Source organism: Hyla sarda, chromosome 8 (assembly GCF_029499605.1).
Source record: "Hyla sarda isolate aHylSar1 chromosome 8, aHylSar1.hap1, whole genome shotgun sequence".
NCBI lineage: Eukaryota > Metazoa > Chordata > Amphibia > Anura > Hylidae > Hyla > Hyla sarda.
In genome coordinates this window covers 185,249,469-185,321,557 of record NC_079196.1, presented here as the reverse complement: position 1 = coordinate 185,321,557, position 72,089 = coordinate 185,249,469, and the positions used below count along the sequence as shown (strand labels likewise).

Genomic DNA, 72,089 nt, shown 5'->3' with positions numbered 1-72,089 from the left:
GCCCCCCCCTCGGCTTATACTCGAGTGAACTCTCCACCCGCAGTGGTCTTCAACCTGCGGACCTCCAGAGGTTTCAAAACTACAACTCCCAGCAAGCCCGGGCAGCCATCGGCTGTCCGGCTTGCTGGGAGTTGTAGTTTTGAAACCTCCGGAGGTCCGCAGGTTGAAGACCACTGCGGCCTTGGACATCATCCAGCCCCCTCTCACCCCCTTTAGTTCTGTACAGTACTCGCCTCCGCTCGGCGCTGGTCCGGTGCTGCAGGACTGTCGGAGAGGAGGTCGTCCGGTGGGATAGTGGTTCCGGGCTGCTATCTTCACCGGGGAGGCCTCTTCTAAGCGCTTCGGGCCCGGCCCTCAGAATAGTCACGTTGCCTTGACGACGACGCAGAGGTACGTTCATTACCAACGTACTTCTGCGTCATCGTCCAGGCAACGCCTCTATTCCGGGCCCGCAGCGCAAAAAAGAGGCGGCCCCCAGTGAAGATAGCAGCCCGGAACCACTATCCCACCGGACCACCTCCTCTCCTGCCCGGGCCTTGCTGGGAGTTGTAGTTTTGAAACCTCTGGAGGTCCGCAGGTTGAAAACCACTGAGGGCGGATGATGACAAGAGGATGATGAAGGGGGGGGGTGTGGGATGATGAAGGGGGGTGGGGATGATGACAAGGGGATGATGAAGGGGGGGTGTGGGATGATGACAAGGGGATGATGAGGGGGGGTGGGGATGATGACAAGGGGATGATGAAGGGGGGGTGTGGGATGATGACAAGGGGATGATGACAGGTGATGATGAGGGTCTGGATGATGACAGGCGGTGATGATGATGAGGATGTTAATGATGGGGGTCTGGATGATGACATGGGGGATGATGTATTTCCCACCCTAGGCTTATACTCGAGTCAATAACTTTTCCTGGGATTTTGGGTTGAAATTAGGGGCCTCGGCTTATATTCGGGTCGGCTTATACTCGAGTATATACGGTATGTCATTTAGAAGCATAGAAAAGCTAAATGTGAAGCTAGGTGTGATTTCCAAGCTTCTGTGCATATCATATCATATCATCTTTATAGCAGGGCCACAATGCGGGACATTTATAAATGGATGTAAACCATTTTTCTGGTGTTAACCCCTTTATGACCCAGCAAATTTATTATTTATTTTTTTTGTTCACATTCTAAGTCTGTAACTTTTAGTTTTTTTTTCACTAACAAAGTTGTACAAGAGCTTTTTTTTGTAGGACAAGTTGTACTTTTTATTGCCACACTATTTTGTCATATAAAAAAAATATATGTAAAAATATATGTATGGCAAAATAAAAAAAATATATGAAACTGCGCAATTTTATGGGGCAATAATTTAATTCAAATTACCAAACATGGATATTTTTGGTTTTTAAGGTAAAAAAAATAAATAAAAAAAGATAATTGTTCAATGGCGTGTTCTGACCTCTATAACTTTATTTTTTTGCATGTATTTTTTTTTGTGTGTTTATTTTGGTATATCTATTGCACCATTAACTGTAGTTTTTAATGGTGCCACATTTGTGCACATATGTGACTTTTTCTTCAGTTTTTAGTCGTTTTTTTGAGACATGGTGTGACCAAAAATCAGCAATTTTGGCGTTTGGAATTTTTTCGTTTACTCATCCATTGGAAGGATCACAAACATCATAATTTAATAGTTTGGACAATTACGCACGAGTCGATACCAAATATTTTTATTAATTTTTTTACAGTGTTTTACAGTGACAGCGCCCCCCCCCCCCCCCCCCCCCCCCCAGGGGGCTATCATAAGCCATTACCACCAGCTGATAGCAGCGAGAATCTGCCGATGCGGGTCTGCGCCATATTCCCCTAACCTGTCCCATAATGTACCGGTACGTCATAGATCAGGAAGGGGTTAACTCTAGCGCTAAATTCTGCGCAGTTGCCAAAGTTGCGGCTTTCGTATTTTTATTTTATTTTATTTTTTTGTGTGCACAATTTTTACACAAAGCTATCACAATGTTTTACCTCTCACACCAACATTGATAAATGTCCCCATTGTGTGGATCTACCTATCTGTCTTTTGTGGGGAAAAGTGGTATTGCAAAGGGGGCACTATTAAGGTGGAGGAAGGGCCTACTTAATGGCAGAATTATTGGCGCAGTGGGATCAATAATCCAGGCTTTTCATACCTGCTTACCTAATGGGGGGGGGGTCTATTTACTATGTGGTGGTCTGCCTACCTACTGTATGGGGGTACAAAAGGGGCATTATTACTTTTCTGGGCACTATAGATGGAGTTTTTCTATGGAGGTGCCAAGGTTGCATAACTGCTCCTAAAATGTTTGCCTGACAATTCTGCAGAAACAAGTCATTGCTGGAAGATATTGCCATAATGGTTTGAGCCAGATGGAAAAGAACAGAGGATGACTGAGCAGAGAAGACGTCTCCTGTGAGTCAAAACCATTTTACCAATGTAAGAGCTTTTATATGTAGCATCTTTGCAGCGTGCATGTAAAAATGTGTTGTATTTTTTTTTGTGTGATCAAGATGCACACATTTTAACATGCATCTTGAATGGGTTTAAAACCCATTTATCAACATTCTGGGGAAGATTTGTCAAAACAACTTAATTAAATACATACCTACATCACACTCTGTGTATCATGCTGTTTGCACATAATGTAAGTAAATGGCATCGCACTACCACCCACAAATAGCCGCAACCCAGCTATTGTGTCGTGTCAACTTTAGGCCCACCAAAATCTTCAGCACCAGGCCCATGATGCTCTTAATCCGGCCCTGACTGTAACAAACCCCCTCCTCATGTAATCACCTTACTACTGGAGTGACACACTGTAACAAACCCACTCCTTATGTAATCTCCTTACTACTGGGGTGACACACTGTAACAACCCCCCTCCTCATGTAATCACCTTACTACTGGGGTGACACACTGTAACAAACCCACTCCTCATGTAATCACCTTACTACTGGGGTGACACACTGTAACAACCCCCCTCCTCATGTAATCACCTTACTACTGGGGTGACACACTGTAACAGACCCCCTCCTCATGTAATTTCCTTACTACTGGGGTGACACACTGTAACAAACCCACTCCTCATGTAATCTCCTTACTACTGGGCTGACACACTGTAACAAACCCACTCCTCATGTAATCACCTTACTACTGGGATGACACACTGTAACAAACCTCCTCATGTAAGGGAGAGGAGGGGGGAGTTAATGAAATCGCACAAGGGGCAGGAGGGGGGATCGGCAATAGAGCCTGGAAAAATGCAGGGTCTAACATGTTTGTCCTGCAGATGCTGAAGAGATGAAGTTTTGGCTGAAAGAAGACGTCATGGCGGTCTGAGCCGGATGGAGAAGAAAAGGAAAGAGGACGACGCTGATCAGAAGAGATGTAATTGTGAGTCCCAAAATGTAACTGTAATCACTTATATGGTATACAGATCTGTATACAGCTGGTATATACCTCTATATGTTCCTGTATATAATCACTTATATGGTATACAGATCTGTATACAGCTGGTATATACCTCTATATGTTCCTGTATATAATCACTTATATGGTATACAGATCTGTATACAGCTGGTATATACCTCTATATGTTCCTGTATATAATCACTTATATGGTATACAGATCTGTATACAGCTAGTATATACCTCTATATTAGTTTTTTCCAACCAGGGCGCCTCCAGATGTTGCGGCATTTGGCTGTCTGGGCATGCTGGGAGTTGGAGTTTTGCAACAGCTGGAGGCACCCTGATTGGGAAACACTTATCTAATCGCTCTATGTGTGATATTGTCTGCAGAGCTATGTATCTAATCCCCCTATAGATACACAGATACTGGTTGTTGAGTCCATGTATCTAATGCTATAATGTGTGATACTGTATGCTATACTAGTGTAAGGAGATTACATCAGGAGGAGGTTTCTTACAGTGTGTCACCCAGTAGTAAGAAGATTACATGAGGAGGAGGCTTGTTACAGTGTGTCACCCCAGTTCTAAGGAGATTACATGAGGAGGCTTGTTACAGTGTGTAACTCCAGTAGTAAGGAGATTTCATGAGGAGGAGGTTTGTTACTGTGTGTCACCACAGTAGTAAGGAGATTACATGAGGAGTGGGTTTGTTACAGTGTGTCAACCCAGTAGTTAGGAGATTACATGAGGAGGGGGGTTGTTACGATGTGTCACCCCAGTAGTAAGGAGATTACATGAGGAGTGGGTTTGTTGCAGTGTGTCACCCCAGTAGAAAGGAGATTACATGAGATGGGGGGGTTGTTACGGTGTGTCACCCCAGTAGTAAGGAGATTACATGAGGAGGAGTTTGTTACAGTGTGTCACCCCAGTAGTAAGGAGATTACATGAGAAGGAGGTTTGTTACAGTGTGTCACCCCAGTAGTAAGGAGATTACATGATGAGGAGGTTTGTTACAGTGTGTCACCCCAGTAGTAAGGAGATTATATAAGGAGGAGGTTTGCTACAGTGTGTCACCCCAGTAGTAAGGTGATTACATGAGGAGTAGGTTTGTTACAGTGTGTCACCCCAGTAGTAAGGAGATTACATGAGGAGTGGGTTTGTTACAGTGTATCACTCCAGTAGTAAGGAGATTGCATTAGGAGGAGGTTTGTTACAGTGTGTCACCCCAGTAGTAAGGAGATTATATTAGGAGGATGTTTGTTACAGTGTGTCACCCCAGTAGTAAGGAGATTACATTAGGAGGAGGTTTGTTACAGTGTGTCACCCCAGTAGTAAGGTGATTACATGAGGAGGAGGTTTATTACAGTGTGTCACCCCAGTAGTAAGGTGATTACATGAGGAGGAGGTTTATTACAGTGTGTCTCCTCTGTAGTAAGAAGATTATATGAGGAGTAGGTTTGTTACAGTGTGTCGCCCCAGTAGTGAGGTGATTACATGAGGAGTGGGTTTGTTACAGTGTGTCACCCCAGTAGTAAGGTGATTACATGAGGAGGAGGTTTGTTACAGTGTGTCACCCCAGTAGTAAGGAGATTACATTAGGAGGAGGTTTGTTACAGTGAGTCACCCCAGTAGTAAGGAGATTACATGAGGAGTGGGTTTGTTACAGGGTGTCATCCCAGTAGTAAGGAGATTAAATGAGGAAGGGGTTTGTTACAGTGTGTCATCCTAGTAGTAAGTTGGGGCGAATAAAAGGGCGGCAAAAATCCTTGCACCAGCCCTGGTCAGAACACTATGGCCCTCATTTACTTAGAAAATCGGGTTGTAAGTCTATCTTGCTTTCTAACCCAACTGCATTTTTCCCCTGGAATTTATTATTATTATGTCGCATCCTGTTTGTCGCACGTGGGTTTTGTTGGTTTTGGTTTCCAACTCCTCTGAGCTGTCGGGAAAAAATCCACAACAATTCAACAAATTCGGGTTGGAAACCTTTATAAATACGTGGGAAAGCTCAGAAATGTCGGGTTATGCCCCTTTTTCGGGTTTGGGAGAATCCACATCGGGTCCGTCGGGAAAAAATGTTGCATCATGACGCAGACTGGCGCACGATGTCTGCGACATGGCGCAGACAAAGATGCGCCAAAAAAAACAGACAAAACAAGTCGGGATTACAATAGTAAATGAGAGCCAATATCTAACTATTTTACAACACTAAGCATGCATAGACTATGTAACACAAGCATTTCAAACTCAAAGGCTAACATGGGCCGAAAAAAACTAGGTTTTCCCTCACATATAATGCCACCTGTCCTGCCCCCTCAGGGGGCATAATATGTAAAGGACACCGGACATGGGGCATTATGTGAGGGGCACAGGACAGGGGGTATTATATGTGAGGGGCACAGGACAGGGGGTATTATATGTGAGGGGCACGGGACAGGGGTATTATATGTGAGGGGCACATTATAAGTGTGGGGCACAGGACAGGGGGCATTAAGTGTGGGGCACAGGACAGGGGGTATTATATGTGAGGGACATATGACAGGGGGGCATTATAAGTGTGGGGCACATGATAGGGGGCATTATAAGTGTGGGGCACAGAAAAGGGGGTATTATATGTGAGGGACACATGACAGGGGGGATTTATAAGCATGGGGCACATGACAGGGGGCATTATAAGCGAGGGGCACATGACAGGGGGGCATTATAAGTGTAGGGCACAGGACAGGGGGTATTATATGTGAGGGGCACATGATGCGGTCATCATAAGTGAGGGGCACAGCACAGGGGGCTTTACATGTAAGAGGTATATGACAGGGGGCCCCCTGTCATGTGCCCCTCACTTATAATGCCCCCTGTTATGTGCCCCTCACTTATAATGCCTCCTGTCATGTGCCCCACACTTATAATGCCCCCCCGTCATGTGTCCCTCACATATAATACCCCCTGTCCTGTGCCCCACACTTAATGCTCCCCTGTCCTGTGCCCCACACTTATAATGCCCCCCTGTCATGTGCCCCTCACTTATAATGCCCCCTGTTATGTGCCCCTCACTTATAATGCCTCCTGTCATGTGCCCCACACTTATAATGCCCCCTGTTATGTGCCCCTCACTTATAATGCCCCCTGTTATGTGCCCCTCACTTATAATGCCTCCTGTCATGTGCCCCACACTTATAATGCCCCCTGATGTGTTCTTCACTTATTGCCACAGTTACTCACCACTCTACACTACAGGCAGTAAACTGTGACTGTCTTCTTTCTTCCAGTGTGCCACTGAATGTCAGCCGCGGGGACGTGATTTCCAGGCGCCAGCGCGATGATGTGACGTCATCGCTCTGGCCAGCCGTGGATCGCGTCCCCGCTGCTCACACGCTGCAAGCAAGGAGCAGCGTGTGAGAAAGGCAGACAAATGGTGGAGCAGCTGAGCTGACAGTGACGGCTCCCGTCCCGCTCCACCATGAAAGAGTTCAGACTAGAGTAGGATTAGCAGCAGCAGCAACAACAACAACAACGGGGTCCGCCAATCCCTGGATGCCGCTGCCCCATTGCCACCCTCCCCCATCCCTAGTTTTATATTTACCTTTGCACGGGGTCATTGCAGCTTCTGTCTCCGGCGGCGGCCTGTGTTGCTATGCTCGCGCATAACAACAGCGCAGGACGCCCGGAGCCAGAAGCAGCGCGGACCCCGTGCAAAGGTAAATATAAAACTAGGGATGACCGCTTTGTAACCAGATAATCATAAAGGCAGCAACATACAGTGTAGGGGGGGAAGCTGCGAGCTGTGTCAATATGAGGGGATAATGTACAATTGTGGGGCAATATGAGGGGGATAATACAATGGGGGCAAAATGAGGGGCACAATGTACAGTGAAGGGCAATGTGGGGGGAATAAAATACTATGGGGGTAATATGAGGGGCGTAATAACCTATGGGGGCAATGTTTGGGCCTGCGATTCTATAGGGACAATGAGGGACATTTATCAATCTTTGCTTATGTATCCTTTTTTTTAGTAATTTTTTCCTTACTTTTTTTTGCTTATGTGTGACTTATTTATCATCTGCTTTCAGCCTGTTGATAATTTTCTTTCACGTAAGCAATGTTTTCTTCTTTACTTTGGTTGTAGCTTTTTCTGCTCCATGTTTGAGCTGGAGTAAATTTAGTCAATTTTTAACCCTGTTGCGACTTTTTTTTACGCAGTTGCGACTGTCGCAGTTAATAAATACCTGACTACCCGTAGTCCATTTTAAAATTATTACTACGTAGTTAATTTTTGGAAAACTTGCTTTTCTCGCTTTCCAGTCAAAATGTCGCACGAAAAATCGCGTAGTCGCACTTGCGACAATTTTGCGACAATTATAGTAAAGAAAACCTAGCTAAACCCGTTGATAAATGTCCATAAATGTTGGGACCTAATATACAGCTGCACAGAGGGATCGAATACTATATGGGGCAGTGTAATACATATAGGGGGTTTATATAAAAGGTAAGGATTTTTCTGTAGCGAGGAGCCTAAAATCTTTGTCTGGCAGATTCGGTGAAGACGAATTGTGATCGGGAGAAATCTTCATGATGACCCAGGACAGATGGAAAAGAAAGAGAAAAGTGAACGACTCAGATCAGAGAAGACGTCCCTGTGAGGAAGTAACTATAATGACTTAGGGTGGGTTCACACTACGTTTTCTCCCATACGGGAGCGCATACGTCAGGGGGGAGCTAAAACCTTGCGCTCCCGTATGCCTTCGTATGTGCTCCCGTATGTCATTCATTTCAATGAGCCGGCCGGAGTGAAACGTTCGGTCCGGTCGGCTCATTTTTGCGCCGTATGCGCTTTTACGACCGGACGTCAAACCGTGGTTGACCACAGTTTTAGGTCCGGTTGTAAAAGCGCATACGGCGCAAAAATGAGCCGACTGGACCGAACGTTTCACTTCGGCCGGCTCATTGAAATGAATGACATACGGGAGCGCATACGAAGGCATACGGGATCGCGAGGTTTTAGCTCCCCCCTGCCGTATGCGCTCCCGTATGGGAGAAAACGTAGTGTGAACCCACCCTTATATGGTCTGCAGCCCCTGTGTACAGCCGGTATCTATTTCTGTATGGTCACTGTATGGGGGATATTGGTATTTGTATAGTGGTTTTTATTCAATAACAATATAGGGGTATTAGTCAGTAGTAACGGTAGTTATTATGGTGTGGCGGAATTATATGTCCCTTGTATTGTGGTGTTATTAGTGATACTGGCCTGTGTATAGTGGCTTTTATTTCCTTACAGTATTCACTGCAAAATTAATACGGAGTAGCAATATTATTTTGTTTCTAAGCCCGATATTAAGATAAAATCTACCGTGGGGAGGGGAGGGGGGGGGGGGCCCAGACTACAAGCTGTGTAAGGGGCTTCAAGTTTCTGATGACAGCCCTGTTGGTGATTAATGGTGTATATAGGATCATTCTATAGAATGGATATTGGCAGGATAATGAACAACAGTTCATGTGAATTGTACAAGAACACTCATTTGTTCTTTGAGTTTACTAAACATTTGGTTTTAAAGTGCAGTGTAATGCTCCTCCCCGTGCAGCGAGTAGTTGTATTTAAGGGTGGCAGATTTTACAGGTGTATTGGTGATCAAGAGCGCGCATGCGTTTTTTCCTCCTCACCTAATAATCATAAACACTTTAAATTTTACACCTACAGCCCCATATAAGGGCTTGTCTTCTTGTGCCACCAATTGTACTTTGTATTAACATCAATCACTTCACCACAAAATCTACAGCAAAGCCAAAAAAAAAAAAAATAAATGAAAAATTTGTGAGGCGAAAATGAAAAAAAAAAAATTCCCTATATAGTAACTTGTGGGGGCTTCCGTTTCTAGGCAGTGCACTTTTTTGTACAAATGACACATTGACCCTCATTTACTATTGCAACCCGACATGTTTTGTCGGGTTGTGCTCCAGATTCTGTCGCATTGCACCAGAAATTCTGTCTGCGCCAGATTTTGCACCAGAATGTGTGGCAGAATTGAAAAAACCCCGACTAACTTTCCCTTTTGCTTAGAAAACCCGGGAAAGGGGCGTGGCCGCAGTGGAAAGGGGTGTGGTCTCTGAAAAGGGGCGTGTTCTGGACATTTTCACAAAAAAACAACATATTTACTAAGGTTTCCACAGAAAATGTGGTGGATTTGAGCTGAGAAAAACCCTACAGGTCAGAGCATGTGTAAAAAAAAAAAAAAGCAAAGTGTAGGGAAAGTGGAAAATGTAGGGAACCTTAGTAAATACTGTTGAAAATAAATTGTAGGGGATTAAAACCCACAAAGAAACCAACACAACACTCTTAGTAAATGAGGGCCATTATCTTTATTCTGTCCGTCCATACAATTACGATACCCATTTTTATAGGTTTATTTTGTTATACTTTTAAAAAATAACTTATTTTTCCATATACGAAGAGAGACCTAATTTTTTGTGCTGCGATCTGAAGTATTTATCGTACCATTTTTATTTTGATACATTTTTATAGTATGCAAGAACCAAAGATATGCATTTCTGGTCTTTGGTATTTTTTTACATATACGCCATTGACCGTGCAATTTAATTAACATTATTAATATTAAAATGGCAAAAGGGGGGTGATTCAAACTTATATTAGGGAAGGGGTTAATTCACGTTTATTAACATTTTAGCTTTTTTTGTTCCCATAGGGGACTATAACTTTCAATCTTCAGATTGCATACACTGTTCAAAGCTGCTCCATAGAACAGCATTGATCAGTGTTATCAGCGCTCCATTGCTCCAGGCTGCTGAGGCTTACTGGAGCACTGAAGATCTGATGATCAGACGGTGAGGAGGTAGGTAAGTCCTATCAGCTGATCGGGAACCTGCAAATTTCCCACAGGTGTAATAGAGTGGTTATAGAGTGGTAATAGAGTCATTAAAGGGATACCCTGCCCCTAGACATCTTAAGATAGGGGATCCCCCAAGTATAAGGGGATAAGATGTCTGATCGCAGGGGTCCTGCTGCTGGGGACCCCCGCAATCTCTCCTGCAGCCCCCGAGTCATCAGTTCTATGGAGCTAAGTTTGCCCCATAGCTGATGACTTACTATACAGGGGCCGGCAGTTTGTGACATCATGGCCCCACCCCCTTAATGCTAGTCTATGGGAGGGGGCGTGACGGTGATGTCATGATGGGTGGAGCTGTGATGTCACAAACCGCCGGCCCCTGTATCGTGAGTCAACAGCCATGGAGCAAACTTAGCTCTGTAGAGGTGATGACTGGGGGGGGGGGGGTGGATTGCAGGAGAGATCGCGGGGGCCCCCAGCAGCGGTACCCCCCGCGATCAGACATCTTATCCCCTATCCTTGTATAGGGGAGAAGATGTCTAGGGGTGGAGTACGCCTTTAACCCCTTAAGGACCGGGGTTTTTTCCTTTTTTGCATTTTCGTTTTTTGCTCCTTGCCTTTAAAAAATCATAACTCTTTCAATTTTGCACCTAAAAATCCATATGATGGCTTATTTTTGCGCCACCAATTCTAATTTGTAATGACGTCAGTCATTTTGCCCAAAAATCTACGGTGAAACGGAAAAAAAAATCATTGTGCGACAAAATTGAAAAAAAAACGCAGTTTTGTAACTTTTGGGGGCTTCCGTTTCTACGTAGTACATTTTTCGGTAAAAATGACACCTTATCTTTATTCTGTAGGTCCATACGATTAAAATGATACCCTACTTATATAGATTTGATTTTTTCGGACTTCTGGAAAAAATCATAACTACATGCAGGAAAATTAATACGTTTAAAATTGTCATCTTCTGACCCCTATAACTTTTTTATTTTTCCGTGTATGGGGCGGTATGAGGGCTCATTTTTTGCGCCGTGATCTGAAGTTTTTAACGGTACAATTTTTGCATTGATAGGACTTATTGATCGCTTTTTATTCATTTTTAAATGATATAAAAAGTGACCAAAAATGCACTATTTTGGACTTTGGAATTTTTTGCGCGCATGCCATTGACCGAGCGGTTTAATTAATGATATATTTTTATAATTCGGACATTTCCGCACGCGGTGATACCATATATGTTCATTTTTATTTTTATTTACACTGTGGTTTTTTTTTTTTTATTGGAAAAGGGGGGTGATTCAAACTTTTAATAGGGGAGGAGTTAAATGATCTTTATTCACTTTTTTTTTTCACTTTTTTTTTGCAGTGTTATAGGTCCCATAGGGACCTATAACACTGCACACACTGATCTTTTACATTGATCACTGGTTTCTCATAAGAAACCAGTGATCAACGATTCTGCCGCATGACTGCTCATGCCTGGATCTCAGGCACTGAGCTGTCATTTGGCGATCGGACAGCGAGGAGGCAGGTAGGGGCCCTCCCGCTGTCCTGTCAGCTGTTCGGGATGCCGCGATTAGCCGCGGCTATCCCGAACAGCCCGACTGAGCTAGCCGGCCACTTTCGGTTTCACTTTTAGCCGCGCGGCTCAGCTCTGAGCGCGCGGCTAAAGGGTTAATAGCGCACGGTGCCGCGATCGGCACTGCGCGCTATTAGAGGCGGGTCCGGGCTTCACTATGACGCCGGGCCCGCCGTGATATGACGCGGGGTTACTGTGTAACCCCGCGTTATATCAGGAGAGCAGGTCCAAGGGCGTACAAGGTCCAAGGTCCTTAAGGGGTTAAAGGGAGTAATCCGGTGGTCAACGTGTTTTTCCGTTTTTGACTTACCCTATTTGTTTTGTTTCATTTCTATTCTTGTTGTTTAGCCTACTCTATTTCCGTTCTTTGTTGTCTTTTTATCCCCCACTTTGTTTTCCTATCTTTGCTTCTATTTCCTGTTTCTTTCTGCGCTGAAAACTACAAATCCCAGCATGCCACATGCCTTGCTGGTGTGGGGCGGCACCATTTGTTTTTGTTTGTTTGTTCCGCCCTTTACCCACCATACTATTTTCCCGTCTGCCCCCTTATACACAGCACACTTATATAATCAGCCCTGCTTGGGATACACTGGAATACACACACAAAAGGGACTACAACTCCCAGCATGTGTCATTCAGGAGTCCCCCCCCCCCTTCACACAGAGAAATCATCCCCAGCCCGTGCACTTTGTTATCCTCCCCTTCAGATAACACTCTTATCTTCTCTGTCTTCTTTCAGTGCAGACCTGCGTCCTCAGAAGACAGAGCAGGGGGAGGGGAGATGAGGAGCTGTGTACGTCCTCTCTCTCCCCCTACTCTAGCTTCTTTCTCTCATGCAGAACTGCATCCTCCGGGAGGGGGAGATGAGGGGGCATGGCTTCTTTCTCTCATGCAGACCACTCTGCTCCGGGAGGGGGAGATGAGGGGGCGTGGCTTATTTCTCATAGTGAAAAGCAAAAGTAGATCAACTCACCCACTCTTCATAGATAGCACACCTCCGAAATATAAGTCCTGGAGCACGGATGCAGGGAGCCACCACTCCCTGTAGACAATGAAGAAGTAATCAAGGGAAAAAAATCCAGCTCCTGGTGAATAGCAGAAATCCTAAAACTTCACTTTTAATCATGCACATTAAAAAAGGGGGAATGCCACGGCAGGTGGCAAGTGACATGTCACTCTAAAATAAGGAGTAAGCGTTGACGCGTTTCGAGCTGTTGCTCTTAGTCATGTCACTTGCCACCTGCCGTGGCATTCCCCTTTTTTAATGTGCATGATTAAAAGTTAAGTTTTAGGATTTCTGCTATTCACCAGGAGCTGGATTTTTTCTTCTTTCTCTCATGCAGACCTGCGTCCCCCGGGAGGGGGAAATGAGGGGGCATGGCTTCTCTCTCTCATGCAGACCTGCGTCCTCCGGGCTCTGAAAGAACAGAAAAAGAAAAAAAAGCCCCGTTGAGTTGTCCACAGCCTAATCCTAACATGGCCGACGCTGTAGACGACAGTAAGAGATCCAACACAGCACTACAGAACTTCCTGGCCCACAAACAGGTAAGAAAAAAAAGACACATGCTACACAAACAAATAATACATGTCAATTGCAAAAAACATGAACATTAAAAGAAGATGCAATATAGCCAAAAATCTTAACCACCGGAGTACCCCTTTAGGAGTTAAAAATAAAGGAAGCAATCTGTTTTCTATAGGAAATTTGTGCTTTGCTCATGTTTTCTTAAATCTTTCTTCATGTACTGATGTACTGCTTCCTTATTGAAGGCATTGCTGAAAGATCACGACCCACCTCCACCTTTAGGTTGCCTCACCAATCCACTCATGTATATGTATGCCAAATGTTGCTTTTCCTTTTTTTCAAGATTTTATGAGGTTAGCTATATATATATATATATATATATATAGATATATAGATATATAGAGAGAGAGAGAGAGAGAGAGAGAGAGAGAGAGAGAGAGAGAGAGAGAGAGAGAGAGAGAGAGAGAGAGAGAGAGAGAGAGACTATGACTTCAATGGGTAGCAAACTCTGGGTAGTAAATCTGCAGCAGAAAATATGCACGTGTGAACAAACTTACCTTTAGGGTAGGGTCACACGTAATGGATCCGCAACGTATTTTACGCTGCGGATTTGCTGATGATCCAACCCTATAGTGTGCCTCCAGCTGTTTTCCCCCTGTGTGCTGCTCGCACATGTCTGAGTACACTGCACGTGCGCGGCAACTCCCACATCCCTGTGTGGACGATTGTAGCAGTAGCCTGCCGATGCGAGCAGCGCACAGGGGGGAAAACAGCTGTAGGCACACTATATGGTCAGGTCATCGGTGAATCCGGGGCCTTGGCTGCTTTTTCTGTTGGGTGTGAAGCCAGCCCCCTGATGGTATACCGGAACACACGTGTGTGCATTTATCATCACACAGATCTACAGCTTGTGTGTCAGGTGCTGCAATGGGTGGGGCAACGGATGTGTGGAAGGGAAATAAGTCACTTCCAGTCTTGAAACAAAGGTTTCTGGGAATTGTAGTCTTAGGGAGGCAACAGAAATAGGAAGTGGCTAGTTCATAAAAACAAGCCAGCAGCGTGATTTGGGGGGGGGGGGGGGGGGGGGGGGGGGAACGGGACACAGGACATGGCCATTTACTACCAACACAAGCACAGATCCTTAGTAAGCATGTCTATTACTGTATGACAATTATTAAAGTCGCCTTATATTGGATAACCCCTTTAATACACTAGAGTTTGGAAATCCCATTGTACCTCTGTAAGTTTATACCTTTTGGTAACAATTTTAATTCTGTTTGTTCTTTTCCTTCCTTTTTAGTATTTCTCAGAAATGTATAAATCAAGACTATGTAAAGCGTATTCTTCTACATACTATACAACACAAACAGAACTGTATGCAATAGCCTTTAATGTTCAACATGTTATGTTTGACTTTGATATAAAACCCGCTTATCAGTAGAATCAGAAGACACTTACAGTGAAACTATGTAAAGCCATTCTATAGCAAATCTTCATAAATACAAACAATTGATGGATATCTTCTCACAGATGAGGTTTCAGCAAGTTCAGTTTTACATGTATCATGTGTATAGCATATTAATACAATCTTAAATAAACCTGTTAAGAAATGCAGCATTGGCTCATGGTTTGCAAATTAAAGGGGTACTTCACTGGAAAACATTTTCTTTTAAATCAATTGGTGCCAGAAGTTAAACAGATTTGTAAATGAATTCTATAAAAAAAATCCCAATCCTTCCAGTACTTATCAGTACACAGGAAATTCTTTTCTTTTTGAATTTCCTTTCTGCCTGACCACAAATGCTCTTTGCTAACACCTCTGTCCATGTCAGAAACTGTTCAGAGCAGGAGCAAATTTCCATAGCAAACCTCTGTTGCTCTGGACAGTTCCTGATGTGGACAGAGGTGTCAGCAGAGAGCACTGTGGTCAGGAGAAAAGGAAATTTAAAAAGAAAAGAACTTCTTGTGTTTTATACAGCAGCTGATAAGTACTGGAAGGATAGGCATTTTTAAATAGAAGTAATTTGCACATCTGTTTAACTTTCTGGCACCAGTTGATTTAGAAGAAAATGTTTTCCAGTGGAGTACCCCTTTAAGTCATATTGTACATTGTTGTATAGTCCTTATGATTGTCACATATTTGTTTTCCCAATAGACATCAATCACAGCATAACCTTTGAAACAAATAAATTACATGTAAGCCTCACAAGGAGATAGTGTAGCACTTCTTATCCTGATTTATTATTCGAAAATTGTCTTTTACTTATTTTTCTATTAGATTTCACCACTACTAAAGGAAGGTTCAGTGTAATTCGTAAAATTTACATAATTTGACTGACAAAAATTGCATACTAGTATATACATAAACCAAGACATAGCTGCAACGTAAAGACATCAAGGGTCTTCATATGACAGAAACAAGTATATATTATTTGTTTTAAGTACCCAGTGTGGGCATGATACATTACTTAACATTACTTTATCGTACCTGCTAGATATGTGATTAATTCCTCAAAATGTTCCTTATTGCTACTATTGTAGATCTAGTAAAAACCTAATAATGCTAAGTGACCTTAAAGGGGTACTCCGCCCCTAGACATCTTATCCCCTATCCAAAGCATAGGGGATAAGATGTCAGATCGCCGCGGTCCCGCGGTTACGCTCTGTGCGTAATGACGGACGATACAGGGAACGGAGCAGCGTGACGTCATGGCGCCGCCCCTCGTGACATCACGGCCCATCCCCTTAATGCAAGTCTATGGGAGGAGACTTGTATTGAAAGGGGCGGGCCGTGACGTCACGAGGGGCGGAGCAGTGACGTAACGATGCTCCGGCCCCTGTACTGCCCATCATTACGTGCAGAGCGAACTCGCTCTACGCAGTAATGATAGCGCGGTGCCGCAGCAGGGATCCCAGGGGTCCCCAGCAGCGGGACCCCAGTGATCTGACATCTTATCCCCTATCCTTTGGATAGGGGATAAGATGTCTAGGGGCGGAATACCCCTTTAAGTGTAAAAAACATTTTTAAGATAGCTCCTTACGTGGCCAAAACAGACAATACACTATGTTTTAATGGCTAAAAAAAACAAGTCTGCATACAGTAGCAGCATTGTAGGACTGTATCCTTAGGTTATGTTTACACTCAGTTTTTAGACAAAATAGATGTTTTACATCTCAAAATAAGGCTCAAAATACAGTTTTATTCACATTAAATGCAATGTGTCTTATTACAGATGTCAAATTAAGTGTAAGGGACTTATTTTAGGTTGTCCCTATAAATAAGGATGATTTGGAGCCTTTGATGCTAGTTTGCAAAGTACATATAAGCATTTGCTGTAGCCCACAAACAGACAGAGCGGCTGTAAAAGAGATTGTCCAAATGCAAAAAATGTCTTAAAGGGGTTATCCAGGAAAAAACTTTTTTTTTATATATATATCAACTGGCTCCAGAAAGTTAAACAGATTTGTAAATTACTTCTATTAAAAAATCTTAATCCTTTCAGTACTTATGAGCTTCTGAAGTTTAGGTTGTTCTTTTCTGTCTAAGTAATCTCTGATGACACGTGTCTTGGGAACCGCCCAGTTTAGAAGAGGTTTGCTATGGGAATTTGCTTCTAAACTGGGCGTTTCCCAAGACACGTGTCATCAGAGAGGACTTAGACAGAAAAGAACAACCTTAACTTCAGAAGCTCATAAGTACTGAAAGGATTAAGATTTTTTAATAGACGTAATTTACAAATCTGTTTAAGTTTCTGGAACCAGTTGATATATAAAAAAAAGTTTTTTCCTGGAATACCCCTTTAACATTTTTTCAAAATTGATAAAAAAAACGTTGAAAGTTTAAAGGGCTACCCCGCTTCTCAGCGTTTGGAACAAACTGTTTTGAACGCTGGAGCTGGCGCCGGGAGCTCGTGACGTCATAGCCCCACCTCCTCATGACGTCACACCCTGCCCCCTCAATGCAAGTCTATGGGAGGGGCGTGACGTCATGAGGAGGTGGGGCTATGATGTGACGAGCTCCCTACTCCAGCGTTCGGAACAGTTTGTTCCAAAGGCTGAGCAGCGGAGTACCCCTTTAAGATGTATAATGCCTGTGAAATAAGCAGTTTCTGAGGCTAAAATACAGTATTTGAACTTAACCTCAGGGTATCCGTTCTAGAGCAGACTTAAATGGGTATAAATGAATTTCTATGATGCCAGGAGATTTTGTCACTTATTTAGCACAATACATACATACAAATGACTGTAAACTGATTACTGTAAAGATTTGAGGAGGTGCAATACATGTTAGAAAATATAGTGCATTCATTCCATTTGTAAAAAATAAAAAAAACATGTAGTACTGGTTAGCATTTGATTAAGGAAGATCTGAATAACTTTTTCCCACCAGCAGTTTTAAGCACAGAAAAAAAGCCCAACAGATTCTGAGATAAATCAATGCAACATTCTGTGGCCCTTGGTTCCCCTTTAACACCTCTTGAGTTGACGTTGTAGACAAAGTTTCCATTATAAAAAGTGATGCCACATAGAAGCTGGACGAACGAACAACATAACTACGCCAGTGGGGTTGATGCTCATTTCGAATGCTACTTCTGGTTTAACAGTTCCCACGTATTCTTTTTCAAAGACATCATAAAGTTTATATCCAAAACTGCTCTTTGTTATATTCAGTTGGGCAAGGTTTGTAGTGAAGCGCCTTGGCAGGCCATCAGTTCCTTTATTCAGCACTGCCACAGCATACTGTTCTGCCACCAGCTCTCTCACCCATATCTCCAAAGGGCCAACCTGCACAAAGAACAAATGCTTAGTGAGAAAAAATAATGTCCAAAACATCATATATTTACTGCCAAATAATGGTTATGACTTAAAGGGTACCTCTCATCAAATAAACTTTTGATATATTTTAGATTAATGAATGTTGAATAACTTTCCAATAGCATGTTAATGAAAAATATGCTTCTTTCTATTGTATTTTTCCCGATCAGTCCTGTCAGCAAGCATTTCTGACTCATGCTGGAGTCCTAAACACTCAGAGCTGCCAGCCTGCTTTGTTCACAGCCAAACAGGCTGTGAACAAAGCAGGCTGGCAGCTCTGAGTGTTCTCCTTTGTGAACAAAGCAGACTGGCAGCTTGTAGTGTTTAGGACTCCAGCATGAGTCTGAAATGATTGCTGCCAGGACTGGTAGGGAGACCCCTAGTGGTCATTTCTTCAAAGTGGAAAATTAAATAGAAAGAAGCATATTTTTTAATAACATGCAATTGTAAAGTTATTCTGCATACATTAATCTATAATATATCAAAAGTTTTTTTGATGAGAGGTACCCTTTAAGAATAAACACTTAAGTCACAATAGAAAGTAAAAGACCACTTCACATTGCCTTCACATGGTAATGCACTATGATAGTCCAAGTGAACGGCTCAAAGTTTTGGCACATGACTTCTCTCTTTAATGTTCTTCCTGGAGTGTTTAAATGGTTCCTGTCATTAGTAATACAAATGAATATGTTATAGATAGCCTATTTTAATTACTTTTCTAATATACTTTTTAATAACATTTTGTAACTGTATGTGTTAAATTATTCCCTTAACCTCTTCAGGACATAGGGCGTATGGATACGCCCTGCATCCCGAGTCCTTAAGGCCCGAGGGCGTATCCATACGCCCGTGGGAATTCCGGCCCCCACCGCTAGCCGGTTGGGGACCGGAGCCGGATGCCTGCTGAAATCGTTCAGCAGGCATCCCGACATATCGCCCAGGGGGGTCATTATGCCCCCCCATGTCGGCGATCGCAATTCAGTCCAGCGATCTGCGGCGATTCTGGATCAATCGGGTCTCCAGTGTCTCTGACGGCCCCGAACAGCCAGAGCCTGCAGGGGTGAGGTGGCACTGGTGCCACCTCACGATCGCCCTGATTCGTCGGCCGGATTACCGGCCGACCAATCAGGGCGCCTGCTGCGGGTGTCACTCCCGCACCCGCTCCGCCCCTCTTCCGGAGGACGTGAGCGGGTGCGGGACGTGCACCCCGGGTGCTGGGGACCCCGATCCCCGGCGCCCCTGTTGGGATCCGGGCCCCAGGAGCAGCGGCGGCGGCGGAGACGACGAGGGACTGACCTGTGCGGCGAGGATCGTTGGAGGTGAGTGACAGCCTCCTGCTGTTGCTTAGCAACAGCTCCCAGCATGCAAAAAGGGCATGCAGGGAGCTGTAGTTATGCAACAGCAGGAGGCAGACCACCACAACTCCCAGCATTCCCTTATGGGCATGCTGGGACTTATGGTTTTGCAACAGCTGGAGGCACATTTTTTCTATGGAAAAGTGTACCTTCAGCTGTTGTATAACTACAACTCCCAGCTTGCACAAACAGCTAAAGTGCATGCTGGGAGTTGTAATGGTGCATGTCGGTGGCTGTCGGTGACTGCTGAGAGTTGTAGTTTTGCAACAGCTGAAGGCACACTGGTTTTGAAACTCAGATTTTTTTTTTTAACTAACTCAGTGTTTCACGACTGGTGTGCCTCCAGCTGTTGCAAACTACAACTCTCAGCAGTCACCGTACACCATGCACCGTACATGCTGGGAGTTGTAGTTTTGCAACAGCTGGAGGCACACTGGTTGTGAAACACTGAGTTAGGTCACAAACTCAGTGATACATAACCAGTATGCCTACAGTTGTTGCAAAACTACAACTCTCAGCAGTCACCGACAGCCAACGGGCATGCTGGGAGTTGTAGTTATGCAACAGCTGGATGTCCCCCCCCCCCCAATGTGAACGTACAGGGTACACTCACATGGGCGGAGGATTACAGTAAGTATCTGGCTGCAAGTTTGAGCTGCCGCAAACTTTCTGCTGCAGCTCAAACTGCCAGCGAGAAACTACTGTGAACCCCCGCCCGTGCGACTGTACACTAAAAACACTACACTACACTAACACAAAAAATAAAATAAAAAGTAAAAAACACTACGTATACACATACCCCTACACAGCCCCCCTCCCCAATAAAAATGAAAAACGTCTGGTACGCCACTGTTTCCAGAACGGAGCCTCCAGCTGTTGCAAAACAACTCCCAGTATTGTCGGACAGCCGTTGACTGTCCAGGCATGCTGGGAGTTTTGCAACAGATGGAGGCACCCTGTTTGGGAATCACTGGCGTAGAATTCCCCTATGTCCACCCCTATGCAAGTCCCTAATTTAGGCCTCAAATGCGCATGGCGCTCTCACTTTGGAGCCCTGTCGTATTTCAAGGCAACAGTTTAGGGTCACATATGGGGTATCGCCGTACTCGGGAGAAATTGTGTTACAAATTTTGGGGGGTATTTTCTGCTTTTACCCTTTTTTAAAATGTAAAATTTTGGGGAAAACAAGCATTTTAGGTAAAATTTTTTTTTATTTTTTTTACATATGCAAAAGTCGTGAAACACCTGTGGGGTATAAAGGTTCACTTAACCCCTTGTTACGTTCCCCGAGGGGTCTAGTTTCCAAAATGATATGCCATGTGGGGGGATTTTTGCTGTCCTGGCACCATAGGGGCTTCCTAAATGCGGCATGCCCCCAGAGCAAAATTTGCTTTCAAAAAGCCAAATGTGACTCCTTCTCTTCCGAGACCTGTAGTGCGCCAGCAGAGCACTTTTCACCCCCATATGGGGTGTTTTCTGAATCGGGAGAAATTGGGCTTCAAATTTTTAGGGGTATTTTCTGCTATTACCCTTTTTAAAAATTTAAAATGTTTGGGAAAACAAGCATTTTAGGTAAAAATTATTTTTATTTTTTTTACATTTGCAAAAGTCGTGAAACACCTGTGGGGTATTAAGGTTCACTTTATCCCATGTTACATTCCCCGAGGGGTCTAGTTTCCAAAATGGTATGTCATGTGTTTTTTTTTTTGCTGTTCTGGCACCATAAGGGCTTCCTAAAGGCGACATGTCCCCCAAAAACCATTTCAGAAAAACGTACTCTCCAAAATCCCCTTGTCGCTCCTTCCCTTCTGAGCCCTCTACTGCGCCCGCCGAACACTTTACATAGACATATGAGGTATGTGCTTACTCGAGAGAAATTGGGCTACAAATACAAGTAAAAATTTTGTCCTTTTACCCCTTGTAAAAATTCAAAAATTGGGTCTACAAGAACATGTAAGTGTAAAAAATTAAGATTGTGAATTTTCTCCTTCACTTTGCTGCTATTCGTGTGAAACACCTAAAGGGTTAAAACACTTACTGAATGTCATTTTGAATACTTTGGGGGGTGTAGTTTTTATAATGGGGTCATTTATGGGGTATTTCTAATATGAAGACCCTTCAAATCCACTTCAAACCTGAACTGGTCCCTGAAAAATACTGAGTTTGAAAATTTTGTGAAAAATCGGAAAATTGCTGCTGACCGTTGAAGCCCTCTGGTGTCTTCCAAAAGTAAAAACTCATCAATTTTATGATGCAAACATAAAGTAGACATATTGTATATGTGAATAAAAAAAAAATGTATTCGTAATATTCATTTTCCTTACAAGCAGAGAGCTTCAAAGTTAGAAAAATGCAAAATTTTCTAATTTTTCATCAAATTTACGGATTTTTCACCAAGAAAGGATGCAAGTATCGACAAAAATTTACCACTATGTTAAAGTAGAATACGTCACGAAAAAACAATCTCGGAATCAGAATGATCAGTAAAAGCATTCCAGAGTTATTAATGTTTAAAGTGACAGTGGTCAGATGTGCAAAAAACGCTCCGGTCCTTAAGGCCAAAATGGGCTCCTTCCTGAAGGGGTTAAAGTTCGGCCACCATGGGTCCTCCTTGTGGTCCTGCCTGTAGTCCTGCTTGCAGATTTGTCTCTACCAGGCTACTGCAGGAGACAAAGTCCGGAAATGCAGGTGGGACCTCAGCTCAGCACAGTGTATAGAGTAAGACTTCAGAGAGCTTGGGGAGGGGGGGTTGCGGTTTCAGCCAATCACAGCCCATCTCGCACTGATCTGCTCTTGTCTGTGTGTAGCAAAAAGAGGGTGGAAGTTCTCTCCAGCAGGGCTTCAGATGATGTCACACCTGCTGGAAAATGTTCCTTCCCAGTCTATAGAGCGGATTGAGACTCAGCAAAAAATACTGAACAATATCAAGGAAAAAGCTAAAAAGTAATAAAAAAATAAAGGCAGGGGCGGTTTATCATGATGTAGGGAGTGAACTAAGAGGATTAACAAATACATTAAAAAAAAAGTATCAAGATCATGATGGGTACTCTTTAAAGGATCTGACCAAACATGGTCACTTACAACCTATTAAAATGAATATCAGTGTCGCAGGGATTTTAAAGGATTTTATAAAGAGTTCTGAAATGGCCAAAAACAAACAAACAAACATTTTAATATACTTCCATTTCCATTTCTCATTTATTCTCTGCCATGCTGACCTGTGAAATTTGAAATGTGACTGCAGCCATTTCACATGAATGTATTATTCTACGGTTACATGTTCAGGACACAAGTTTATAAAGACTAGACAGGTAGTGAATGAAGAAGTGGTAAAAAGGCACAATAAATTAAAAAGTTAAAGGTTTTTGAGTTTACAGGTAAGTCCCCTTTCACACTATAAAAATTAATCCGTAATGAAAGTCAGTCATAAAAATCTTTAAAAAACGTCAGTTAGAAAATCCCTAACGGCCGCTAGAATATCACATTTAGTCTATGGGATTTTTCTAATAGTCGTTTTAACTCGTTATCAATAACGGTCGTTATTGAGAACGGGTTAAAACGGCTATTAGAAAAATCCCATAGACTAAATGGGATTTTCTAATGGCAGTTAGGGATTTTCTAAAGGCCGTTTAATGGCCGATTTTCAAGAATTTTATGACGGAAGTTCATTACGGATGAATTTTTATAGTGTGAAAGGGGCCTAATGTGTAATCAGTAAATGACCTTTTGTTCAAATCATATTTTTATGTTAAAGAAGAACTCCAGCAAAAGTTAACTCATCCACAGGATAGGGGATAAGTAGCTGATCGCAGAGGATCTGACCACTGGGACCCCTTAGATCCCCGGAACGGGCCCCGGCTTTCTTAGTCTTCTACCGGCAAACTTCATGTGCTCCATTAATTTCTACAAGAGCGCCGATGATGCCAGAGTGCACTCCCATATAAATGAATGTAGCGTGTGCCGTCTGCAGCACACGCTCCTCACTGACCGCCGGGTCCCATCCTTCAGACTACCAGTGATCAGCTACTTATATTTTGCCAAAGTTCTCCTTTAATAATATTTTTAAGAAGTTATAATAATGTTTTTAAAGGGAAAAGGTCAAATTCTTTTTTATTAATGAATTACATTTTATTATAAAGTTTATCTATTTTAAATGTATATTTAGCTTTTAGTATTTTTGTTTACTTAATATTTATAAACAAACCTGTATTATGGGGGCTGGCATTAACCAGAGCAAGTGTGCTGACATCACTTCACAACAGGAGCACACTTGCTCTGCGGTAATGTCGAAACATAGAGAAATGCAGACGCAGAGCGTCTGGTTTACTTACAATTAGTGATTTTGGCGCATTCGCTTGACCTTGTGCACAGAAGGTCGGAGTTACGCAAACAGACTAGCCAGCGAGGCTATGCAGTTTGCGTAACTCCCATTAAAGTCAATGGGAGTTACACAAATTGCGTAATTTTCAAATCTCGGCTGCTTGATCACACAGCTTGAAACACAGTTTTCCCATGCACCTGAAATGGCTAGAGATGTTAGTGCTAAAAAGATCATGTGCCATTCAGAAGCCTTGGAAAGCTGTGTGTGAAGCAGTGTTTCCCAACCAGGATGTTGCAAAACTACAACTTCCAGCATGCCCAGACAGCATTTAGCTGTCTGGGCATGCTGGGACTTGTAGTTTTGCAACATCCTGGTTGGGAAACACTGGTTCACACAGTGTCGCACCTCCATGCCAGTGTTTCCCAAACCAGGGTGCCTCCAGATGTTGCAAAACTACAGCTTCCAGCATGCCCAGATATCAGTTTGCTGTCTGGGCATGCTGGGATTTATAGTTTAGCAAAATCCGTAGTTTTGCAAAATCTGGAGGGCGACAGTTTGGAGATCATTGTGCAGTGGTCTCTAAACTGTGGCCACTACAACACCCAGCATGAATGGACAGCAAATGGCTATCCAGGCATGCTGGGAGTTGTAGTTGTGTGCTTCCAGCTGTTGCATAACTACAACTCCCAGCATGTCCTTCAGCTGTCAAAACATGCTGGGCGTTGTAGTTTTGCAACAGCTGGAGTCACACTGGTGGGGAAACTGAGTTAGTCTGTTACCTAACTCAGTGTTTCCCCACCAATGTGCCTCCAGCTGTTCCAAAACTACAACTCCCAGCATGCACGTTCTGTTAGTGCATGCTGAGAGTTATAGTTTTGCAACATCTGGAGGTCTGTGCCCCCCCCCAAGAAAAAAAAAAAAAGTTTACAGGGGGTTTACAGTGAGTTTCCCGATTCGAGTTTGAGCTGTGGCAAATTATCCACCACGGCTCAAACTCACAGCAGGAAACTCACTGAAAACCAACGCCCTTGTGAATGGACCCTAAAAACACTACACTATACAAAATAAAGAGTAAAACATGTACATATACACCCTCTTACACAGAATCCTCCCCCCCAAAATTTTAAATGTCTCGTACGGCAGTGCCTCCAGCTGTTGCATTGACTGTCCAGGCTATTTGGGAAACACTGCCGTAGGGTATTTTTGGTGGAAGAGGCAAACGCTATGCTTGCATCCGGGTCCGTCCCTATGCACATCTTGTAATTTAGGCCTGAAATGCGCATGGCGCTCTCTCACCCCTGAGCCATGTCGTATTTCAAGGCAACAGTTTAGTGCCACATATGGGGTATTTCCGTATATAGGGTATTTTTACACTAATATGCTGGTGTTGCCCCAAACTTAGTTGTACCTCACACTTTTGAGCGTGCATATGCATGTGTCTCTGTACTGAGCATACGTATGTACTTGACTGTACAGAGCATGCAAGTGTCTTTACTGAGTGTACTTGTGTACCTGACTACTGAGCGTGCATATGCATGTCTCTGTACTGAGCATATGCATGTACCTGACTGTACTGAGCGTTCATGTGCGTGTCTCTGTATGAGCGTACCTGACTGTATTGAGCATGCATGTGTCTCTTAACTGAGTGTACGTGTGTACCTTACTATATTGAGCATGCATATCAACATCTGTTTACCTGACTGTACTGAGTGTGCATGTGTTTCTGTATGAGCATACATGTGTATACAAAAAAAAGAGGATTGCAGCAGCACACATTGGTCAAAAATTCTTAGCGCACTTTTTGATCAAAACGTGTTCCCCATCCACCACGGGGAGGTGGCCTCATTTAGGATGGGAACCTAGCACAAATTCTGAGCCTAACACTCAACTATCCACTCACCTCTGCTGGGCATATAGCCTCTGACTGGGTGACATGCTGGATCCATTTAAAACTCCACCTGTGAGAAAGGGGGAGGGGTGCACAGCTAAAGAGGGTGCCATTTCCCCCTGAATTGTACATACAAGGAAAAAGAAAGATAGCCAGCACAATAGCCTTTCTGTATGAGCATACATTTATGTGTACCTGACTGTACTGAGTGTACGTATATACTTAATTGTACTACGCGTGCATGTCTCTATACTGAGCATACGTATATACCTGATTGTACTATACATGCATGTGTGTGTCTCTGTACTGAGTGTATGTGTGTACCTGACAGTACTAGGCATATGTGTGTCTCTGTACTAAGCATATGCGTTTACCTGACTATATTGAATGTGCATGTGTCTCAACTGAGCGTGCATGTGCTAGCCTCTTCGTACTAAGTGTACATGTATACCTGACGGTACAGAGCTTGCATGTGTCTCTGTATTAAGTGTGTGTGTGTATCTGATTGTATTAGCATGCATATGCATGTGTCTCTGTACTGAGCATACATGTGTACTGACTGTACTGAGTGTGCGTGTGTCTCTTACTCAGCATACCCGACTGTAATGAGCGTGCATCCCTTACTGTACTGATCCTACATGTGTACCTGTCTGCCCTAAACATGCATGTGTGTCTCAGTACAGTCATGTACACACGTACGCTCAGTACAGGGTCTGCATGTGTCTCTGTAATGAGTGTACATGTGTCCCTGACTAGGTCTGTCCCTTACTGGGTCATTGCAGACTGACTGCAGGGGGAGAGGTTTACACTAGACTGTCAACCATGAAATAGATCTGTTAAAATGTCATCCACTGGTATTGTAATATGCTGCAGATTTTTTTTTTTTTTTTTTTTACCAAGAAAATTTGCAGCAGATTTTTCTTATGTGAATATACCATTAATCTGTAGCAGTTGTACTTTACCACTGTTGTCACCAACAAGATGGCGTGGCACAGTGGAATTTCTCCCCCTCCTCTTGCACAGACACAGGAGGAAGGGAGGTGTGAGGTCACCAGCAGGGAGAGGGGTGAGTCAAATTTGCAGCATAGTTACATAGTTAGTACGGTCGAAAAAAGACATATGTCCATCAAGTTCAACCAGGGAATTGAAGGGTGGGGTGTGGCGCGATATTGGGGAAGGGATGGGATTTTATATTTCTTCATAAGCATTAATGTTATTTTGTTCCAGGAATGTATCTAATCCTGTTTTAAAGCTGTTAATTTTTCCTGCTGTGACCAGTTCCTGAGGTAGACTGTTCCATAAGTTCACAGTTCTCATGGTAAAGAAGGCGTGTCGCCCCTTGAGACTAAACTTTTTCTTCTCCAGACGGAGGGAGTGCCCCCTCGTCCTTTGGGGGGGTTTAACCTGGAACAGTTTTTCTCCATATTTTTTGTATGGGCCATTAATATACTTATATACATTTATCATATCCCCCCTTAACCCCTTCAGGACAGAGCCCATTTTGGCCTTAAGGACCGGAGCGTTTTTTGCACATCTGACCACTGTCACTTTAAACATTAATAACTCTGGAATGCTTTTAGTTATCATTCTGATTCCGAGATTGTTTGTTTTTTCGTGACATATTCTACTTTAACATAGTGGTAACATTTTGTGGTAACTTGCATCCTTTCTTGGTGAAAAATCCCCAAATTTGATGAAAAATTAGAAAATTTAGCATTTTTCTAACTTTGAAGCTTTCTGCTTGTAAGGAAAATGGATATTACAAATACATTTTTTTTTGGTTCACATATACAATATGTCTACTTTATGTTTGCATCATAAAATTGACAAGTTTTTACTTTTGGAAGACACCAGAGGGCTTCAAAGTTCCGCAGCAATTTTCCGATTTTTCACAAAATTTTCAAACTCAGTATTTTTCAGGGACCAGTTCAGGTTTGAAGTGGATTTGAAGGGTCTTCATATTAGAAATACCCCATAAATGACCCCATTATGAAAACTACACCCCCCAAAGTATTCAAAACGACATTCAGTAAGTGTTTTAACCCTTTAGGTGTTTCACAGGAATAGCAGCAAAGTGAAGGAGAAAATTCACAATCTTCATTTTTTACACTCATGTTCTTGTAGACCCAATTTTTGAATTTTTACAAGGGGTAAAAGGACAAAATTTTTACTTCTATTTGTAGCCCAATTTCTCTCGAGTAAGGACATACCTCATATGTCTATGTAAAGTGTTCGGCGGGCGCAGTAGAGGGCTCAGAATGGAAGGAGCGACAAGGGGATTTTGGAGAGTACGTTTTTCTGAAATGGTTTTTGGGGGGCATGTTGCATTTAGGAAGCCCTTATGGTGCCAGAACAGCAAAAAAAAAAACACATGGCATACCATTTTGGAAACTAGACCCCTCGGGGAATGTAACATGGGATAAAGTGAACCTTAATACCCCACAGGTGTTTCACGACTTTTGCAAATGTAAAAAAAAAAAAAAAAAATTTACCTAAAATGCTTGTTTTCACAAAAATGTTTAATTTTTAAAAAGGGTAATAGCAGAAAATACCCCTAAAAATTAATTACCCCTCTTCTCAAGACTAAACAATTTTAACTCCTTTAATCGCTCCTCATAGCTAAGATGCTCCATGCCCCATATTAGTTTAGTCGCGCGTCTCTGCACCCCTTCCAGCTCCACAGTGTCCCTTTTATGGACTGGTGCCCAAAACTGAACAGCATATTCCAGATGAGGCCGTACCGGCAGCAGCCAAGTTTCAAATTACTCTCTCTTCACATTCTCATTTTAGCTCCCTCTACTGGTCAACAGTGGGATATAAGAAAACTTTAATAATTATTTTTCATATTTTCTGACATATGATTTTTTTTTAAAGATTTCCAAAAATATTTACAACATGTAAAAAATGACACATTCCCCTTAATTTTCAAATTTTCCATTTTACTATCTATATTTTATTGTAATCCTGAAACCTTGCCATTTCCATTCTGGCCATTAGGCATAAAACGATTTGAAGATAGGGTTTCCTACTATGTGTGAATGTCTTACAGCCTGTCCGTAAATTTAGAAAAAATAACTCATGGGCTGTCAATCTCTCCTAATCATACCTGAGTAGAATGTGAATAGGAGCAATTTGGACCAGTTGGTTTTTCCACATCAATGTTATATAAACATACCAAACACAATTTTCAGACTCTAATTTTTTTTTCCAGATTTAAACGGTGTAGCATGCAAGCGTATAGACAAATCTAGGGTAATACAATGTAAATAATCATTAGTAATTGTTACACACACCTTTGCAATCCGTTTCCCCTGCTTCCCAAGAGGATCCTGATTAATATATATCATCAGACGATTTTGCAGTAGATCCTTTGCATCGTCGGAGATGGTCCTCAAGTCATTGGACATGATCAGTGGGGCTGCCAGAATTGCCCAAATAGCCAGCTGTGATTTAGATTGGTCATAGCTCAGTCCAAAATCACCAACAATCAGCTAAAATGGAAATTGAAAAAAAAAATATTACGGCATATGAAATCTCAATGATAGTAATTACTAGTCTCATTGTTTTATTCAATTAAGGGGAATGTGGAGATAACAGATTCAGTTTAAAAACATTGCAACTTAACTTGTGCATGATGCACGTCCAGATATAATAAAACATAAGAACTACAGCTGTATGACCACACCTACATCTCTGCTCAACAATGTCAAAATTCTTAAAAGGGATACCCCAGGGAAGTACAGTGAACCCTCAACTCTTAAATGGCCTCAACATACAATGGTTTCAACATACAATTCTACGGACAGTCCAGATCTGTGAAATGTGTTAGTGCCTGGAAAAACTGACCAATCAAAATGGGCATTTTACTGCTAAAAAAACCCTGTATTACTGAAGCGCATGCACTGAATTCCTGTCTGGTAGCACCTCCCTACAGTACAGGGAGGTATTACATGTTCTGTACTCTTTACCTGTGCCAGGGTTAGCTGCTCCTTTGGACACCAGGTGAGGGCAGCTCCATTATTTTTTATGACATTGCGTGTACTGTACAGGACCCTGAAAAAGGTCCTGTCCTCTACATAGACCGTGATTTACAGCAACCAGCAGATCTTTCTTACTTTTATATGTAAGGACCTGCTTTATCTATATTAGCCATCTACTTATTTTTGTTTAATCCTCACTTTTTCCTATTTTTGGATGACATTTTGGTGGCTGCAGAATCCAATACTAGGTTTCCATAGAGTTATGGTCTCAACATACAATGGTTTCAACATACAATGGTCGTCCTGGAACCAATTAGTATTGTAACTTGAGGGACCACTGTGTGTGTATATATATATTTTATATATATTTATATAGCTATAGATAGCCCCAGAGCCATGCATATCAGGCAGGATGGTTTACAGGGAACAAATCCAGGTAGTGTGGTGGTTTTGGAGCTAAAGCACTAAAGGGAGAATGAGTTATCAGTGCAGGGCCAAAACTGCTTGGTGTGTCTCTCTCAGGAGGGTGGGTGCTGCTTTCAGAGAGGGACTTGGACAGAGACAGAGTGGATGGCTGGATGATGTCATTGCCCCACTTTATGTATGTAAGTGACAACCAAAGAGGGAAAATTGTCTAAATATCATTTATTAGCTACAGAGAGCAAATGGGTTGATGAGAGGAAAAAGATGGGCTATGGATTCAGTTCCCCGGAGTACCCCTTTAACCACATTTCCTTTTTCTGAGTACAGCAATTTTTTTAGAAGTCTGTAGTCAGGGCGTGGCTTGGCGCGGCATGTGAGCGGTCGCACCGGCACAGGGCTCCGCTTGTATCCTGTTTATTATCCTGGGACTTGGCGTATTTGTTCTTTGTGCACCCACCTGCTGCTGTCGGAAAGTGCCTGGAGCTGTAAATGACCGTGGGCGCAAGAGAAACAAAAAGGCCCGGAGCCACTGGACGGTGTGGAGGCGGAGGGGCGAGGAGGTTCGGCGCCATCTTGCCTTGCTCTGGTGACGGAGCGCTGGCAGCATTTTGCCCGAGGCGGCAGCTGAGAGGCTGGGGATGGAGCCGGAGTGTCCCTAGAGTGCTGAAGACGGTGGAGGGTCTGACTGGCCGGCTACAGCTATGAACCCTTCTGCAGCTTTGGAGTCCACAGTGAGTAAAAGCCCTGAGCAGCCTGCTGTTGCACACAGCTCGTCCATTAACCCTGCCTGTACTGGAGAGTGGCACGCTATATCTGGGGACTCCTCTACCATCTCCCCCCTGCCCTCATGTGCTGCTGCTGCTTCCCTGCTGGAGTTACATACCACTGCTGTGTCTTCCCCTATGCATATCAACCCCACCACTGCTGTATTCTCCCCTGTGCAGGATAACGCCTCCACTGCTGGAATGGACAGTGTTCCTTTGCATACTCTTGCATCCTCCTCTCCTCCTAGCCCCACTCTGAAGGATGTGTTCCTGGCCGTATCTAAGGGCAACTCAGATGTTAAATTATTACTGGGCAGCTTGCGTGAGGACGTTAATCTTATCCGTCATGACATGCAAAAAGTGTCCGAGAGGGTCAGTGCAGTGGAGGAGAGAATGGGAGTTATTGAGGACCAGGTCCCTCTGCTTCAGAGAGACATGCACCGTGTGATTACTCATCTAACTGCTCTTGCCGCTAAGTCGGATCATATGGAGAACCGTCTTAGGCGGAATAATGTGCGCCTGGTATGTGTTCCGGAAAAGGTGGAGGGTCGCAATCCTGGGGAATTTTTTGAAAATTGTCTCCTTAATACATTTGGCCGGGAGACTCTGACCCCTCTGTTCGCTGTGGAACGCGCTCATAGAGTGCCTACTCGCCCTCTTCCACCTGGGGCGCAGCCAAGGGCCGTTCTTGTCCGGATTCTCCATTACAAGGATCGGGACATGGACTCTCTTGCTATTGATGGTCATCGTGTCTCCTTGTTTCCTGACTTTTCGGCTAAAGTTGTGAAGAGGCGTGCTAAATTTACTGACGTTAAATGTCGCTTGCATGCATTGAATGTGATGTACTCTATGCTCTACCCTGCACGCCTCCGTGTGGTTGCCCTCGGAACTACTCATATGTTCGATACTTCTATGGCAGCTGCGGAATGGCTGGATGGTCATGAGGTTTAGATCTGATGCACTGGACCTTGAAGTTACCTCGGGACTGTTCTCGGAGCTTATTGGTCATGGCGGTGTGCAGTAATTTCTTGGTGGCTGCTAAGTGACCCAGCTACCTGTGTGGAACTATGAGAGTGTCCTCCTGTGTTATAATGCTACTTTGTGTTTCTTGCCATTCTCATTGTTTTTGCTGGTTATAACTTGTTTTTATTCTCTAGGCACCAGGTACTGTTGCCAAATGTCCTCCTATATTTTCTTATGCTTTTCCAAGCTCGGCCCTGGGCGCAGGATGTCGGTACTGTGACCTACTTGTTACTCATGCTACCTGCTCACCCTACTTGGGCTATTTGTTTGCCTCCTATTTTGCAAGTTGCGATTATTTGGTTTGTTGTTTGTCTGGGGTGTTTTTGTGATACCGTGTCTTCCCTTCTGATCTTTTGTGCAGTATTGTCTTTTCTTTGTGATTGCTCGGCCCCCACGTCTGCCCGTTCACGTTTGTCCCTGCCTTTTTTCTCTGGTGCTCTCATACATGCTCTCTATGTGCTGTAGCGGAATGTGTGTTATATTACTGTTTCAGCTCTATGCCTTTCTGTCTCTTCATGGCCTCTGCCCTGTCCTTTTGTTAAGCTACCTTGTTCCGTTTTTTATTCTTTACAGTATTTCGGCCTATGTTTTATCCGGTTGTCATTTATATCCCCCAGGTGGTCTCATGGCTAATCACATGACGGTGGTGGCGTGGCATGTAAGGGGTCTTAACGACCCTACTAAACATTTAGCTGTTTTCTAGGCTCTCAGGTCATATCAGCCTGCCATATTGTGTCTCTCTGAGACGCACCTCACTAGTGATACAGTACATTTATTGAATAAACCGTGGTTCGGCCATACCTTCCACGCCACCTTCTCCTCACATGCAAGGGGTGTCCATGTGCTTATCCATACTAGTATTTTATTTACGCGTATTTCCAGTTTCATTGACCCGAAGGGCAGGTTTGTGTGTTTATATGGCACGTTTAACAGTCTTTTGTGTGTAATAGTTGATTTATATGTTCCTCCCCCGTACTCGGGTGATGCCTTACGTAGAGTGGTATGCTTTCTTTCCTCTCTGCCTGATGCACCGCTCCTGGTAATGGGGGACCTCAATAATGTGCTAGATAGGTTTCCTGCTGGGGGATGGACTGGGACTACAGGGACTACAAGCTTGGCTAGGTTTTTGGAGGAGGTGGGGTGGGTTGATTTGTGGAGGCGGCGACATCCTGGTGATCTACAGTTTTCTTGTTATTCCAGTTCTCATGGCTCACTCTCTCGCATTGATTTTGCGCAAGGCAACAATTTGCTTCTTCCCTTGGTTGGGTCGGTGGTATATCTTCCCCGTACCCTCTCTGATCATTCTCCCATCCTCATACGTTTTGTTCTTGATTCCCATCCCAGAATGCGAGGCTCTCTGTGGCGCCTGAACCCTTTTTGGCTTCAGGTTCCCGTGGTGGGTGCTACTATTCACGCTGATATCGTTGCCTTCCATGAGATTAATGTGGGGAGCGCCTCCATGTGTATGGTTTGGGATTCCCTAAAGGCATATGTCTTAGGTATCTTTATTAGGGATATTTCGTCTTGTACATCGAAGAACAGGGCTATTCAGACCTCCCTACAGCGACAGGTACTTCTAGAGGAGCGTAAGTTCCTCAAAGACCCCTCTGACCTTAATAGAGAGAACTGGCAGTCTACACAAGCCTTATTGGATGTGCATTTGTTACGAATGGTGGACAATAGGCATTTTTTTCAACAGCAACGCTATTTCGAAAGTAGCAAGAGTACGGGTTGCCTGTTGGCTCGTACCATTAGGGCTCAGTCGGGCTCGACATGTATTCCTTGTCTCTGTGATGGTGCTGGAGTGCTGATCCACGATGATCAGACTATTCTAACTGCTCTAGTCTCCTTTTATGAGAAGACCTATTCCTCTAACTTGATGTACAGCTATGCTGAGATTGATCAGTTTGTAGCTGGTATCTCACTCCCTGCTTTGTCACAGTCTCAGAGGGATATGTTGGACGAACCTATTACAGTTGAGGAATTGGAGTTAGCATTGGGATCGTTCTCTTCTGAGAAGTCACCGGGAGTTGATGGCCTGCCTAATGAGTATCTCAAGCAATACCGAGAGGTGTTGCTTCCCAACTTGCTGGAGGTGTAGTGGGTAGCGGCTGAGGGAACGGGACTACCGAGATCTATGTTAGAGGCTATTATAGTGCTGCTTCTGAAGCCGGGTAAGGACCCGCTATCTGCGGGTTCCTATAGACCGATTTCTTTATTGTGTTCTGATGTTAAACTACTAGCTAAGGTTTTGGCCAATAGATTGCTGACGGTGATCACTATCTTGATTCACGGGGATCAGACGGGATTCATGCCTTAGAAGGCTTTACTTAAATTTACAACTGCACCCTCATAATGCTCCCTGTAGGGCTGTGCTTTCCCTTGACGCTGCCAAAGCTTTTGACAGCGTCGAATGGAACTTCTTATGGAGTGTTATATGCCAAATAGGATTTGGACCGGTATTTTTAAATTGGGTTCAGTTGTTATATGCTGCCCCCTGTGCTAGAATTAGGGCTAATGGCCTGCTGTCCTGTTCTTTCCCGTTGGGGCATGGCACTCGCCAGGGATGCCCTCTGTCCCCCTTTTATTTGCTATTGCTATAGATCCACTAGCTGCGTTGGTAAGAGCCTCCCCTGACATGCTCCTTTTTCTGGGCGATGCTCCGCGATCACTTCCCCCTTTAATCAACCTTATTGAATCCTTTGGCAGTTATTCGGGCCTGGCTATCAACTGGGATAAGTCCACACTACTTCCCTTGGATCCTCTCCCTCCTATGCCTATAATTGCTAGGGTTGGGCTACCTAAAGTCTCTAGGTTTAAGTATCTAGCTGTGTATGTCACGGCTTCTGCCTCTGATTATGTTCCTCTCAATCTAGTGCCACTGTTTGATTGTAGTTCCCAAAAAGGTGTCCACTTGGCGCAAGCTTCCCTTATCCATGATGGGCAGGTGTAATTTAACTAAAATGGTTCTCATGCCCCAGTTTTGTATATTTTGCATAACACTCCTATCTGGATTCCCATGAAATATTTTCATGGGATTCAGTCCTTATTTCAAGAACTTATTTGGAATGGCAAATTAGCTAGGATCTGCCTTGAAACGTTACAACGTGGTAAAGAGGCGGGTGGTTTGTCTGTCCCTAAGCCCTAGTTGTATTTCTTAGCATCGCAGGTTCAGCAGTTGAAGGGTTGGGCATGGTTGGATACGATGGGACGTACAGGGGCGTTGATCTCACAACGTATCGGGGGCGTGACCCCCCTCTATCTGTTGGAAATGGCGGCACAAACGCCATACTTTTCTTCTTCTCCGTAAAGTGTGGTTGAAGTTTAAGTCTCTCCTCCACTATCCTGTGTTTGTGACATACTCACCATTGTGGTTTAACCCGGGTCTTCCAGAATTGCATTCCCTGCCTGATATTGCTCTATGGCTCTCATATGGGATATTGTACCTCTCCCAGCTGTATGATGGGCCGGTACTGAAGTCATTTGCTCAGCTGCAGGAGGAATTTAATTTACAGCACTCATTCTTTTTTCGTTATCTGCAGCTACGGCATGCACTAGATGTGCAGTCACGAGCGGGTGCCTTGACTATCGGTCCCTCCACAGTGGTGACTGGCTTATTCGGTCAGGATTCTACTAAAGGAGTGATTTCCATGCTGTATAGGGAACTGTTGCTTTCTTACTATGAGGTTTATCCCCTCCATGTTAAGGAAAAATGGGAGACAGACGTGGGCCCACTGTCAGATGAATAATGGGCACAGATTATGACTATGACCACACGCCTTGCCGTGTCGGAGGCCCACCGGGTATCAAGTTTTTCTGCTCCATCGGGTGTATCGCACCCCAGAATTTTTAGATAGAATTGGGGTACGCCCTGATTCCTGTTGTCCCAGATGCTCCATGTCTGATGCCCATTTACTTCATATGATGTGGGACTGTACTTCTTTAACGCAATTTTGGGCTGATGTGGGACAATTGCTTGGGAGAGTATTTGGTTGCCCGTTTCACTTGTCTGCCTTGTCATGTGTTTTGGGGTATTTGGAGGTTCTGGATGAGGATGGTGGCTTATACATTGGTACTAGTAGAATTCTATATCAGGCTCGCAAGTTGATTGCGAGCCTCTCCTCCTACTATATCCGAGCTCATTACTAAATTGAACCATATTATTAGGTTGGAGAAGGGTGTATATCTTAAACGGAAAGCCATACACAAATTTGAGCGTATCTGGGGGCCCTGGATTGACACTCCGGGTCTGCCTTCCATATATCTACGGAAAAACCCTATGGAAGTGTTGTTGGGGGGAGTGAGATGATTTGCCTATCTGTGTTTTCTGTTGCCTTTTCTGTGTCGCTTCTGTTCTGCTTGTCTTGTATGTGTTCGATGCGTTATGTCCTAATGCTGTGAAACTCTTTATGAGTTTCTGTGTACGGCCCTCTTCGTATTCTCTTGTTACCTTCCGTAAATTTGCTTATCCACACTTTGTGCGTACTCTTGTAGGTGGGGCTTTTGCTGCTATTTTGGCCTCTCTAAACCCTTTTCCCCTCTGTGTGGGTGGGGGTAGGGGGGATGGGGTTTATGGTTTTTGTTTTGTTGTCTGTTTGTAAACTACAAATTGTTTAATAAAAACTTCTGTTTTAAAAAAAAAAAAAAAGAAGTCTGTAGTCAAACAGCTCGTTTGCAGATAGTATCTAGGTTATGACATGCCCCCATAAAATTTAGCAATTTAAGCCTGTTCTCACCATATCTGGATCGTTCCATCTCCCAGGGCCAGCAGCCGGTTGTAGACTATCCTGGTTCACAGCAAACCATTCTATGATGCTCAGCACACTGTCCCATGAATCCTGAACATCATCAAAGTTTCTCCACATGTTACAGATTTCGCCCAACAAGGTGTAGTTCACCTGTCAGAATGTAACCATTAGGTTTTTAATTTCCTAGAAATAACTGAGAATTGTGGTAAGCCATGACAAATATGTTTTTGTATCCTATTGCTCACCTTTGGTGGAAGCCCTCCTTCATATGCAGGCCAGCTGCAGGAATACAGGATTGGCCTCCCAGTTGCATTTAGAGCTTCACTCATTTTAGGATATCCTGCATTAAAAATATATTAGAGAATTGAGTCTTTAAAAGAGGTACTCCACTGGCCAGCATTCAGAAGTAAATTTTCCGAACCTGTTTTCGCGCTGTGTGGGGGTCGGACACGCCCCTCGTTACGGCATGGTCATGCCCCCCTCCCATAGACTTGCACTATGGGAGTGCGAGCGATGTCCGTCATGCCCACCTCCCATAGACTTGCATTGAGGGGGCGTGCCCGTGATGTCACGAAGGGCGTAGTCGACCCACCACAGCGCGAAAACAGCGTTCGGAACATTTACTTTCTTATCATATTATCGCAGTGACCATGATAAATTTTGCGCATATTTTCTACCACCGCTTTCAGATCATGTCTAATCTGCTTCTGAGGAGCTTGTCTGTCTGTCTATTTGGCTATATTTGTTTTAGTTTTTATTTTAAGGCAAATGAATGTCTAAAAGAAGGTTTGCAAAGAGTCTCACATTTGAATAGTGGTTTACCTTTCCGCAGGCCAGGGAAAATAAAAAACTATTTTTTTTACACCTTTCACTCGTTTTTTATTAGTTATCACTTTGTCGGATATTTTTTAAAACTTGGGCACATGAAATTGGGAGATTTTGGCCATTGCTAACAATCTTATTGTTTCTTACAACTTTACCATTCCTTTTTTGTACCTTAAAAATATATCTGATTTGTTCATATAGACAACTGGCTTTACTTTTCCTTTGCATGTCTTTAAAGGGGTACTCCACCCCTAGACATCTTATCCCCTATCAGACCAGAGCAGAAGATGACCGATAATACTGATCAGCGCTATGTCCTCTGCATAGCACTGAACAGTATTAGCAATCGAATGATTGCTATAAATAGTCCCCTATGGGGACTATTAAAGTGTAAAAAAGTTTTTTTTTTTTTAATAGTTAAAAAAAAAGTTTTAAAAATTTGAAAAAAACCCTCCCCCAATAAAAACATAAATTGTCCCATTTTCCCTATTTCACCCCCAAAAAGTGTAAAAAAAAAAAAAAATTTTATACACATATTTGGTATCGCCGTGTGCATAAATATCCAAACTATTAAAATAAAATGTTAAGGATACCGTATGGTGAACAGCGTGAACGTGTAAAAAAAAAAAAAAAAAAAAAAAAAAAAAAGTCCAAAATAGCTGCTTTTTTTAATAACATTTTATTCCCAAATTTTTTTTATAAAAAATGTATTCAAAGTTTTATATAAGCAAATATGGTATCAATAAAAAGTACAGATCATGGCACAAAAAAATGAGCCTTCATACCGCCGCTTATACGGAAAAATGAAAAAGTTATAGTTCTTCAAAATAGGGGGATTTCAAATGTATTCATTTGGTTAAAAAAAAATTGCGATTTTTTTTTTTTTTAAGCGCAACAGTAATAAAAAAGTATGTTATCACGGGTATCATTTTAATTGTATTGACCCAAAGAATAAAGAACACATCATTTTTACCGTAAATTGCACGGCGTGAAGACGAAACCTTCCAAAATTAGCAAAACTGCAGTTTTATTTTTAATTTCCCCACACAAAGTATTTTTTGGGTTGTGCCATACATTTTTTGGTAAGGTGAGTGATGGCATTACAACGGACAACTGGTCACGCAAAAAACAAGCCCTCATACTAGTCTGTGGATGAAAATATAAGAGAGTTATGATTTTGTTTTTAAGGCAAGGAGGAAAAAATTAAAACGTAAAAATTTAATTGTCTAAGTCTTTAATGGACGCAGCCCATTTTCACCTCTAGGACGAAGCCCTTTTTTGCAAATCTGTAAGCTTGTAAGGAAAATGGATATTCCAAATATTTTTTTTTTTTGGATTCACATATCCAATATGTCTACTTTATGATTGCATCATAAATTGGACGAGTTTTTACTTTTGGAAGACACCAGAGGGCTTCAAAGTTCAGCAGCAATTTTCCAATTTTTCACAAAATTTTCAAACTCACTATTTTTCAGGGACCAGTTCAGGTTTGAAGTGGATTTGAAGGGTCTTCGTATTAGAAATACCCCACAAATGACCCCATTATAAAAACTGCACCCCCCAAAGTATTCAAAATGACATTCAGTAAGTGTTTTAACCCTTTAGGCGTTTCACAGGAAAAAATTCAAATCTTCATTTTTTACACTCACACGTTCTTGTAGACCCAATTTTTGAATTTTTACAAGGGGTAAAAGGAGAAAATGTATACTTGTATGTGTAACCCAATTTCTCTCGAGTAAGCACATACCTCATATTAGGGCTGGGCTGTATACCGGTTCATACCGAATACCAAATTTTTTGGGCTGCACGATATGAATTTCCCCCCATACCGCAGTTGGGCCCCTCCCCCTCGGGAATGTATTATCAGCGCAGCGCTGTCCCCACATCGGGGAACTAATCCTATGTTTACCCGCCAGCACTGTTCTGCTCCCCCCAATTAAGGATCAGCCCAGCGGGGTACTACTCACAGATGTCAAGCACTGCCATCATCCTCTTTGTTGGGGGCCACCGGGCGCTGGAACTCTATACTGTACACCAGTGATCTCCAACCTGCAGACCTCCAGATGTTGCAAATCTACAACTCCCAGCATGCCCGGAAGCCGGCTTCTTACATGACAGTGGGCTCAGCCTATCACTGGCCGGGGCGGGACATTGCTCCGGCCGGTGATAGGCTGACGGCTGTCAACATTCCAGTCCCCAGCGTGTGGCCGTAGGTGAGTTAAAAGTTTATTTTCTTTATCTTTTGCAGCCCGGGCATAGGGATACAGCGTACAGCAGTGGTCTCAAACCTGCAGACCTCCAGCTGTTGCAAAACTACAACTCCCAGCATGCCTGGACAGCCGTTGGCTGTCCGGGCATGCTGGGAGTTGTAGTTTTGCAACAACTGGAGGTCTGCAGGTTGGAGACCACTGGCGTACAGTGAGTTCCATCGCCGGTGGCCCCCAACAAAGAGGAGGAGGGCAGTACATGACATATGTGAGTAGTACCCCGCTGGGCTGATCATTAATTGGGGGGAGCAGAACAGTGCTGGCGGGTCACATGATTTTGGGGCGGGGGGTGTGAGAAAATACCGTTATATACTGTGGAACCGCCGTAAGTTAAAAAAAATACCGTGATACACATATTTGGTCATACCGTCCTCATTCTACCTCATATGTCTATGTAAAGTGTTCGGCGGGCGCAGTAGAGGGCTCAGAAGCGAAGGAGCGATAAGGGGATTTTGGAGAGTACGTTTTTCTGAAATGATTTTTGGGGGGCATGTCGCATTTAGGAAGCCCCTATGGTGCCAGAACAGCAAAAAAAAAAAAAACAACATGGCATACCATTTTGAAAACTAGACCCCTTGAGGAACAGAACAAGGAATAAAGTGAGCCTTAATACCCCACAGGTGTTTCACGACTTTTGCATATGTAAACAAAAAACATTTTTTTTTTCACTAAAATGTTGGTTTTCCCCCAAATTTCACATTTTTTAAAGGGTTAATAGCAGAAAAGACCCTCCCCCCAAAAATTTGTAACCCCCATCTCTAAGTAAGTACCCCATAAGTGGACTTGAAGTGCACTGCGAACGAACTACAATGCTCAGAAGAGGAGTCATATTTGGCTTTTTGAGAGCAAATTTTGCTCGGGAGGCATGTTGCATTTAGGAAGCCCCTATGGTGCCAGGACAGCAAAGAAAACCCACATGGCATACCATTTTGGAAACTAGACCCCTTGAGGAACATAACAAGGGATAAAGTGAGCCTTAATACCCCACAGGTGTTTCACGACTTTTGCATATGTAAAAAAAAAAATATAATTTTTTCACTAAAATGTGGGTTTCCCCCCAAATTTCACATTTTTGCAAGGGTTAATAAAAGAAAAGCCCCCCCCCCCCCCATAATTTGTTATCCCATCTCTTCTGAGTATGGAGGTACCCCATAAGTGGACCTGAAGTGCACTGCGGGCAAACTACAATGCTCAGAAGAGAAGGCATCATATTTGGCTTTTTGAGAGCAAATTTTGCTCGGGGGGCATGTCGCATTTAGGAAGCCCCTATGGTGCCAGGACAGCAAAAAAAACAAAACACATGGCATACCATTTTGGAAACTAGACCCCTCATAGAATGCAATGAGGGGTACAGTGAGCATTTACCCCCACTGGTGTCTGACAGATCTTTGGAACAGTGGGCTGTGCAACATTTTTCATATATAGGGCAACACCAGCATGTTAGTGTAAAAATGTTTATTTTTTTACACTAACATGCTGGTGTAGACCCCAACTGTTCCTTTTCATAAGGGGTAAAAGGAGAAAAAGCCCCCCAAAATTTGTTAGGCACTTTCTCTCGAGTACGGCGATACCCCATATGTGGCCCTAAACTGTTGCCTAGAAATACGACAGGGCTCCAAAGTGAGAGCGCCATGCGCATTTGAGGCCTGAATTAGGGACTTGCATAGGGGTGGACATAGGGGTATTCTATGCCAGTGATTCCAAAACAGGGTGCCTCCAGCTGTTGTAAAACTCCCAGCATACTTGGACAGTCAATTGGTGTCCAGAAATGCTGGGAGTTTTTGTTTTGCAACAGCTGGAGGCTCCATCTTAGAAACACTGCCGTACAATACATTTTTCATTTTTATTGGGGAAGGGGGTGGTAGGGGGGGCTGTGTACGTGTGTATATGTAGTGTTTTACTCTTAATTTTATGTTAGTGTAGTGTAGTGTTTTTAGGCTACATTCACACTGACGGCGGATTACACTGAGTCTCACGCTAGGAGTTTAAGCTGCGGCGGAAAATTTGCCGCAGCTCAAACTTGAAGCGGGGAACTCACTGTAATCTGCCGCCAGTGTGCATGTAGCCTGTACATTCACATGAGAGGGGGGTCAAAACTACAACTCCCAGCATGCACTGACAGACCATGCATGCTGGGAGTTGTAGTTTTGCAACAGCTGGAGACACACTGGTTGGAAAACCTTGAGTTAGGTTCTATGACCTAACTCAGTATTTTCCAACCAGTGTGCCTCCAGCTGTTGCAAAACTACAACTCCCAGCATGTACTGATTGCGGAAGGGCATGCTGGGAGAAGTAGTTATGCAACGGCTGGAGGCACGCAAGTACAACTCCCAGCATGCCAAGACAGCCTTATGCTGTTCCTGAATGCTGGGAGTTGTAGTTTTGCAAGATTTAGAGGGGTTCAGGTTGTAAATCACTCTCCAGTGGTCTCTAAACTGTGGCCCTCCTGATGTTGCAAAACTACAACTCGCACATGCCCAGACAGCAAACTGCTGTCTGGGCATGCTGAGAGTTGTAGTTTTGCAACATCTGGAGGGCAACAGTTTGAGACCCCGCATGGAGGATCACGCTCCGGGATAAGGGACCTTCGGCGCCGGTCCCTGGACAGTTCCCTAGTTTTGCCCGGACACCGATAGGTGGGCAAAGCGGGGGAACCGAACTTTAACCCCCCCCCCAGTCTGCTATCAGTCGGTCGCTCAGCCGACCAATAGCAGGGATAGGAGGGGAGGTCTGAATTGACCTGCGATTTGCGCCCATCGCGGTCATGGGGGGGCGATGTGCCGGGATGCCTGTTGCACGGGTGTCGCCACCTCAGAAACAGAGAATTATCTCACTGACGCTACACCTCCACCAAAATCCAGGAGTGGTGAGTGGCACTAAGTGCCAAACTTTCTTTCTGACAGGATCGCCGAATCTGGACATGTCTCTATAGATTGGATACAATTTTATTTTACAGATCCGGATTTGGATTCATTTTTCACCCTTTGTGGCCATATGAATATTTTACAGGAATAGTTACATCTATGGGATCAGATACATTTGTTCACAGGATAAACTGAACTGAACGGAACTGTTACATACACAATTTTGCAATAATATATTTGGGACAATACATTATTTATTCTGATAATTTTGATCTATAGGTTATCCAGTTTGCGAGATCATTTTTCATAGCAGGTGGACTGAATTTTTAGTATCTGCATTTTATTATCTGTATTTTCCATTATTTATATTATACTGATATTGGTATTCTGGAGTCAGCCTATTAACCACAACGCCCTGTGGGGGCAGATTTCCAGATATTGCATATATATCTATTTATCTTATTTCATCTTATTTTAATAAATAGTTGATTAAATAGTTGATTATATATTACTAGCTGGCAGTTTTTATATGACCTAGTGTCAAATGTCTATTGCACACTCACCACAGATGATAAGACACTGAGGACTAAGAAGTGTTTTCTTTAATCCACGTATGAGTACGTCCCCGCGCCCTGGGTCTTAAGGACCAGACACGTACTCATACGTCCTGGCGAATTTCGCATCCCGCCAGGCGGGTTGCGAAACCGGACGCCTGCTGAAATCGTTCAGCTGGCGTCCGAGGCAAACGCCGAGGGGGGTCCCAGGACCCCCACATGTCGGCGGTCGTGCGAGCGATCTGCGGTGATTCCGGTCATTCGGGTCAGTGTTGACCCGATGACCCGGAACTAGATGGTGATCGGCGGTGTACAATACACCGCCAATCACCTGCCGTTGCTGGGGAGAGGTGACAATACTGTCACCTCCCCAGCAACGCTTCTATTGGCCGGCGATCCTCTGACCAATAGTAGCGCGGCAGAGGAGGGGTTAACTGTCCCTTCCCGCTGCTGCACCCACTCTCTGTCTTCAGTCAGTGGGTGAAGCAGTGAGGAGAAGACCGTGGATCCCCCCTCGGAGCTCCGGAGCCCCCTCACCAGCCTTAGAATAGGGACAGCAGATTGCAGGGACAGGTAGGAGTTAATAAAAGTAAAAAAAGTAAAAGTAAAAAAAAAAATCCCCCCCCCCCCCCCGACCCCCTAATAGGTCCCCCAGGGTCCTTTTAGGGTCTGATCCCTTACCCCGGGTCCTATTAGGGGTTCAGGGAGCTGTGTGCGCCATCCCTTTTTTTTTGGGGGGGGGGGGGGGGCTGCAGCTCATTTTATTTTTTTTTCTATTACTGTTGTGCACTTTTACAAGCAACAAGCACCACACACTACATACTTCACCGCCCCCCCCCCCCCCCCCCCCGCACACCCCCCTCCCCCCCGCCACCGTAGAAAAAAAGGCGATGGACCGCCGGGCATTCGGCAGCAGAGGCTTACGCTTTTTTAGCCTTAGACTCCTAATCTGCCAGTGAGGACGAGGAAGATCCTACATTTTTGCGTTCTTCCTCGCCTTCCTCATCATCTAGTAGTGATGACGAGTCCCCTGTACGGCCTCCAGGCGAAGCCACGCACCCCCCATGAGAGTGACCCACAGGCCGACACTAGTACGAGTGGCAATGCCGCTCGTAATAGGAGTCCGGCCCCCCAGACAAGTGCACCGGAGCCCCCTTCCGATGACCCTGTCTGGACCCCCCCACAGGGTTATCAGCCACGGATTCCGGAGATTGTTGGCAACTCAGGAATCCGGATTGACCATGCTGGCTTCACTGATCTGGAAGTTTTTTTTTTCAGTGACAGCCTGGTCAATCACAAACAAACTTGTATGCCCAGCAGTTCATTGCTCACCACCACGATTCGCTTTTGGCCAGACCCAATGAATGGCACGCCATTGATGCAGCGGAAATAAGGACATTTTGGGGCCTCACACTGCGTATGGGCATGGAAAAAAAAACAAGTGCTCGTCATTACTGGAGCGGGGACGTCCTATCAGACCCCGCTTTACAGTATGGCGATGACATGGAGGCGGTTCGAGGCCATTCGGAAATGCCTGCATTATGCAGATAATGCGGCATGTCCGCCCCGAGGTGATCCCGCCTATGACCTGCTTTACAAAGTGAGTCCGGTCATCGATCACTTTGGTGCCAAATTTTTGGAGGCCTACGTACCGCTCAGGGACCTCTCTGTAGATGAGTCTCTCATCAGTTTTAAGGGGAGACTCATCTTCCGCCAGTATATTCCCTCGAAGCGGGCGCGATATGGCGTGACGCTCTAAACTTTGTGAGAGTACCTCCGGGTACACTTGCAAGTTTATAGTGTATGAGGGACGAGATTCCCGTATTGAACCCCCAGAATGTCCCCCCACTCTGGGTGTTAGTGGGAAACTCGTTTGGGACCTTGTGCACCCATTGCTGGATAAGGGTTTCCACGTATACGTGGATAACTTTTATACCAGCATCCTTCTGTTCAAATCCCTTTCCGCCAGATCCAAGTCCGCTTGTGGGACCGTGCGGAAGAACCAGAGAGGCCTCCCTCTAAATTTGGTCCAGATGCCTATCTCCAAGGGTGAGTCCCGTGCCCTGATCCATGATAACCTGTTGTTGGTGAAGTATAAGGATAAGAGGGATGTCCTTATGCTCACCACTATTCATGGGAATGGCAGCACCCCTGTCCCTGTGCGAGGTACCGTGGGACCGATCCTCAAGCCCGATTGTATTCTGGACTACAATCGATATATGGGGGGAGTTGATCTCTCAGATCAAGTCCTTAAGCCATAACACGCCATGTGGAAAACACGGGCATGGTACAAAAAAGTTGCGGTCTACTTGGTACAGGTTGCCATGTACAACGCTTTTGTACTATTCCAGTACGCTGGCAACACAGGGACATTCCTCCAGTACCAAGAAGAAGTCCTAAGGTTCCTGATCTTTGGCGACCGGGAAAGATCAGGCCGGACTTCCCAAGGGTCTGGAGTTATAGGCGCCAGGATCGTCCCAGGCCAACACTTTCCAGGTGTGATCCCCCACAGTGGAAAGAAGGGACGAACCCAGAAAAGATGCAGAGTGTGTAGCAGGAGGGGGATACGGAAGGACACCACATATCAGTGCGACACTTGCCCAGATAATACGTCCACTTATGGGGTACTTCCATACTCAGAAGAGATGGGGTTACAAATTTTGGGGGGTATTTTCTGCTATTAACCCTTGCAAAAATGTGAAATTTGGGGGGAAACACATTTTAGTGAATTTTTTTTTTTTTTTTACATATGCAAAAGTCGGGAAACCCCTGTGGGGTATTAAGGCTCACTTTATTCCTTGTTCTGTTCCTCAAGGGGTCTAGTTTTCAAAAGGTATGCCATGTGGGGTTTTATTTTGCTGTCCTGGCACCATAGGGGCTTCCTAAATGCAACATGCCCCCCCGAGCAAAATTTGCTCTCAAAAAGCCAAACATGACTCCTTCTCTTCTGAGCATTGTAGTTCGCCAGCAGTGCACTTTAGGTCCACTCATGAGGTACCTCCATACTCAGAAGAGATGGGGTTACAAATGTAGGGGAGTATTTTCTGCTATAAACCCTTGCAAAAATGTGAAATTTGGGGGGAAACACACATTTTAGTGAAAAAAAATTATCATTTTTTTACATATGCAAAAGTCGTGAAACCCCTGTGGGGTATTAAGGCTCACTTTATTCCTTGTTACGTTCCTCTAGTTTCAAAAATGGTATGCCATGTGCTTTTTTTTTTTTTGCTGTTTAGGCACCAAAATTTGCTCTCAAAAAGCCAAATATGACTCCTTCTCTTCTGAGCATTGTAGTTCACCCGTAGTGCACTTCAGGTCAACTTATGGGGTACCTCCATACTCAGCAGAAAATACCCCCCAAAATTTTTAACCCCATCTCTTCTATTAACCCTTGCAAAAATGTGAAATTTGGGGGAAACACACATTTTAGTGAAAAAAAATTATTATTTTTTTACATATGCAAAAGTCATGAAACACCTGTGGGGTATTAAGGCTCACTTAATTCCTTGTTACGTTCCTCAAGGGGTCTAGTTTCCAAAATGGTATGCCATGTGTTTTTTTTTTGCTGTTCTTGCACCATAGGGGCTTCCTAAATGCAACATGCCCCCCAAAAACAATTTCAGAAAAAACATACTCTCCAAAATCCCCTTGTCGCTCCTTCGCTTCTGAGCCCTCTACTGCACCCGCCGAACACTTTACATAGACATATGAGGTATGTGCTTACTCGAGAGAAATTGGGCTACAAATATAAGTATAAATTCTCCTTTTACTCCTTGCAAAAATTCAAAAATTGGGTCTACAAGAACATGCAAGTGTAAAAAATGAAGATTGTGAATTTTCTCCTTCACTTTGCTGCTATTCCTGTGAAACACCTAAAGGGTAAAACGCTGACTGAATGTCATTTTGAATACTTTGGGAGGTGCAGTTTTTATAATGGGGTCATTTATGGGGTATTTCTAATACGAAGACCTTCAAATCCACTTCAAACCTGAACTGGTCCCTGAAAAATAGTGAGTTTGAAAATTTTGTGAAAAATTGGAAAATTGCTGCTGAACTTTGAAGCCCTCTAGTGTCTTCCAAAAGTAAAAACACGTCAATTTTATGATGCAAACATAAAGTAGACATATTGTATATGTGAATCAAGAAAAAATGTATTTGGAATATTCATTTTCCTTACAAGCAGAGAGCTTCAAAGTTAGAAAAATGCGAATTTTTCAATTTTTTCATCAAATTTTGGGATTTTTCACCAAGAAAGGATGCAAGTTACCACAAAAATTTACCACCATGTTAAAGTAGAATATGTCACGAAAAAACTATCTCGGAATCAGAATGATAACTAAAAGCATTCCAGAGTTATTAATGTTTAAGTGACAGTGGTCAGATGTGCAAAAATCGCTCTGGTCCTAAGGTGTAAAATGGCCTGGTCCTTAAGGGGTTAAAGGGGTATTCCATGCAAAAACTTTTTTTTTTTTATATATCAACTGGCTCCGGAAAGTTAAACAGATTTGTATATTACTTCTATTAAAAAATCTTAATCCTTCTAATAGTTATTAGCTTCTGAAGTTTTCTGTCTAACTGCTCAATGATGATGTCACGTCCCGGGAGCTGTGCATGATGGGAAAATATCCCCATAGGAGCTGCACAGCTCCTGGGACGTGAATCATCAGAAAGCAGACAGAAAACAGCAACTCAACTTCAGAAGCTAATAACTATTGGAAGGATTAAGATTTTTTAATATAAGTAATTTACAAATCTGTTTAACTTTCCGGAGCCAGTTGATATATAAAAAAAAGTTTTTGCCTGGAATACCCCTTTAAGGGGTTAAACACAAAACAGAGAAAATGATTATTATTTTTTTTTAAACTAAGTTCTTTGGAAAGATTTTTTATTTACTATAAGGAGTTCAATAGCAAAACATTTGGACTTAAGGACTGAGGGTTTTTCCGTTTTTGCACTTTTGTTTTTTCCTCCTCACCTTTTAAAAATCATAACCCTTTCAATTTTGCACCTAAAAATCCATATGATGGCTTATTTTTGCACCACCAATTCTACTTTGCGGTGACATCAGTCATTTTACCCAAAAAATCTACAGCGAAACGGAAAAAAAAAATCATTGTGCGATGAAATTGAAAAAAAAAAACATTTTGTAACTTTTGGGGGCTTCCGTTTCTACGCAGTACATTTTTCGGTAAAAATGACACCTGATCTTTATTCTGTAGGTCCATATGATTAAAATGATACCCTACTTATATCTGTTTGATTTTGTCGTACTTCAGGAAAAAATCATAACTACATGCACGGAAATGTATACGTTTAAAATTGTCATATTCTGACCCCTATATCTTTTTATTTTGGGGAGGTATGAGAGCTCATTTTTTGCGCCGTGATCTGACGTTTTTAGCGGTACCATTTTTGTATTGATCTGACTTTTTGATCGCTTTTTATAAATTTTTTCATTATATAAAAAGTGACCAAAAAGAAGTTATTTTGGACTTAGGAATTATTTTTGCGCATACGCCATTGACCGTGCGGTTTAATTAATTATATATTTTTATAGTTCAGACATTTATGCATGCGGCGATACCACATATGTTTATATTTATTTTTATTTACATGTTTTTTTTTATATGAGAAAAGGGGGGTGATTTGAACTTTTATTAAGGAAAGGGTTAAATCACATTTATTCACTTTTTTTTTGCAGTGTTATAGCTCCTATAGGGACCTATAACACTGCATACACTGATTGCCAGCACTGTTCACTGCAATGATCAACGTTATCGGCGGTCGATTGCTCAAGCCTGCATCTCAGGCTTGGAGCAATCATTCGCCGAGGGGACACGCTGGAGGCAGGTAAGAGGACCTCCGCTCGTGTCCAAGCTGATCGGGACACCGCATTTTCACTGCGGTAGTCCCGATCAGCCCCGCTGAGCAGCCGGGCAGCTTTCACTTTCGTTTTAGACGCGGCGTTCAACTTTGAACGCCGCGTCTAAAGGGTTAATAGTGTGTGGCACCGCAATCACTGCCGCGCGCTATTGGCCCCAGGTCCTGGCTTCAGATACATGCCGGGACCGACCCGATATGACGCGGGGTCACCGCGTGACCCCGCGTTATATCGTGGGAGCCGGCCAAGGACGTGAATATACGTCCTTGGTCGTTAAGCGGTTAATAAGAGTGCCCATTTAACAGTAGTCAGGCAGCTGCTGCCAAGGCAAATTAAATCATGAGGTGCATCAAAAGGGGCACAGATACCCAAGGCAAGGAAATAATTCTACCGCTGTACAAATCACAAGTCAGACCACACATGGAATACTGTGTCGGGAAGGAATTCCCCCTGGCATGGGGCAATGGACATCAGCCTCAAGTTTTTTTTTTTTCTTTTCTCTGGACCAACACAGTAGGGACACAATAGGGATATAGGTTGAACTTGATTGACTCTGGTCTTTTTTTCAACCTTATAAACTATGGGGGAGATTTATCAAAGCTGTCTATGTCCCGCTTCAATATAGCCCAAACTACAGAGGGTTAGGCCGGTCTATTGTGCGCATAATTTATCAAAAGGCGCACGGCTCTTGATAAATTCTGTGCACAGACTTCAGGATCTATGGTTTAGACTGTATTTAAACCTGCTCCAGTATGGTCTGACATTTCGGCGTACTTTCAGCCGATGCGACTTGTCGCTTTTGATAAATTCAGCACCAATGCATTTTTTCCGTCTGAAATAGACTAGAATGCATCATGTTCTAAAAATCCTCTAAAGTAAAAGTCGCAAAAATGTCGCACATATTTAGACTGCGACTTTCTGTGCGACAAATTTAGATGGGAAAAACAGTCTAAATCCTTTTCTAAATCTCCCCCTATGTATCTATTTTATTCAGGAACAAAGTGTCATGGCAAGCATAAAAACTGGAGTGCAGCAGCGACTGGGTGCCATCAAAACAGAAATAACAGGGAATCAGGGTTTACGGCAACCAGAGGCATTTAACAGAAAAAAAACAAATTCATGCCAGGAAAACCCCTTCATTGGCTCATAAGGTATATATCACGTTTACTATCTTATTAACGTGGGCTCAGTAGTTAGCACTGTTGTCTTGCAGCACTAAAATCTTTGGGTTAAATTCAAACAACAACATCATTTGCTTGTATTTTGTATTATTTTCCTCAATGTACATCGATGTCAAACATGCTGATAGGTTAACTGGCTTCAATGCGAGTGTACCTGAGATACAGAAATTTAACTGTGAGAACACATTGGAGACAGGAACAAATGGGGGTGATGATAATCTTTGTAGCTGGGGACATACCTAAAGCCTTTTCTGAGGCATTTGAGTAGCAGCCATCAAATTTTAACATGTCAACTTCCCATGACGCAAAGGTGTCAGCATCAATCTTGATAGTGTCCAAAGTTGTCCCAGGATAGCCGCCACAAGTATAATTACCCATATCAGCATATATACCCAGCTTCAGACCTCTGGCATGAACCTAAGAAGTATAGAATTGATTTTATTGTGCCAGTCTGCATTTACTCCTATGAATCACTCAAACCTTTTATCCAAATTCTACAGGATTTCCCATAACAGAATAATCAGATTTAATTAATCTACTTGTATGCCAAACAGAGATCTTAAATATTCAACAGAATGTATTATCTAATAAAGACAACCCACTCTCTTAAAGGGGTTATCCACTATAAGGTGATTTTAGTACGTACCTGGCAGACAGTAATGGACATGCTTAGGAAGGATCTGCGCTTGTCTTGGGGCTAAATGGCTAAATTGTGAGATTACCATAACGCTAAGGCTATCTTTTTGTGAACAGGATATTTCCTGTTGGAGTACAGTCTCTTAAACTACATATCCCATAGTTTAATGTTTGTAAGTGTGAAGTCACTTTCCTTCCTCCCTCCCACTTTCCTCCCTCCTATTGAAACACAAATGAGCTCATTCCATTCAAAAGACTGGTGTTTTCTAACCAGGGTGCCAACAGCAGTTGCATAAATGATTTCTCTTCCATCCTGCGGTCCCTCCACCCATTGAACAGGACAGACACCCTTTGCACACCTGACTAGTGAGGTCACGTCTTGACCCACTGCAACCTGGGAAAACCCGAGACCTGAGTAATTTTGTATGCTGTTAAAAATAAATATTGGTGCAAAAATCACATAAGAATTGCGAGATCACCATCACACACAGGTACATACACTATATTATGAACTACACTAACTTTACAGCCCCTGTAGCATAGTCAAATAAAACAAATTCTTATAAAATCCCCTCTAAGGTAGCAATTACTGCCGGTCCAGCACCATGGACGACCACCCCCCCCATAAAATGTTTTCACACTGTATATATGTTAATGTTACTTACATAGTCTGCAAGGGCCTTAATACCACTCGGAAACCTGTCTGGATCAGGTTGGAGTCGTCCATTAGAATCTCTTTTCCTCAGGGCCCAACAATCATCGATGCTGATGTAAACGTAACCAAGCTCTCTCCATCCACTGTCAACCATTTTATCTGCTACACTCTTTATTAGATTTTGACTAGAAGTTATAACAAAGAATATTATAAATAAAAGCCCTGAAATAAATATTCATATACAATTAAAAGAAATTGTGTGATCAGTCATGACCCCTTTAATATCACTGCTTCAGCAGAACATGTAGTAGATGGTTTGGTATTTTACAGATTTGTTATATTACTGAAGTAGCGTGTAATCTAAAGTACCCCTTTTAATATGTTTAAAAAGGTATATGGATGTACTAGAGGTCCACTACTGGCAATAGGAGGCTGCTGTGCCTTGACTTGGGGTTGGAGAAAACATTTATAGGTCACACTTAGCAGATATGATTTAAAACTTTAAAGTCCATTTACGCACACACTATTATATATATATATATATATATATATATATATATATATATATATATATATAGTTAGTATGTGTGTGATTTCCATACTGTCTCTTGCCATCTTATTGTTAGGTTTTATTTTTATTTAATAAAGTGCCTAGATATTTAGGGATATTAGGTACTAACCCAACCTTTCTTCACCTTAGACCATCAGCTAATATAAGCATTACCCGCTTAACACTCTAGTCCACCTGGAGTACGAAAGGGATAGTTTCCATAAGCCAAGGCTTGACAAATTTTTTATGAATCTAGGAGCCAGCAAAAAAAGTTAAAAGCCAGGACATAACATTACGTAACATCATATGATCAGCCATTAGTGTCGTCTTATCTCTCCCCTGTGTGACAGTTATTAGTGTCCCCTCAACTGCCCGTGTCAGTCATTAAGTGTTCCCTAATCTCACCCTGTGTCCGTTATTAGTATCCCCTCATCTTTCCCAGTGTCAGTTATTAGTGTCCCCTCATTTCTTACAGTGTCACAGTTATTAGTGTCCCCTCATTTCTTACAGTGTCACAGTCATTAGTATCCCCTCATCTCCCCCCCCCCCCAAACTTTTAATTGCCTTTGCCTCCATTCCCGCATTGACTCCTTCTTCTGCCTGTGGTCGGCGCACAGGTGTTCGGCAGATGAAGTCTTCAGTCAGCGCTCTGGTGTTACAGGAGCAGCAGATGTCACGTGACCGTCACAGCCAATCAGCAGCCTCGGCAGTCACGTTTTTTGTACTTCTAAGTATGGAGTGTGACCGCCAAGGCCTTTGAGCTCTCACCTGACACCACTGCGCATTTAACAGCAATGCCGACCTCAGTCAGAACGGTGGATCAGTGTGGAAATGAAATGAGTAAAAAAAAATTTTTTAGATGAACTATCTACTGTATATTGGGAAGACTGAAAATAACCTAGAAGCCACCACAAAATGTTCAATTGCCATGGCGACCTAGTGCCTGGGATTTGTGAAGCCCTGCAATAACCCCAAACCACTAATGTACAGGGTGGGCCATTTATGAGGATACACCTTAATAAAATGGGAATGGTTGGTGATATTAACTTCCTGTTTGTGGCACATTAGTATATGTGAGGGGGGAAACTTTTCAAGATGGGTGGTGACCATGGTGGCCATTCTGAAGTCGACCATTTTGAATCCAACTTTTGTTTTTTCAATAGGAAGAGGGTCATGTGACACATCAAACTTATTGTGAATTTCACAAGAAAAACAATGATGTGCTTAGTTTTAAGAAGGGCAAACAGTTTTGTCATAAAAAAAACCCTAGGGACTCTACCATATGTATGAGCCCAAAGAATTCTGTTCTGCCATTTTTCTAAATCTGTAATGAACATTCTAGCATTTTGGTATAACTATGCTGTATTATGCTATGGCATGCGGTCAGTGTGTTTAAGACCATGATTACATTGAAATATTTCATGTACAGACTGATTGGGATTTCCTAATAGTTGCTCACCGCTTCTTTTTATGTGTTTTTTTCTCATTTAAACTTCTTCCTTAATCTGCAGTTCAAGAATCAACATATAGAGAAGTAAAGCTGGAAAATTATTTTTGTTATTACAACAGGGCTGAACCCTTCTCCAGGTTAAAGTGTCCATCTTTTGGCAGAAAGGACAGTTAATATCTTATAAAGATTAACTAGTCTGTTCTTATCACATGGTGCATCATCAACAGATGTCCTTGCTAAAAGGTGGACACAACCTTTAAGAACAACTTGTGGTCAGTACAAATCAAATTAGTTATTTATGTAACTATAAGACATGTAGAACGGATCGTACCTGGCTACTGCTGCTGATATAGAGCTATCCTCTGCACTCTCGGATCATACGTACAGAACGCTATCTGGGCTGTATGAGCAGTTTGTGGTGCTCAACGTTCGTGTCAGGCAAGTCCATAGATACATGACAGTGTATAGAAGATTAAATAAAGCAACTCACCAGGTTACAGCTGACGACAAGATTCCTTTATTCTGATGAAGTACAATAAGTTGCTCCGTTTAATCTTCTATACACTCTTATGAGTTATTTATGTCCTTGTGTAGAGCCAGATATTGCAGATCAGTCCCGTTCTTCAAACTGCAATACCAGACAAGGTGCAGGGGAATCCCATTGCCATCAAAAGAGCTGCATCCCTCTTAAAGGGGTATTCCAGGCCAAAACTTTTTTTTTATATATATCAACTGGCTCCGGAAAGTTAAACAGATTTGTAAATTAAAGAAAAAAAGGGGATAAGTGCAGCTCACAATTAATACACTAGTCCGAGTTTAACTTGGGTAAGCACCTATACCCTAGGTGCAGAAGAAAAAATTTTTGTAGAAAAAAATATTTACCCAAAACCTCAAGGACAGTTTATGAAATTTCTTTGGAGATTAATGGAACAGACCGTGCTTCAATTAACAGTTGTATTTATTAAAATATCACAATAATAAAATAGTAGTAATAAACAACAGATCCCCTCATAGGGCCCTATGGGGGGGGGGGGGATCTAACAATATACTAAGAATTAATTAAAACAATTACTGATGCCACTAACAGGTAATTTTGTGCGTTCACTTAGTGAATAAGTATATATCATATAAATGTGACTGACGATGAATAGTTCACTGAAAGGATGTTAAGAAATAACAGTTAACATATAACAATGTTGCTGAAATGTCTTTCAATGAAAATGAATGGTAATAAATATAGAACAGTGTTGCAGTATTATCCTCTAATAGTGGAGATGAGGCAGAGTTGCGGTATCCTCTGGACAGATAATATTAGTAGTCCCAGCAGAGTATACGAAAAATGAATGGCAGTCTATGGGCTTTGTGCGCTGATAGTTGTCTGCGATGGCAAGCACCGACTATAGATAAGTGTTGCCGGTGATGATGGCAGCTGGTCCAGATTGCACCGGACCTGTTGTACAAGCCGCCCGTCTGTATGCACAGGGATAAACAGCGCTCTTGATGTAAAGGTTAAGCGTTCACCGGTAATTTGATGGAGATCAGTCCACGTTTGTGCCGGGTCAGGTAGAAGACTGTAAGCCGGTTCACCGACATGCTGCAGCGCCTCAGCCTCGTGGATTCAGCGTGTAACGTCACAAGGTACTCTGCTGGAGCGAAGGCCTCACTGAAACAACAATGTAGCAGGAGCCGTGGATATTATCAGCCGTATATGGATCGTCTGGTAGGTATAGCGCAATAAAACTCCAACTTTTGAAGTATTAATATGGAAACCGCACGTGTAGATGGCATCAGTCACCTAGACGCATTTCAGGGTACCTGAATATCGACCCTTTCTTCAGTAGGGATAAGTAGGGATTATCCCTACTGAAGAAAGGGTCGATATTCAAGTACCCTGAAACGCGTCTAGGCAACTGATGCCATCTACATGTGCGGTTTCCATATTAATACTTCGAAAGTTGGAGTTTTATTGCGCTATACCTACCAGACGATCCATATACGGCTGATAATATCCACGGCTCCTGCTACATTGTTGTTTCAGTGAGGCCTTCGCTCCAGCAGAGTACCTTGTGACGTTACACGCTGAATCCACGAGGCTGAGGCGCTGCAGCATGTCGGTGAACCGGCTTACAGTCTTCTACCTGACCCGGCACAAACGTGGACTGATCTCCATCAAATTACCGGTGAACGCTTAACCTTTACATCAAGAGCGCTGTTTTTCCATGTGCATCTACAGACGGGCGGCTTGTACAACAGGTCCGGTGCAATCCGGATCAGCTGCCATCACCACCGGCAACACTTATCTATAGTCGGTGTTTATCAGCGCACAAAGCCCATAGACTGCCATTCATTTTTTATATACTCTGCTGGGACTACTAATATTATCTGTCCAGAGGATACCGCAACTTGGCCACATCTCCCCTATTAGAGGATAATACTGCAACACTGTTCTATATTTATTACCATTCATTTTCATTGAAAGACATTTCAGCAACATTGTTGTATGTTAACTGTTATTTCTTAACATCCTTTCAGTGAACTATTCGTCAGTCACATTTATATGATATATACTTATTCACTAAGTGAACGCACAAAATTACCTGTTAGTGGCATCAGTAATTGTTTTAATTAATTCTTAGTATATTGTTAGATCCCCCCCCCCCCCATAGGGCCCTGTGAGGGGATCTGTTGTTTATTACTACTATTTTATTATTGTGATATTTTAATAACTACAACTGTTAATTGAAGCACGGTCTGTTCCATTAATCCCCAAAGAAATTTCATAAACTGTCCTTGAGGTTTTGGGTAAATATTTTTCTACAAAAAAAGATTTGTAAATTACTTCTATTAAAAAATCTTAATCCTTCCAATAGTTATTAGCTTCTGAAGTTGAGTTGCTGTTTTCTGTCTAACTGCTCTCTGATGCCTCATGTCCCAGGAGCTTTGCAATTCCTATGGAGATATTCTCCCATCATGCACAGCTCCCGGGACGTGACATCATCATTGAGCAGTTAGACAGAAAACTTCAGAAGCTAATAACTATTGGAAGGATTAAGATTTTTTTATAGAAATAATTTACAAATCTGTTTAACTTTCCGGAGCCAGTTGATTATATATATATATATATATATATATATATATATATATATATATATAAAGATTTTGGTGCTTTTGTGAGGAAAACCCTATGGTCTTTACAACCCAAGATATGTTAGATCTTTCTCAAGGGTATATTACTTTAAAGAGGTTCGCCGCCTTGGTCAGTCCCTACATTTTAAAAGGGTTATTTGACAATATATTGATCTATTAAAGGGTCCACCTGGTGGGACTCTCCTTATCAGTTGTAAACTGTTGGGAAACGCAAGTGTTGTTTTCCCCTGCAGCACCTCCACAGGTGAGATAAGGCATTACACCTTGCCAATTCAAAACAATGGGTTGTGTTTATAATGTAGGACCAGACATATCTACGTGGGTGAATTTCTGCAAAAATGTGTACCAATTTCTGGCAACTATAGTTAATGTGGACCCACTAAGCCCATTCACATGTAATAAAGTAGCAAGTATGGCAGAAAAATGCAGAAAAATCACTAATTATTTTGCACAAGAAAATTGTGACCTTTGTATAACCAAAAACTGCCTTAATGGGTTTGACAAAACCAGCAAAACCAGAGGTTATGCTAGATCCTTACAAGATCCTTGTACTGTATTTGTTGTGTATTTCATGCTGCAGTTCATATAGTGCACATTTTATGTTGCAGATTTTATGCTGTGTTCTGATATTTATTTTTATTGATTTACACAGCATAAAATGTAAAGAGGGGATTTATCAAAAACCTGTGTAGAAGAGTGGTGCAGTTGCCTATAGCAACCATTCAGATGGCTTCTTTCATCTTTAAAGGGGTACTCCGCCCCTAGACATCTTATCCCCTATCGGAGGCGGAGTCGTGACGTCACGATCTTCCGTCCCGGTGGTCGAGATGGACTCAGCCTGAGGACCTTCAGCAGTTCCGGAAGCCGCTACAGGTGGGTGCTGCATGGTAGATCCAGGGGGTCCCCAGCAGCAGGACCCCGGTGATCTGACATCTTATCCCCTATCCTTTGGATAGGGGATAAGATGTCTAGGGGCGGAGTACCCCTTTAATAATATCAGCAACAAAGAAAGTCAAACCACATGTAGTTTACAATCAGACTTACCCTATACAATTCTCTGGGTCAGTTTTACAATCAATATTGCACCTATAGCGCTCCCAAGTCATCCAGCCCATGGGAGGTGTCCTGACCAATCCATTGTCCAGTGAAGAGCAGAGCGTTGTTAGGGCAAGGATTATGCCCATAGATATTAAGTGCATTTTGTCTTCTTAAAGCCTTTAATATTGGGAAAAACAATTATTGGACACCAATAAATTTATTATATTTCATATGGTGCTACTTACAAGCTACAAATTACAATTAAGTTGTGCAAGATCATTGATGTTACTCTAACCATCTCTTTGGGCTCCTAGTTGGTGTCCGACCTCACCAAACTATGCCTACCTGCTGCATGGGAAAGACTGTGTTGATGTTTATTATAACAAGAACAACCTAACAGCCCATTCACACTACAGAATTTCCATGAGAGAAATTTTGCTTGCAGCAGACTCTCATTGATCTCAATGGGACTCTGCTGCTCAGTTCACACTACAGAAGTTTAAAAGTGAAACTTTCTATCAAGAATTTCAATATTGTCCAATCTTTCAGGGATGTCCCTACACTGCAGACAGTAAGTACCAGTTCTGGAGGAATTCTTCTCTTCCAATGGTATAATCTACTGCAAATCTGGGTATAAATCCAAGCGCTACACATGTGAATTTTGAAGCAAATTCGACACGGATGTGCTCTAAACTCAGCAGGCAGACTTTAGGCGCTTGGAAGGGGCTATCTGGATGGAACAATCCTATAAAAGTTAAAAGGAGTACTGTGGTGCAGGAACACTTATCCCGTATCCAAAAGATCACCCCATGAATGGAGCATATCGACTCCCGCACGAAGCAGCGTCCGACATGCCCCCTCCATGTATCTCTATGGGAGAGCCTAAGATACAGGGTTCCAACACCCCCACGAGCCTTTGGATGGAAGATAAGTGTTCCTGCACCACAGTACTACTATAAGTGCCACTTTAGTATTCCATGTCAGACAAATATTGCATTACATCAATTTTACCTGTTTAAAACAACTGGCCTCTCACAACAACAGCTACCAGCCATTCTTACTATATGTATTTACTTTAGCAAAACGCCAGTTTGAAGAAAACCTGATTTACAGGCTTGTGGCTATTACTGAGTGGACTTCACCATTCAGCCATGAATCCTTTAATAACACGGCTGCTACAGTCACAAGATGGGCTGTCACATGTTCTACTCTGGTTCCTGCATTGTCAGATGTTGACTTAGCTATGTCCGGCTGTGGACAAGGTGTGCAAGTAGAAACCGGGGCTCTTAAAACTTTGTAATAAAAAAAACAAAAAAAACTTCACCTTTGATTAAAGGGGTTGTCCAGTGAAAAAATTCTTACCCCTATTCACAGCATATGGGATAAGTATCTGATAGTAGTGTGTCTAACCACTGAATTGACTGGGGCCCTGTTCTGGGGAAATTTGACTGATTAGAGCCAGATTAAAAAATATATATATATAGGTTTCTATTTTCTTATTGCGATTTTTATTGCATTTTTTGTACATTATAGAACAGCCATCTTACCCAAGCTGTTTTTATTCCTTTCATTTCTTAAGAGCTGCTGAAGTTGAGTTGTTCTTTTCTGTCTAAGTGCTCTCTGATGTCACCTGTCTCTGGAACTGTCCAGAGTAGAAGCAAATCTCCATAGCAAACCTCTTCTGCAGTTCCCAAGACAAGCAGAGATGTCAGCAGAGAGCACTGTTGCCAGACAGAAAAGAACAACTCAACTTCAGCAGCTGATAATTATTGGAAGGATGAAGATTTTTTAATAGAAGTAATTTACAAATCTGTTTAGCTTTCTGGAACCAGTTGATATATATAAAAAAAGGTTTTTCATGGAATACAACTTTAACAGCATTAAGAGATATGCTTTACAGCAAGACCCATGGGTACAGGCAACAATAAAAAAAGAGCTGTCCTATTGACATGAAAGGGAAACATTACTGAACATACTCTCGGACCCCTAAAGAGGTCATTCCACAGGAAGCAAGAGCTCTGAACATCAGCTATCATCTCCTTTATCTACTGGTGTCACCATTTTACTGTAATGCTGTCCTGATCATTTTCCAGCAGCATTCTCTTTATTGTAGACAGAACAGAAAGTCTCAGCTTAGATTAAGGCCTAGTGGTCAAAAATGAAGATTATTTTAATAATATAAATAGTAAAATTATTTAAAAATAAAAAAAAGGTTTAAAAGGGGTTAACCACCATATGGTGATTTTAGTATGTACCTGGCAGACAGTAATTGACATGCATAGAAAGGATCTGCGCTTGCTTGGGGCTAAATGGCTATGTTGTGAGATTACCATAACACTGTGGCTAGCTGTTTGTGAACAGGCATTTCCTGTTTGACTTTTCTTTTTTTTACTACAAATCCCACAATTCCATTTTCCTCCCTCCCACACATCAGCAACCCCACCCATTGAAACATTAATGAGCTTCATCCATTCAAAAGACCTGTGGTTTTCAATCAGGGTGCCTACAGCTGTTGCATTAGTTGCAGACTGATCTCTCTCTCTCTCCCACCAAGCGATCGCTCCCCCCTTTGAAGCAGACAGGCTCCCTGTCATCAGCTGACTAGCGAGTCAGGTCTCGGCCGCATTGCAACCTGGGAAAAATCCGAGATTACAGTAATTTTGTATTCTGTTAAAAATAAATATTGGTGTGAAAATCACATAAGAATTGTGAGAAAACTATCACACACACACTATATCATGAACTACACTAACTTTACAACCCCTGTAGTATAGTCAAATAAAAAAAAATCCTGGAATACCCCTTTACCTCTTAAGGACGCAGGGCATACCTGTACGCCCTGCGCCCGGTCCCGGTGTTTAAAAAAGGGTCTCGCCGTGACCCCGCATTACACCGGGTTGGTCCCGGCTGCTATTGATAGTGCCACGCGCTATTAACCCTTCAGACGCGTCGAAAAAAAAATCGCGATGTCACGATCAGCTAGGATACGAGCGGAGGCCCCCTTACCTTGCTCCGTTGCGTCCGATCGGCGTTTGATTGCTCAAAGCCTACAGGCTTGAACAATCAACCCCCTATTATGCTGATCCATGCAAAGCTATGGCTTTACAGGGATCATGGTAAAAGATCAATGTGTGCAGTGTTATAGCCCCCTATGGGAGCTAGAACACGGCAAAAAAAAAAGTGAAAAAAAGTTAATAAAGGTCATTTACACCTTCCCTAATAAAAGTTTGAATCACCCCCCTTTTCCCATAAAAAAAAAACCTTTGTAAATAAAAATATAACATATGTGGGATTGCCGCATGCATAAATGTCCGAACTATAAAAAGATATCATTAATTAAACTTCATGGTCAATGGCGTATGCGCAAAAAAATTGCAAAGTTCAAAATAGCGTATTTTTGGTCTCTTTTTATATCATAAAAAAAGAATAAAAAGCGATCAAAAAGTATGATCAATACAAAAATGATACCCATGAAAACTTCAGAACACGGTGCAAAAAATGAGCCCTCATACCGGCCCGTATGAGGAAAAAGAAAAAAAAGTTATAGGGGTCAGAAGATGACAATTTTAAACGTATACATTTTCCTGCATGTAGTTATGATTTTTTCCATAAGTACAACAAAATCAAACCTATATAAGTAGGGTATCATTTTAACCGTATGGACCTACAGAATAAAGATCATTTTTACAGAAAAAAGGCACTGCGTAGAAATGGAAGCCCCCAAAAGTTACAAAATGACATTTTTCTTCAATTTTGTCACACAATGAATTTTTTTTTCATTTCACTGTGGATTTTTGGGTAAAATGACTAATATCACTGCAAAGTAGAATTGGTGGCCCAAAAAAATTAAGCCATGACATGGAATTTTCTGTGCAAAATTGAAAGCGTTATGATTTTTAGAAGGTGATGAGGAAAAAATGAAAATGCAACAATGCTGAGTCCTTAAAGGAGAACTCCAGAATATAAAAATTGGGGCCCATACTGCCGGCAGTAAAAAAAATAAAAGATGTACATACCTTCCTCTGCTCTCCACCACGATCCTCTTCCTGGTTGCTGAGTGGCAGTGTGAGAATGCTTCAAGACACAAAAATTCTTCACTACACCAAAACCTGCTGCCAGGGCCGAAAACGTCACACTGCCGCTCAGCCTATCACCGGCCGAGTCGGGACTTCACTGCGGCTGGCGATTGGCAGAGCGCAGTATGACTCGCCGACCACCGGCAATCAGGAAGAGGATCGTGGCGGAGACCGGAGCCGGTTACCGGAGGCCCCGGGGGAGGGAAGGAAGGTATGTACATCTTTATTTTTCTACTGCCGGCAGTATGGGGGACAATTTTTACATTCTGGAGTACTCCTTTAAAAGGGGTTAACACAAAAACTCGGTTTGAACAATAGGTCAATTTCTGATACATTCCTTTTTAATGAGCTGTTTAGCACCTTTGTAGCGTCCATTCAGAATTCTTTTTAGTTTTTTTTAATCTATAGTAAATGGGAGCACTGGAGAATTTTTTTCTTTTTAAATCAACTGGTGCCACAAAGTCTTGCCATCACTGTCCATGTCAGGAACCCCTAGAGTAACCCTCTCGTGCTCTAGACAGTTCCTGATACGTACAGAGTTGCATCAGGGAGAATTGTGTGAAATTGGAAAGAACTACATTACTTTCCCTAAGGCAAACAGCAGCCAATAAGTACTGGAAGGCATTAATTTGTTAACAGAGGTCATTCAGAAATTTATATAACTTTGTGGCACCAGTTGATTTTTAAAAACATTTCTCTGGAACACCCTTTTAAAAAGGGGTGATCCAGCACACAAAATCTTATCCTGAATCCACAAAAACAAATAACAAGCAAACTCCAAGAAAAAAATCCATATAGAAAAAAAATGAATTATTTTTTTTTTACATTTATTTGGAAAATAGAAAAGGGGGGGGGGGGGTGATTAAAATCTTTATTGCTGTGGGATTTCTTAAAAATATTTCAAAATCCTTTTTTCATTCCTCTCATACTGGATCTCTATATGTGAATGACACATGCTGGGAGTTGTAGTCCCTCGTGTGTGTGTGTGTGTGTATGCTACAAACAAGTGTGCCTCCGGCTATTGCAAACTCCCAGCATGCCCTGACAGACTTTGGGCATGCTGGGAGTTGTAGATTTGCAACAGCTGGAGGCACACTGGTTGGGAAACACTGTTCTAGCCTATTCAGCATACACATGTTACACCAGTGTTTCCCAACCAGTGTGCCTCCAACTGTTGCAAAACTACAACTCCTAGCATGCCCAAAGGCTGTCAGGGCATGCTGGGAGTTGTAGTTTTGCAACACCTGGAGGCACCCTGGTTGGGAAACACTGGTGTATACCCTATAGAGGTGTGGTGAACTACAACCCCCAGGAGTCTACAGAGGCAGCATGCTGATCTTATACCACAGACTGAAGACTCCTGAATGACACATGCTGGGAGTTGTAGTCCCTTTTGTGTGTGTAGGACAGTGTATCCCAACCAGGGCTGATTATATTAGTGTGCTGTGTATAAGGGGGCAGACCCGGGAAAAGAGTAGGATGGGTAAAGGGCGGAACAAAAAAAAAAGTTTTCAGCACAGCAAGAAACAGGAAATAGAAGCAAAGATAGGAAAACAAAGTGGAGGATAAAAAGACAACAAAGAACGGAAATAGAGTAGGCTAAACAACAAGAATAGAAATGAAACAAAACAAATAGGGTAAGTCAAAAATGGAAAAACACGTTGACCACCGGAGTACCCCTTTAAGGACCAGACCAATTTTATTTTTGCATTTCCGTTTTTTCCTCTTCGCCTTCTAAAAAATCATAACTCTCTTATATTTCCATCCACAGACCCATATGAAGGCTTGTTTTTTTTGTCACCAATTGTACTTTGTAATTACATCACTTATTTTACCATAAAATGTACGGTGCAACCAAACAAATATTATTTATGTAGGAAAATTTAAAAGAAAACTGCAATTTAGCAAGTTTTGGAAGGTTTTGTTTTCATGCAGTACACTTTCCGGTAAAAATGACTTTTTTTTTATTCTGTGGGTCAATACGATTAAAATGATACCCATGTTATGTGCTTTTCTATAATTGCACCGCTTAAAAAAACAAAAACATTTTAACAAAATTAGTATGTTTGAAATTGCCCTATTTTGACCACCTATAACTTTCAAATTTTTCCGTATATGGGGCGATATGAGGGCTAATTTTTTGCTCCATGATCTGTAGTTTTTATCAGTACCACTTCTGGTTTTACTTTTTATACAATTTTTGTAAAATTTTTGTAAAAATTTGACAAAAAAGCAGCAATTTTGGACTTAATTTTTTTTACGTTTACATCGTTCACCTTAGAGGATAATTAACAATATATTTTAATAGTTCAGACTTTTACGCACGCGGCGATACCAAATATGTGTATTAATTATTTTTTATCCTTTTTTGGGGGTAAACTGGGAACAACGGACGTTTTACCTTTTTATTGGGGGAGGGAATTTTTCAATTTTTTTTACTTTTTTATTTTACATTTTTTTTTTACACTTTAATAGTCCCCATAGGGGACTATTTATAGCAATCATTTGATTGCTAATACTGTTCAGTGCTATGCATAGGATATAGCACTGATCAGTGTTATCGGCGATCTTCTGCTCTGGTCTGCTCGATCTCAGACCAAAGCAGAAGACCCCGGGAGACACCCAGAGCCAGGTGAGGGGACCTCCGGCTGCCATGCTGGAAGATCTGATCATCGTGGCAGCGCTGCGGGCGATACGATCATCCATTTAATGTACCAGACTGCCGCAGATGCCGTGATCTGTATTGATCACGGCATCCGGTGCTTGCGGTCATGGCGGAGCGTAAATGTCCGTCATGGTGCGTTAAGTGCTATGGCACCATAACATACATTATCGTTAAGGGGTTAAAGGAGTACTCCACTGGAATTTTTTTTTTTTTTTTTAAATCAACTGGTGCCAGAAAGCTAAACAGATTTGTAAGTTAAATAAATTTGTAAATTACTTCTATTAAAAAAAAAATGAATCCTTCCAATACTTTTCAGCTGCTGTATGATCCACAGGAAGTTCTTTTCTTTTTTATTTCCTTTCTGTCTGACCAGAGTGCTCTCTGCTGACATCATGCGCTGCAGGTACCGGCTGTAATGGCGAACATCAGCCATTAGCCCCTCAGATGCCGTGATCAATACAGATTTTTTCTTTTCTTTTTGAATTTCTTTTCTGTCTGACGACAGTGCTCTCTGCTGACACCTCTGTCCATGTCAGGAACTTTCCAGAGTAGGAGCAAATCCTCATGGCAAACCTCTCCTGCTCTGGACAGTTACTGACATGGACAGAGGTGTCAGCAAAGAGCACTGTGGTCAGACAGAAAGGAAATTCAAAAAAGAAAAGAACTTCCTCTGTAGTATACAGCAGGTGATAACTACTGGAAGTATTACACAAATCTGTTTAACTTTCTGGCACCAGTTCATTTAAAGAAAATTGTTTTCCACCGGAGTACTCCTTTAACCTGTTGGGGACTAAGGGCGTATGCATACGCCCTTGCGTCCTGGTACTTAAGGACGAAGGGCGTATCCATACGCCCGCGGGAATTTCGGCCCCCGCCGGGCGGGGACCGGGCTGGGGTGACTGTTGATATCTATCAGCAGGCACCCCGTGCAAATGCCCAGGGGGGTCATTAGACCCCCCCCCATGTCGGCGATCGGCGCAAATCGCAAGTGAATTCACACTTGCGATTTGCGCCGATTCCGGGTCATTACGGGTCTATGGTGACCCGGTGACCCGGAATAGAAGGGGGATCACGGGTGTCTAAGACACCCACGATCCCCCTAAAGCGATAGGAGTGAGGTGGCAGGGTTGCCACCCCTCCTATCTCTGCTATTGGTGGTCTAGACGCGACCACCAATAGCAGATCTGGGGCGGAGGGGTTTACTTTTGTTTTCCCCGTCCTGCCCTCCCATAATAGGCGGGGCAGAACGGGGAAAACGAAGAGGAACGGCGCCGGAGTCCACTTACCCCTCCGGAGGCAGCGGAGCGGCGGGGATCGGCGGGCGGCGACGGAGATCTGCGGCGGCGTGCGGCAGAAGAGGACGGCTCCCGGATGCGACGGAAGCCGGTGAGTAGTTGCCTAGCAACATCTAGAGGGCTACAGTCTGAGACCACTATAGTGGTCTCTAGACTGTAGCCTTCCAGATGTTGCAAAACTACAACTCCCAGCATGCCCAGACAGCTGTTTGCTGTGTGGGCATGCTGGAATTTGTAGTTTTGCAACAGCTGGAGGTCTGCAGTTTAGAGACCACTGCACAGTGATCTCTATACTGCCCTCTAGATCTTGCAAAACTACAACTCCTAGCATGCCCACACAGGCTGTTTGCTCTCTGGGCATGCTGGGAGTTGTAGTTTTGCAACATCTGGAGGTCCACAGTTTGGAGATCACTGTTCAGTGGTCTCTAAATTGTAGCACTCCAGATGTTGCAAAACTACAAATTCCAGCATGCCCACACAGAAAACAGCTGTCTCGGCATGCTGGGAGTTGTAGTTGCGTACCTCCAGCTGTTGCATAACTACATCTCCCAGCATGCCCTTCTGTGATCAGACATGCTGGGAATTGTAGTTTTGCAACAGCTGGAGGCACACTGGTTGGAATATACTGAGTTAGGTAACAGAACCTAACTGAAGGTTTTCCAACCAGTGTGCCTCCAGCTGTTGCAAAACTACAACTCCCAGCATGTACTGACAGACCATGCATGCTGGGAGTTGTAGTTTTGAAACAGCTGGAGGTTTGCCCTCCCCCATGTGAACGTACAGGGTACATTCACACTGGCGGGTTTACAGCAAGTTTCCTGCTTCAAGTATGAGCTGTGGCAAATTTTTCGCCGCAGCGCAAATTCCTAGCGGGAAACTCACCGTAACCCGCCAGTGTGAATGTACCCTAAAAACACTACACTACACTAACACCTAATAAAGAGTAAAACACTACATATACACACCCCCTTACACTGTCCCCCCCAATAAAAATGAAAAATGTATTGTACAGCAGTGTTTCCAAAATGGAGCCTCCAGTTATTGCAAAACAACAACTCCCAGCATTTCCGGACAGCCACTGACTGTCCAGGCATGCTGGGAGTTTAGCAACAGCTGGAGGCACCCTGTTTGGGAATCACTGGCGTAGAATACCCCTATGCAATCCCTAATTTAGTCCTCAAATGCGCATGGCGCTCTCTCACTTTGGAGCCCTGTCGTATTTCAAGGAAACAGTTTAGGGACACATATGGGGTATTTCCGTACTCGGGAGAAATTGCACTACAAATTTTGGGGGGCTTTTTCTCCTTTTACCCCTTATGAAAAGGAAAAGTTGGGGTCTACACCAGCCTGTCAGTGTAAAAAAAAAAAAATGTTTACACTAACATGCTGGTGTTGCCCTTTACTTTTAATTTTCACAAGAGGTAAAAGGAAAAAAAAGACCCCCAAAATTTGTAACGCAATTTCTCCTCAGTACGGAAATACCCCATATGTGGGCGTAAAATACTCTGCGGACGCACAACAAGGCTCAGGAGTGAGAGTGCACCATGTACATTTGAGGCCGAAATTGGTGATTTGCACAGGGGTGGCTGATTTTACAGCGGTTCTGACATAACCCCCAAAAAATAAATACCCACATGTGACCCCATTTTGGAAACTACACCCCTAACGGAATGTAATAAGGGGTACAGTGAGCATTTACGACCCACAGGGGTCTGACAGATTTTTGGAACAGTGGTCCGTGAAAATGAAAAATGTAATTTTTTTGTTTGCACAGCCCACTGTTCCAAAGATCTGTCAAACGCCAGTGGGGTGTAGTTTCCAAAATGGGGTCACATGTGGGGGAGTCCACTGTTCTGGCACCACGGGGGGGCTTTGTAAATGCACATGGCCCCCGACTTCCATTCCAAACAAATTATCTCTCTAAAAGCTCAATGGCGCTCCTTCTCTTCTGAGCATTGTAGTTCGCTCGCAGTGCACTTGACGTCCAAACATGGGGTATTTCCATACTCAGAAGAAATGGGGTTACAAATTTTGGGGGGCATTTTCTCCTATTACGCTTTGTAAAAAAGTAAAATTTTGGGAAAAACCAGCATTTTAGTGGAAAAATATTTTTTTTTCATTTACACATCCGACTTTAACAAAAAGTTGTCAAACACCTGTGGGGTGTTAAGGCTCACCGTACCCCTTGTTACGTTCCTTGAGGGGTGTCGTTTCCATAATAGTGTGCAATGTGGGGTTTTTTGCTGTCCTGGCACCATAGGGGCTTCCTAAATGGGACATGCCCCCCAAAAACCATTTCAGAAAAACTCACTCTCCTAAATCCCATTGTTGCTCCTTCGCTTCTGAGCCCTCTAGTGCACCCGCCGAACACTTGACATACACATATGAGGTATTTTCTTACTCGAGAGAAATTGGGTTACAAATTTTAAGAGGATTTTTTTCCTTTTACCCCTTGTAAAAATTCAAAAACTGGGTCTACAAGAGCATGCGAGTGTAAAAAATGAAGATTTTGAATTTTCTCCTTCACTTTGCTGCTATTCCTGTGAAACACCTAAAGGGTTAAAACGCTGACTGAATGTCATTTTGAATACTTTGAGGGGTGTAGTTTTTATAATGGGGTCATTTATCGGGTATTTCTAACCAGAAGACCCTTCAAATCCACTTCAAACCTGAACTGGTCCCTGAAAAATTCCGATTTTGAAAATTTTGCGAAAAATTGGAAAATTGTTGCTGAACTTTGAAGCCCCCTGATGTCTTCCAAAAGTAAAAACTCATCAATTTTATGATTCAAACACAAAGTAGACATATTGTATATGTGAATCAATATATAATTTATTTGGAATATCCAAATTTTTCATGAAATTTTTGCATTTTTCACCAAGAAAGGATGCAAGTATCGCCGAAAATTTACCACTAACATAAAGTAGAATATGTCACGAAAAAACAATCTCGGAATCAAATTTATAAGTAAAAGCATCCCAGAGTTATTAATGCTTAAAGTGACAGTGGTCAGATTTGCAAAAAATTCTCCCATCCTTAGGGTCATAATGGGCTCCGTCCCCAAGGGGTTAAGGTCAAAATGGACTTGGTCCTTAAAGGGTTAATACTTAATCATTCCCTGAATTCCCTCTTTTAAGACTCATATCTCAGAAATGGAAGGGCATATAAAAAACTGTAAACATGTGTGTTATCAGGGCACCCAAAGCTGTTAAAGGTGTACTGCGAATTAATTGTACTGGGACCCCAGCATTGCCGCCTCTCTGCACAGCTAGTGAGCATGTCGTTGACCTCACTAAGGTTGACGACACCCCCCCCCCCCTCTCCCATAGAGCTGTATGGGGGGGGGGGTGGTGTCGTCAACCTTAGTGAGATGCACAGAGATACAGATATATAGAGCCGGGGCCCCAGCGTTCTGACCCCCCGCAATCAGAAACTTCCCTTATCCTAAGTGTCTATGGCTGCAGATCTCCTTTAATCAGCACTGGAACAACAGAGATGATTTAAAAAAAAAAAAAAAAAAACTGCACCACATTTGTCTGCAGGTTGGGTGTTGTTTTGCAGCTCAGTTAAATTGAAGTAAACAGAGCTAAGTTGGAATACCACGGACAGATGTGGTGCTGTTTTTGGAAGAAATTGGCTCAAGTTTCCAATTGCCAGATAACTTTGTTAATAATATTAATAATGCAATCTGATATTTTGAGGGTTAGACACAGGTCCTCTGACTATTTTCTGTATGAACTGGTCTGTCAGAGAATCTTCCCTGAGCAGAAAACCCACCTCTAAAATTTCCATATCCCCAAATAGATCATATAATCTACATATGAAAACTCAATTAACACCTAAGCTAAAAGTACTGGACCAATTCACACAAAGCAGATAAAAACTTAGGGTTTTGTATTATGAACATATGCTGGGAAGAGGAGGATGTCACCCAGTATGTGGAGAAAATTGACATAAAAATTTGCATAAATTTCATGCACATTTTCAATAGGGTTTTTGTTGCCAATTTACCTGCGGCAAATCCACCCTGTGTGAACTTCGATATAATCAACAAGCTAACACAAGCCAAAATCAAGATGAAAATAAGTATGTTCCCATAGACTTCAAAAGCCGTACACTTCAAAACTCGTGAAAAATATTCCTTTCACATACATTTGGAAAGAAAGGGGGAATTTATTATGTTTGTAAATAAAATAAAAAAAAACTCTTTACTCATCTCCAGAGCTCCCTCGGTGCCTCCGGGGTCCTTTTTTGGTCCCCAGATGCGATCGTTTTCTGCAAATCACTGGCCGAGGGGGGGACATCACTGCAGCCTTCGATTCCCCCAAAGCCCAAAACGTCACGCTGCAGCTCAGGAAGACAATCACATGGGGAAACCAAAACAGGACACCAGAGGCACCGAGGGAGCTCTGGAGGGGAGTAAAGAGTTGTTTTTTTGTTTTGTTATCCCACACAATGGGCAAAGTTAGGAAACTCCTCCCCTCCAACCAGATAATATGGGGCTAGCACAAGTTTTAAATAACACTTCAGTACACCATTTGTATGGTCCTTTTTTTTTTAAAAGCTTTTTTTCATCAAAAATCACACAGGATAAATTCATGACCACTTAAAGCTTGGTTTTTTCTTGGCAGTTTTTGGAGATCTGCCACTGCAGTTTTTAAGCCAAATCCAGAAGTGTATTCAAAAGGAATAGGACATCTAAAGAAAGGACTTATACTTCTCCTCCCTTATGGATCCACTTCTGACTTTGGCTCAAAAACAAGTGGAAATTTAGCCAAAGAAAAACAACTTTATTTTGACATACCTACAAAATAAGAAAATCTACTTGAAAAGTCACAATTTAATGGTGACAAATTTAGAGCAAAAATATATAGTCTACATACACAAAATTTCCACCCAATGGGGGAGCTTTATCAAAACCTGTGCAGAGGAAGAGTGGTGCAGTTGCCCATAGCAACCAATCAGATTGCTTCTTTCATTTTCCACAGGCCTCTAAAGAGGCCTGTGGAAAATGAAAGAAGCAATCTGATTGGTTGCTATGGGCAACTGCACCACTCTTCCTCTGCACAGGTTTTGATAAATCTCCCCCAATGTGAACAGAGCCTATAATTACACAAGCAGCTGCAGCCTATATGTTGCACAGCAATGAATCTTTAGCTTGATGTATGTTGTAAATATATACTGCTTTATATACATTTATAATGTAGCAGAAGGTATCAAACTGCAGAGTATAAGTAACCGGCCAGTTAGACATATACACCTATAACTATACACTGAAGTCCTTTACAGCTAAATGAATATACCAAGTTAAATAGCTTCAAAGAATTGTGTATATTATTACGTATCCTTCATGAAAATATTAGAGATCTAATGACATATTTGCATGACACTCATTCTACTAAAAGTCTGGACATAATAGAATGCACAGAATACAAATGCAAAACAAAGACTAAAGCAGTATATAGTGTATGTGACAGCAACACCAACCTGTACCCACTGCAGCTCCTGCAATCCCTGTAATGTGAACAGTTTTGAACTGCAGCAGGAAGCAGGAACTCCAGGCAGAGATCACAAGACTGCTGAGCACTTCCTTGTTACATGGGTCATTGTGTCTCCAGCTTCAGTCCACATTGTGAATCATTACTGCCATCTGCTGGACATATTGTGGAAAAACACTCAAGGGGACATCTATCATTGTTATCTTTGGAAACTGAGTTTTAAACAATTTTTTTTTTTGTTTTGATTTTGCTGATGGGTGACACATTTATCATACAAAAATGAAAAAATACAAAAAATCACTTTAGAAGACCATTTTGTATGTTTCCTCCTCTCCTCTGCCACATTTTTAAAAGTGTCCTTCAAAGGCATTTTTGTATGCCAGGTCTGACCTAGCTTTGACTTGCGACATTTCGGAGGGGTCTGCGACTTTTTTTTTTATGCCAATGGCACTTCATAAATTTGCAACCACTGCAAAGTGAAAACTGAAAGTTGCTTAGGTAAGGCTGTTGGCTACTTTATGTGTATCCACAAAAGCTGCAAAAAAAATAAAAAATTATAATTAAAAAAAGGCTAAGGTGCACGTGTGATATTTTGTGCCCTGAAGTAAAAAAAAAAAGGTGCTCTAAATGCAAAGACAAATCTCCCCTCAGAGTATTAAAGGGGTACTCTGGCCCTAAGACATCTTATCCCCTAACCCAGGCATAGGAAACCTTCGGCACTGCAGATGTTTTGGACTACATCTCCTATGATGCTTTGTCAGCATTTTGGCTGGAAACACATCATGGGAGATGTAGTCCAAAACATCTGCA

General features: G+C 42.7%; 1 protein-coding gene across 3 annotated transcripts; it reads right to left on the bottom strand.

Annotated features, from left to right (window-relative positions):
- Positions 1-17,225: 17,225 nt before the first annotated feature.
- NAGA (alpha-N-acetylgalactosaminidase) lies at positions 17,226-71,390 on the bottom strand. 3 transcript variants are annotated; one of them, XM_056537141.1, is made up of 8 exons: positions 71,269-71,390; positions 57,752-57,922; positions 51,571-51,745; positions 50,509-50,686; positions 36,943-37,037; positions 36,686-36,847; positions 29,053-29,250; positions 17,226-18,165 (listed from the first exon to the last, which is right to left on the bottom strand). In XM_056537141.1, the coding sequence occupies exons 2-8, from the start codon at positions 57,904-57,906 to the stop codon at positions 17,887-17,889; spliced, it is 1,242 nt and encodes a 413-aa protein (XP_056393116.1). In that variant the 5' UTR covers positions 57,907-57,922; positions 71,269-71,390; the 3' UTR covers positions 17,226-17,886. The 3 variants fall into 3 exon arrangements, with proteins under 3 accessions (XP_056393116.1, XP_056393118.1, XP_056393117.1); XM_056537143.1 differs by lacking the exon at positions 71,269-71,390 and adding an exon at positions 60,227-60,250; XM_056537142.1 differs by lacking the exon at positions 71,269-71,390 and adding an exon at positions 59,070-59,172.
- Between the last annotated feature and the right edge of the window lie 699 nt (positions 71,391-72,089).

Coding starts and splice junctions, on each gene's coding strand:
- NAGA (XM_056537141.1), bottom strand. CDS start 57,906: ATGCACTTAATATCTATGGGCATAATCCTTGCCCTAACAACGCTCTGC. Junction 51,746..57,751: donor GACCCAGAGAATTGTATAGG/GTAAGTCTGATT, acceptor TATAACTTCTAG/TCAAAATCTAATAAAGAGTG. Junction 37,038..50,508: donor TGCCTCAGAAAAGGCTTTAG/GTATGTCCCCAG, acceptor TTTTTAATGCAG/GATATCCTAAAATGAGTGAA.